At 39.0% G+C, this 72,089-nt stretch overlaps 1 pseudogene; it reads left to right on the top strand.

Annotated features, from left to right (window-relative positions):
• Positions 1-48,031: 48,031 nt before the first annotated feature.
• Positions 48,032-48,795, top strand: LOC118663414 (annotated as a pseudogene).
• The last annotated feature ends 23,294 nt before the right edge of the window (positions 48,796-72,089 follow it).

Below are 72,089 nucleotides of genomic sequence, written 5' to 3'. Positions count from 1 at the left end.
CCTCTGAGCTGCAACTCTAAGCAACTATGTTACAAATATAGAAGCTAAACAAAACCCCAGAAACCTGCTTTAGTCCGCAGGGGCTTCAGCCAGCAGGATCGCAACATTGTTTCAAATACAGAAGGTAAACAAAGGCCAGAAACCTGCTTTCAGCAGCGGAGGCCTAAGAGCTGGAGGCAAGCCTCAAAGCTAAAGCTGGCCCAGAATAAAAAAAAAAAAGAAAAAAAGGAGCAGTTGGGAGCTTCAGTCACCTGCCAGCCTGAAAACAGCCCTCAGCCCCTCACCCAGACTGGCCAGGCACCCCAGTGGGGACCCCCACCCTGAAGGGTGTGTGACCAGCTGCAAACAGCCATCATCCCCTCACCAAGGCTGGCCAGGCACCTCAGTGGGGACGCCCACCCTGATCCAGGACACCCTTCAGGGCAAACCCACCCATGCACCAGGCCTCTATCCTATATAGTAAAAGGGTAATATGCCTCCCAGCACCGGGATCAGCGGAGCCGAGAGGCCTCCCGGCACCGGGATCAGTGTGACAGGGGGCAGCACCCAAACCCCCTGATTGCCCTGTGGCTCTGTGTGTGACAGGGGGCGGGGCCACAACCTCCCTATCAGCCCTGCTCTGTTCGTGACAGGGGAAAGCGCCCCAACCCCCTGATCAGCCCTGCTCTGTGCCTGGTAGGGGGAGCTCCCCAAACCCCTGATCGCCCTGCGGCTCTATGTGTGACAGGGTGCGGCGCCCCAACACCCTGATTGGCCCTGCTCTGTGTGTGACGGGGTAGAGCCATAAACTCCCCATCGGCCCTGCCCTGAGTGTGAGAGTGGCGGCGCCCCAACCCCCTGATCGGCCCTGCTCTGTGGGTGATAGAGGGCGGTGCCCCAACCCCCACCCCACGGGCCCTGCTCTGTGTGTGATGGGGTAGAGCCATAACCTCCCCATTGGTCCTGCCCTGAGTGTGACAGTGGCGGCGCCCCAACCCCCTGATTGGCCCTGCTCTGTGGGTAACAGGGGGTGCTGCCCCAACTCCCCTATGGGCCCTACTCTGTGAGTGACAAGTGGGAGCTCCTCAACCCCCTGATTGGCCCTGCTCTGTGTGTGACAGAGGGCGGTGCCCCAACTCCCCTATCGGCCCTACTCTGTGAGTGACAAAGGGGAGCTTCTCAACCCCCTGATTGGCCCTGCTCTGTGCATGACGGGGGCAGCACCCCAACCCCCTGATTGGCCCTGCTCTGTGTGTGACAGGGGGCAGCGCCCCAACCCCCTGATTGGCCCTGCCCTGTGCATGACAGGGGTTGGCGTCGCAACCTCCCCATCGACTCTGCCTTGAGTGTGACAGGGGGCGGTACCCCAACCCCCCAATCGGCCCTACCTTGAGCGTGCCTGAGGGTGGCATCGCAACCTCCCAATCCACCCTGCTCTGTGCATGACAGGGGGCGGCGCCCCAACTCCCCAATCAGCCCTGCTCTGAGCCCGACCAGGGGCTGCACCTAGGGATTGGGCCTGCCCTCTGCCACCCGGGAGCAGGCCTAAGCCAGCAGGTCGTTATCTCCCGAGGGGTCCCAGACTGCGAGAGGGCACAGGCCAGGCTGAGGGACCCCGCCCCCCCCGTCCCCCCTGAGTGCACAAATTTTTGTGCACCGAGCCTCTAGTGTTCTGTATAAAAGGCATCAACATTAAGGTTTTAGGAAAGTTTTATTCTGTAGATAAACTTGCCTTGTGTTTCAGATGATAAAAATGATTACATTACTCATCTTTGTTTCAACTGAAATGCCTACCATTATTGTTTACACAAATTCAGTTCAATGAAATGATGAGTTGCGTTCACTAATTTTTACCTTACTTGTCAAAAGCATAAGGGAAAGTTTATTCATTTAAATCAGCTTGATTTCTATTAATTCTGTTTTGTCTTGAGATGTTTTGTTTTACATTTTTTTTACTATGTTAAGGCAAAGCAAATATTTTGGAAGCAGACAGAATATATATTATGTGTGTGTGGCCACACTCTTCTAGAATCATAATCTCATTCTATAAGATTGTTACCAGCAAAACACCCATATTATTGAGTTGCATGATAAGTACTTGAATGATGTGAGTTCTTGCCTAAAAGAAAATCATGGCATTAACAACATAAAGCGATAAAAGATGATAATGTAACAATACTTTTAGCAAAGACTTCCAACTTTCCTTCACCTGATTTACAAGCTTGCAATATGCACTCAGCACAAACAAACCTTGTCTGGTTGATACAGTGCCATGACTGCCATGTTTCTAGGCATTGCTTTTCTTTGGACTCTTCTAATAAATTTGAATTTTTGATGAAATAACATTTCAACTATAAAAATAACATTTTTATTATTTTCTCCTTTTCTATTTTTTCCCCAAAATTTTAAATTGATTTTTAGAATGAGATGGAGGGAAAGAGAGAGAGAGAGAAGCATGAATGTGAGAGTGAAACATTGATCTGCTGCCTCCCAGGCACTGGGGCATGTGCCCTGGGGCATGTGCCCTGACTGAGCCAGCAACTCCTTGGTGTACAGGATGATACCCAACCAAAGAGCCACACCAGCCAGGGCCACGTTTCCTAATTTTTAAGCTAGCCTTACTTTACCTACTTTGAAACAACTTTCCCTGGAGATCAAGCTTTTGTATTGGTTTTGAAGACAACTGGAGAGTCAGTATCAATGGAGAAGTTTTCCTCTGCATCACCACCATGTATTCAACTCTGACTGTCAAGAAAATACATTCATAAGAAACTCTCTCTGATTTAAAAAAATAATTTTATGGCACTGAGGTATGAACCTAGAACCAGAAATATATGGAAAATAATATACATAATATACAAGTATGCACACATACACAATGCCAAAAAAAATATTGAGTATGTATAAGTTAAGCAAATCATTTTTATATCAATTTTATTGCTAACCATATCTGGGTGTAAGAATGATAATTGCTTTGGATTAAAAGGAAGGATGAAGAGAAGGGAGGAGAAAAATGAAGCACTATGTCACTTATATAAACCTACTGTGCTTTCTGAGGGGAAAAATATGTCTTAAATTATGTTCCAATCGCTGGCTAATTATACTGTGAAGAAAAGGAAAAAGGAATGTAAAACCACTAAATTTTCCATACAAATGTTAGCCATAATTATTCTTGGCCATACTCCTAACTCATATGTATCTTGCTTCCTTTGTTAGATTTGATTCTTCCTTTGTGATAGCACAGTAATTTCTAATCTTATTGTAAGATATAGTGATGACATCCTAAAGAATGAATGAAAATATAGCACAAGGAAGTTCTAAATGGAATGATTTTTCAGAGTTTCCTGGGTGCCGTCAGAACCAAGTGTTTAAAATTGCATTTTATAATGTCAAAATGAGTTTTTTTCACACTAGGTTTGCCATGTAGTGGCATTAAAAAACAAATTAAAAATGTGCGCCAAGTTAGAAAATATGTTTGCATAGTAACTACTCCACTTAGTCTGTGGAGGTATCAATCTACTTGTCAGAAAAACAAAACAATGTAATATTTTAACTACTTGTCTCTTGATTTCTGCCTCAGGTACTTAGGAAGTAATTGCTAACTTTTGAGGATATGTGCATTAGTTAGAGAAGGAATATTTTAACTAGAAAAATCCTTTCCATTGAATGATTAAGCCATTGAATGATTAATGATAATTTTTTGCCACGTAGATCGTTGCTACTGTGATTTTCTGTAGATTCAATATGGGCCCACTTTCTGTTTAATTGTTTGATTTTACTATATCATTAGACACTGTGCCTATGATCAGAATCATCAGAATAAACAACTAGAAATCTGTGTCACCATCTCCACTCCAAATGACTCCATGGGATGACATGTTACCAGAAATATTTCTTAATATTAGAGGGATAGCAGAGGAGACATCAAATTTGTCGGCAGCACTGCAGCTACGACTCCATCAATAATCCCTGGCACTCGGAATTCCCCATCGGAGGCTATTCCACAGCTCTGGATGACAGCCTGCTTCAACTTCATCATGTGAGCCACTGGGACAGAAACTCATAACTGGTTTCAGCACGGAACTTTGGAGGAAAGGTAATAAGAGCAGCCAGGCAGGATGGGAGGGGGAGTTGGGCACTGGACACAAAAGGTGGGGGAACGCAGTTTGACATAAAGCTGCCAAAAACAAGCCCAGAAGGACAGTTTCTTAAATGTTAAAGGCAAGAAAGAAATGGGCATCTTTGACAAAGAGACATGCTTTAGAGAGCTCGAAATTGTGTTCTTTTAGGAGCTGGGACTGATTGTGTTAAAGGGCCCGGGGAAGTTTCCACACACCTCTCCTCAGACATACACAATCACCAAGGATGAGATAAACACTCTTCTGAACATGCCACCAAATACATCAGGGTGTCTATTTCTTAAAAACCCCCAGTTTTCTAAACTTACCTCTCCTACTTATGCTTTGCTTGTGAGCGGCTCCATGGTGTAGTGGATTAAAATTGCAGGAATTTTGTATGCCAGTTATTAAACACAACTGTTTTTTAAATTAGGCTAATTTACAGCTAAAAACATTATACTAAAACAAAGATACTAGGCCCAAAAATCATTACTTTTTAATATTTTTACCAAATTTTATAATTAACTGTACTCTCAAAGTTATTTGTGTGTGTTACCTATAAGGTGGAAGTACTGTAAATGGTGTGCTACTGTGCATCTTTCACAACTCTCTCTAGTAATGCTCGCTGACATGTTGCTACCTTAAAATAAGCCATAACATCAGTATGTACACCATGGAAATCAGAAAATGCTACAAATCAGGACTCGGTCTCTCCTCCAAGAGCTGGTTGTTCAATATTGACCAGCACATCACAGAGTTAAGCTATTTTATGTTGTCAGTACCAGGCTTCCCATTGGCAAAGAGAAATACTTACTCCTGCCACTATAAACCTTTACTGAACTAGAAACTCATAATTTAACCACCCTTTTTAGATGGTGTTAGAGATAAGAATTAGTTTGTATAGGACACATGAGTTTTTTATTAGCAACCAACTTTATCAGTTCATAGGCTATCCAAAGTCCTTTAACTCCCATGTCATTTCTTTTAAACTTTTAAAACAATTTCAAGGTAAAAATACCTTAAAACTATCCAATATAATAAAGAGCTAATATGCTAATTAGACTGGATGGCAGAATGACCAGTGGGCGGGGCCGTGGGGCCATGAGGCAGCCAGGGCCGCCAGGCAGCTGGGGTGCAAGGGTCAAGCCCCTTGCACGAATTTTGTGCACCAGGCCTCTAGTTTTAAAATATTGTCCTTATAAGTTTAAAATAGTAGGCATATGTCCACTTACATTCCTAATCAGTGATGGGTGTCTTATACGTTGTAGGGTTGACTGAAATAATACCCATGTAAAATGACAACAGATTTAGGAACAACAAAGCAGTGTGAATCATTGATTCCATTCAGTGATGGAGATGTGGGAGAAAATGTGCCTGTGCACTGTGGGCTTGGTGCAGCTCTGTGGCCGGACTCCACTGTGGGACAACCTACCTCACTGTCCTCATGGGGCACTGGGAGGAGCCCCGTAAACCAAGCAGACGAGAGACCTGCACATGGTTATCCTGGGATACATCCACAGTGTTTTCACAGAACAACTCTAGGAATTGTTGACCAAATTGCCTGGATTCCATATGAAACAGAAATGGAGACAGACTTCAGTATCAAGTAGACATTCAAGTTTTAAATGTGCAGAATTTAATAAACTGGTATTAATAAAAGCTAAAGGGCAGTTTTCTCAAGAATTGAAAAATAATTTGAACTAGTTGTAATAGGTTGATCATATTAAAAATGGCCTTAAGACATTTTCTGGTCCAGCCTCTATTTATTAGAAAGATAAATGTGTATACATTCAAGTACCATGGCACCCATTCTACTTTGAAATATCCCACGAGGAAAAAGTCCATTTGGCATTCATTGCTAATCTAGTCCATGATTTAATAATTATTGTAAATTAATTTCTTATTTTTAACAACTTTTCTTTTACTAAAGTTATATCCACATATGTTATGCAAAGATTGTTCTTAAAACATATATTAGCCTTTCACCTTTATGTATAGAATAAATCAAATGATTATTGGCCACCATTAAGAGGAAATGCAAAATAAAGCACAAAACTATTAAACTCAGATTTATAATATTTTTTTCAGAATTAAAGAAATCACAATTATTTACTTGATTAAAGTACAAAAATATCTATGCTAATACTAGGACTAGAAATATATTGTTTTTGTTTATATAATTTTCATACTACTATTTTAAATGTAGATGCTATAGATATATTCTTATGACAGTGAAATAAAGCATCGAATCTATAGTGTTTGCTAAACAGTTATTACATTTAAACTGAAAAATGACAGCAATTTAAAACATGTTTTTTCTTGGCCAAATACTTTGTATAATGATCACTAGGTTAAGAAAGAAAATATTGCTGTAATGTAGATAGTGACAATTATTGCTTGAATGATCATACATTTTTCTTTTGTTTAAATAAGTCATACTCCCCCATTACTTGAAAAACAAACTAGCTACATAATGATATATGTATACATATACTGAATTTTAAAAGCATTTCTGATGCAAATTTCAGTATGTGAGAATCTTTTGTGAACTTCAGACTAAAGTTAAAGAAGCAATTCATTCTTTCTGAGTTCTATGGGGAATGTGTTTGCTTGTTGGTCAGCTTTTTAAAGTATAATGGAATGTTTCTCATTCTCATTTCAAAAGAATACATAAATATTTGGGAACTTGGGCATAATTACTTAGGTAGAACAGCCACTATGAAATTATGTATAAAGTACTTGTTCTTGTTATCTACTCTGATGGAAAAGGAAATTTAATCAGAATAAGCAAATTTACATATATCTGTAAATTTTGAGTTTAGTGGACATTCCTTTTATACATTAAAAAAAATTCTCTTTTCATTGACCCTTGGTGAAAGCTAAACAAAAAGAGATGACTATTCTTTGACTTGCCAATCTTTTCATTGCAAAAATAAAATAACTAGTTTTGCAAATCTGTGTCAATACTGTAGCTGTCAAAAGAAGAGATAACTATTATAAAAATAAAAAATTTAAGTCACATTTAAGTTACCTGGTAAAAATTTATATTGGCCTCCTGTTAAAAATAATGTTTTTCCATAATTAAAACTTAGATGTTTATTCTCATATTTTCTAGAAAAATTGCCTGAAATTAGGGAGACTATTAAAGGCTAAAGGTGCTTCAACGCTAAAATAATAAATAATAAAGATAACAAAATGTGAAAAATGTAAAATTTCTTGATCCTCAGTCCAATCTATTTTCCTAAAAGATCTGTTTCATTACATTATAAAAAATGTAAATTGGTGACTGTTTTATAAATCACAGCTGAGAAAGAGGCTAGATTAAGTAAATAAATAAGTAAAAATAATGATAGCCTCATCAAAATCAGTTTGGATTTGCCCAATTCCATTGGGTCTAGATTTCAGCAGTGGTGAAGAAAGAAACTCAGGTGTATAATAGGCATTCTTTATTCATTATTCATTAAACTCCAAAGTAATGAAGTACAGTTTAGGACTTGAAGAGGGGAAATATAGATGCAGAGTTTTCGTCTTTATTTCTACATTGTTTGGTTTAATATCAAATCACATTAAGAACAAATATAATTATATGTGGGAATAGAATGGTAAATGTTTACATTCTGTGATTAAAAGAAATATGAAAGATTCAATCCATAATCTTCTGGCTTCAAATACCTCTGAAATTCCAAGAGCAGTTTCTTGAGACTGAACATCCCCAGAAACTGAAGACAAAAAGGCAGGGGATCACAGATTAGTGATAGATCAGTGACAATGGAGCACCGGTTACAGGTCTGCCCAGCCAATCAACTTGTTTATGCCCACTGTGATTTATGGCTATAATTAGGTATTTTGTTTTCTATGGTCTTCTAAAGCCTTATATGTATTTTAATGTCCATCATTATGCTTCAGTCAATAATTTGTCTGATTCACCCCAACTTAATATCTTTTGTCTTTAGCTGGAGATGATATGTAAGGTGTGGCTTGGTCATTTCAGGGAATTAGTTTTCCTGGGTCTCTCCCATGTATACATGCTATTAAACTTCTTTTTGCTTTTCTTTTATTAATCTGTCTTTTATTACAGGGAATTTTCAGGCAAGAACCTAGAAGGGTAGAAATGAAATTATTTTTCTTCCCCTGCAGTTCAATGAATACATTAAAAAAATAAAGTTCAAAAACTATATGAGGGAGGGGGGTAAAAGATCAACCGAAGGACTTGTATGCATGCATATAAGCATAACCAATGGACATAAGACACTGGGGGGTAGGGGAGGCCAGGGGATTGTCAAGGGTGGGGGGGGGGGGGAAGGACACATATGTAATACCCTTTGTAATACTTTAAGCAATAAAACAATTAAAAAAAACTATATGATGGAAATATTATTAGACTCAGTTAAGATAATTTTTGCAGGGGAGTACTTGAAGATTCCTTACCACTGCAAGGTTCATATATGCCTTTCCTTGTGACATTTTAATTAATAAAATTTTTAATAATTGAAGAAATATTCTTTAATGTTACATTTCTTTCTGTTAAAACAAGATTACAATAAACACCCCTATGATTTCAAAATTCTAAACCTCAGCTGGTGTAAATAACCTGATTTTAGAGTATTTGATCTGGAGCTAGCTTATATTGGATCACAAGAGCAAAGTGTTAAATTTTCAAGAAGTTTTTGACATCTGGATTTTAGCACATTGCTAGCTTAAAATTGGCTATAAGCCAATGCTATAAAAGAGGGTCCCCCGTACCCCCAAACTGTTCCAGTTGTTAAATATTTACCATAACATCTCTCAGTAAATCCTTATTTAAGAGAAATATGCAACTATAAAGGTAATTAACTTTTGCAAGCTACGTATCCATCATGTGTTCAACAAGACTAGCCCAAGGCAAAATTGTGGAGTAAGGATCTCTGTTTGCATCTCTGCCCTTCTTTGTCAGCCCAGAGTCAAAACAAGTATTTGTAGATTTAACAGATCTCAAATTAAATTTTAAATACCAACAAAACTGTAAATTGCCCTAGATTATTCCATCAAATTTTCTCTTAAGCCTTCTATACAGTCCGGCAGCTAGCTGTGCCAACCTGACTTCACCATTCATTGCCTTTTCCTCCTCTTCAATGTTCTTGGGTTAGTGGATTTTATGGGTTTCCACATTGGGTGTCCATTTTGCAAGCTGCTCTAGAAAGCTAACGTACTCTAATGTGAACTCATGTGCTCATCTTTATTCCCATCCTTCCTTCCTTACAGCAACATTTGCATTTTATTCAGTCATATACTCAAATGCTGAATGACCATAGGATATCCAATTATCTACACAGTGGTTCTCAGAGCATCAGCATCAGTTGAAGAGCAAATTCAGGGCCCAGTTCCAGATTCACTAAGTCAGAAAGGCTGCGAGGCAGACCCAGCTGCCTGTCCTGTAACAAGCTCTACAACAGATACTGATGCCTAGCAAGTTTGAGAGCCGGGGCTTTACACTGAGCATTTTGTAAGGACAAGGATCGCACCCCTGGCCCTGCAGGGTGCCTGAAATACACTAGGTAAGGACTGACAAATATTTTTGGATGAGTGCATTAATTGTTTAAAACAAATACTCAATGCTAAAACATTTTGAACAAAAAAAAAAAAATCAGTAAACTGCTATTGTGTTCCTAAGATCATTCTCCCCAGAAAGGCTTGCACTTAGCATGACATGGACTGATTCCTTTTTGTAGTTCTCATTTTGTAGCCCTGGAGAAGATGTTGGGAAAACCAGTCAGTGCTTAGCAAAATGCTTGGGGATGCTTGTAGGAAAGTGCCCAGAATGGAAGAAAGCACCATGATGTTATCGTCCCATTGATCCTCTTAGGAAGACGGATATTTAAGCTGCTATGGTTGGTCCTCTCTCAGAGCCCTGCAGCAGACTTTTTTTTAAAAGAATGATGGGAAAGCAGTAAAAGGAAAAAAAGATTAGGATCCAGACTATAATGGTGAGGGGGGAAATCAAAAGGCTTATATGAAAGAGAAATATCTAACAGCAGCTTTAATCTTGGATGTCTCCCAAGCAGCCCCCACACGGAGGCCAGTGTGCCACAGGTGCACTCCACATGAGCAGGTGAGCAAAATAAAGAGACTGTCAGGCTGCGATGGATTCTTGTCTGTAATGCATTCATCCCAAGGTGCCCTCTGCATCTGGTGTATATCTTAGTGCAGGTAATTTTTTAGCTGGTACTTTTCAAGAACATAAAAGATTTCTCAGAACCAAAAAGGGCTGTGAGATAGTCAATAAACCTATTGAGGCTGCCTCCGCAATGGTTAGTAAGAATGCGTCCAGGAAGACTTTGTTTTCACCCAAATAAATGGATAGGTTCTGTTTTCATTATTTCTAAATTGATGTTATCGTTAGTTACCAGAATAGTTCAAATTAGCTTTTCTTAAATTGAAAAGCTAATGATACCATATGACAAGCACCATATGATTTCACTTATAAGTGGTATCTAATGAACAAAATAAAATAACAAACTAGAAACAGACTCATAGATAAAGAGAACAGACTGACAGCTATCAGAGGGGAAGGGGGTTTGAGGGGCTGGGTGAAAAGGTGAAGGAAATAAGAAAAAAATAATGCACAGACACAGACAACAATATGGTGATTACCGGAGGGAAAGGGGAATAAGGTGGTGTAGAAGCGGTTAAAGTGGGGGAAATGGGAATGGAAGTGTTATTGGAGGTGCTTTTCATGTCCCCAACTGTTGCTGGTGGAAGTGAGCTTCTTGCGACGAGAAAAGGAATTTTCTGAGACTTGCGCAGGACAATGAGTGATATTTATTTGCATGGAATTAAACCCCTGAGTTTACAAGGTCCCATCTGCCTCCATCCCACCAGGGAAGAATTCTCCTCTTGTCTTCAGCAGAGCTAGGATTAAAGCCAGTGTCCAGGGTCTCTGCGCCAATTTGCATAGTCCAGTACAGCACCTGGCAAGGTTAGTTTGTGTTCCTAGCTGCAGTCCACTGTGTGTGGGGCCTGCATGCACGTGGACCATGCGGCTTCTAGGGCCACATCTATGGAGGAGCCATGGGTGAGTGCAAGAAAGCAGGAATGAAGCAAAAGAAATAAAAGTGAATTCCTTTGTCTGGGGGATTTTAACCTAAGATTTTGCTTGATTGCAGTGGCTCCACCCTCATCTTGTTTCCAGGTTAGACTGACAGACAAATACCTTTCCTATGTCACCCCTACTTTACTACACAGGACCTGGTCCTTTTCTGGCTAGCATTTGGCTCAATAAAACCCTTTCTTCAAAACAGCGTTGGGCCATGAACTTTTTTGTTGTTGTTATTTAACAAATATGACAATTTTTATTGAAAAGATAGTATTAACTTTACCTCTAGTAAAAATGTTGTGTGCCGGGAGCCGGTCCATGCTTGCTGTTTCAAGGGACCTGGCATATATGGCATACTGTTCTTAATATGTTTGCTCACCTTCTTGGCACTATGTGTTTTAACCAAGGTCTCTGAGAAAGGTTATTTCCCCAGGTAGGGATTTTCCCCTGAAGTTAGGGAGGGAATAAAACCTCTTAACTAGTGCCAGGTGGGTAATTAATCACTTTAACTATGAACAATCATGCTTAAGCTACATAATCTTTACCTCCTGGAATGGAGATAAGAAACGCCCTAACCTTTGTAATAGAGATTGGTAGGATTGAATCAAGTGGTATAAATACAGATGTAGTAAGACAGCAAGAGACAGAACTTAGAATACGGAACCAAGAGAGACGGAACCTAGGCACAGAACCTACACAGAACGTTCTCTACAGACAGAAGAACTTCGCTGGAGAGAACATGGCAAAAGATCCTGGACTGAACCTGACTACAGAAATTGGCAAGAGAACCTGACTAGAACCTGGTGACTGAACCTGGCTGGAGAACCTAGCAAGGGAACATGGACACAGAACCTGGCTGGAGATCCTAACCAGAACTTGGCTGGAGATCCTGGCTAGAGATCCTGGCTAGGCTGCTGATCAACTGAACACTGTCTCCTTTTCCTTCCTTCTTCGCCGACTCCGTCCACACCTTTGGGGACCCCTGGACCTGCTGGGGCTGGACCCCGGCATATGGCGCCCGAACAGGGACCCCTAGGTAAGAGCCCCACTCTCAGGATGGATAGGACTCCACCGTAGGAGAGGGTGGATAGTCTTCGCCGACTCCGTCCACACCTTTGGGAAGCCCTGGAACAGGATTCCCCTAGGTAAGCCCCCCCCTCATTGAGAACCCCCACACTCGGGACGGATAGGACTCCACCAGGGTACTGCAGACCCCCCTACAGAGGATAAGTAGGGTAAGAAGGTGGATAGTACAGAACTTAGATTGAGAAGATGTGCCATACTGAGTCCAAAGAAAGAAGACTCTGTATTGATCTTTAGATTAAGAAGATGTGCCATACTGAGTCTAAAGAAATAAGACTCTGTATTGATCTTTTAACACATATGCTTGCTAGCAGAGGAATTAAGGTTACTCCCAGTCAGACAGAACGTTTTATACAAGAAGTATGTCCATGCTTTTCTGAGGAAGGAAAGGTAAATGTAAAGGCATGGGAGGAGGTAGGCCCAAGGAGCCTTATCCTTAACCCCACTGCAGCCTTTCCACCCCGGGAAAGTGCAGGATTGGCAAGCTCTCCCTGGGGTGATAGATCAGGACTCAGGTAATAGCGGAAAGCACCAATCCTACTCTTAAAATGGATACAAGAGAGCACTTGGGGTTTTTTCTTTTTAATGCCTGCTTTTAAAAAATAAAAAAGGGGGAATTTGCCGGGAGCCGGTCCATGCTTGCTGTTTCAAGGGACCTGGCATATATGGCATACTGTTCTTAATATGTTTGCTCACCTTCTTGGCACTATGTGTTTTAACCAAGGTCTCTGAGAAAGGTTATTTCCCCAGGTAGGGATTTTCCCCTGAAGTTAGGGAGGGAATAAAACCTCTTAACTAGTGCCAGGTGGGTAATTAATCACTTTAACTATGAACAATCATGCTTAAGCTACATAATCTTTACCTCCTGGAATGGAGATAAGAAACGCCCTAACCTTTGTAATAGAGATTGGTAGGATTGAATCAAGTGGTATAAATACAGATGTAGTAAGACAGCAAGAGACAGAACTTAGAATACGGAACCAAGAGAGACGGAACCTAGGCACAGAACCTACACAGAACGTTCTCTACAGACAGAAGAACTTCGCTGGAGAGAACATGGCAAAAGATCCTGGACTGAACCTGACTACAGAAATTGGCAAGAGAACCTGACTAGAACCTGGTGACTGAACCTGGCTGGAGAACCTAGCAAGGGAACATGGACACAGAACCTGGCTGGAGATCCTAACCAGAACTTCGCTGGAGATCCAGACCAGAACTTGGCTGGAGATCCTGGCTAGAGATCCTGGCTAGGCTGCTGATCAACTGAACACTGTCTCCGTGTCCTTCCTTCTTCGCCGACTCCGTCTACGCCTTTGGGAACCCCTGGACCTGCTGGGGTTGGACCCCAGCATCTGGCGCCCGAACAGGGACACCAAGAGAGTCAGAACTTAGAACACAGAACTTAGAACACAGAACCTACACAGAACTAGAGACAGAAGAACTTCGCTGGAGAGAACATGGCAAAAGATCCTGGACTGAACCTGACTACAGAAATGGGCAAGAGAACCTGACTAGAACCTGGTGACCGAACCTGGCTGGAGAACCTGGACAGAACCTGGCTGGAGAACCTAGCAAGAGAACATGGACACAGAACCTGGCTGGAGATCTGAAGCAGAACTTCGCTGGAGATCCAGACCAGAACTTGGCTGGAGATCCTGGCTAGAGATCCTGGCTAGGCTGCTGATCAACTGAACGCTGTCTCTGTGTCATTCCTTCTTCGCCGACTCCATCCACACCTTTGGGGACCCCTGGACCTGCTGGGGTTGGACCCCGGCAGTTGTGAAAGATTATATGATACAGGTATATTTCTAAGAGGCAAAGGCAAAACTAAGTTTCTATTTCTTAGTTCTCTGCATCTTTAAGGCCAACTAAGATCTTAACATCACAAAGGCACTTTTGATGTTGTTGTTAATCCTCATCCCAGGATATTTTTCCCATTGATTTTTAGAGATAGTGGAAGGGAGGGACGGGAGAGAGGAAAAAAGAGAAACTTCAATGTGAGAGAGACGCATCAATTGGTTGCCTTCTGACCAGGACAGGAGATTAAACCTACAACTTAGGTGTATGCCCTTGACCAGAAATCAAACCTGAGACCTTCCAGTGCAAAGACTAATGCCCTAACCACTGAACTTGCCAGCAAGGGTCACTTTTGGTTTTTTGACTGGTTTAAATCTTTACATAGATTAAGACAAATGTCTATCTATGGCTGTAACAGTGAATAAAATGGTCATCTGTAAAAGTTGTTTATGTGAAACAGAATTTTGGGACATGAGCAGTAGAAGCCAAGATGACAACCATAAAGGGGGGGTACCTAGACTGTAGCCTGAGGAAAAGACAAGATTGGATAGCAGTAGGACCCAACACAAGCCCACAAAGAGCCAGGAAAGAGATTGGATAGTTTGAAAGCCTGAGGTAATATAATCAAAGCTTAACAAGGCCCCACCCAGAGCACCACTCACCTGTTCATTGGTAGATTCCTACATTCACTCAAGCATTCTCTCTGTAGAAGCTATGCAGGCCCAAGTAAGGAACAGAGACTGAGTTGGATTAAGTTTTGGCATGGACTAAACTAAACTATGGCAACTTTGTATGCCCTGCCAATGCCAGGCCAATGACACAGAATAGCTGGATCCTGACCCTACTGGACTGACTGGTGAAGATAAGGATGAACTTTACCCACAGTGGGAAGGAGCTGAGCCACCTGGGAATGGATGAGACACTGGGCACCTGGGACAGTCCTTTGTGTTTGCCATAGCTTCAATAAATCCTACCACTACACCTCACACTCCCAGGCATGGATTCCCAAAATGCTTTTCTCATGATTCCATGAAAGAACCATATTTCCACCAGCAACACCAACTTACTTGCCCAGTCATATCTCCTTGACCTGAGCCCCACTCAAATCACAGAGATGCTGACTATCCCTATGCACATAGTTCACTTTCCTCCCAGATCAATTCTATCTATCTGGTTCATTCTATTCTCTGCATCAAGACCAACTCACTTAGGAAGAAATGCTAATATTAAATCCCACATTTCCCAAAAGCCACCTCTGTTCAACACAGCTCAGTGTGATAGTTTCAAATCTGTGAAATGATGATACTAAGTACTCATCAATCTTGCAAGATATTTTTAAGCTGGTATGCATTATTGCTTTATATATTTTTGTGTTGCTGTTGATACTGTATTAATTATTATATTTTACATTTCCTGAAGACAGGAGTCATGTATTTTATATTTTTACTATATTTCTCTAGCATACTGGCTTTTCCAGTGAATTTGTTCCTAGTATTTGCTGAGCAGCAGAGGTTCATGGGCAGTACTTCTTATCATTTCCTTCAGAAAGGTTTCAAAAGGTTGCAGCCAAATAAAATAATTGGCATCATAACTGCACTTGAAAATTTAATTTCACAAAATTGGTCGTTTGTTATTGGATTTTTTTCCTTTTTTATTCCTAAAATTTTTATTTTAGTAATGTTCACTCTGGACAGTATAATGATATAAATATTTCCTAAGAAAGTATTATAGATAGAAAAAGACCATTATGATTAATTCCTGAGGATGGCAACACACTTAATGTTATATGTCAATTATCCCTTAATAATAATATTTTAAAAATGGCACCAAGCTAATGAAAGCAAGCACTACCAAACAGAACCATTATTTGAATAATATATTTAATACAGGGTTGGGCAAAAATAGTTTATAGTTGTGAGTATGCAAAACAGAGCTTATTCTTGTATTATTATTATTATTATTATTATTTAAATATATTTTTAATTAATTTCCGAGAGGAAGGGAGAGGGAGAGATAGAAACATCAATGATGAGAGATCAAACATTGGTTGGCTGCCTCCTGCACTCTCCCTACTGGGGATCAAACCTAGGACCCTTCAGTCAGCAGGCCAACACTCTATCCGGTGAGACAAACTGGCTAGGGCTCTTGTAGTATTATTTACTCATTTTTATGTTATTATCCATACAAGCAACTGTAAACCTACTTTTGTTTCACCCATATTTACTTGTGAGATATTCTCAACTTAAACCTTAATTTGCTGTTAAATTTTATAAAAGGTTACATTTCACAAAAGGTATGAAAAGGCTACCTTTAGATTATAGTGGTATGAATTACTTTATACCTAAAAAAGAATTCAGAATCTATCTACTCCAATGCCTGAGGGAAGGTGTGTGTGTGGTGGGGGCGGGAGGGGGGGGGGAGATTATGAATTACTGCAACATAGTGCTTTGGGATGTAATGCAAAGAATTCATCCATAAAATAAAAACGATGGCTAGGGACAGGTGTAAAAACATTTTAAGAGACAATTGCCCAGCCGGTGTTGCTCAGTGGTTGAGCATAGACCCATGAACCAGGAGGTCATGGTTTGATTCCTAGTCAAGGCACATGCCTGGGTTGCAGGCTTGATTCCCTTAAGGGGGGGCGTGCAGGAGGCAGCCAATCAATGATTCTCTCCCATCATTGATGTTTCTATCTCTGTCTCCCTCTCACTTCCTTTCTCTACAATCAACAACAACATCAACAACAACAAAAAAGAGAGAGAGACAATAGACTTTGCAGGGGGATTTCATTCTTAAAATTAAAAAAGGGAAAAATATGTTTATCTTCTTTAACTCAAAGTTATAAAAGCTGTCAGAGGAGAGGAGGGTTGGGGGTATGGGTGAAAAAGCTAAAAGAGGGATTGAGAAGAAAAAAAAAAACACACATAGACACAGAAAACAGTATGGTGATTGCCAGAGGAAAAGAGGGGTGGGAGGAGGTGGAGGAGAGCAAAGGGAGATACATGGTGGCAGAAAGAGACTTGACATTGGGTGGTAAATGCTCCATGTAGTGTGAAGATGATGTTTTATTGAGTTGTACCCTTAAACCAGTATGGTTTTTTAACTGATAACACCCCAATAAATTTAATAAAAAATTGTAAACTGACCAATCCTCTGTTGGCCATTACCATTTAGCATAACAATTTACAACTAGTAAGCAAATAATATAAGGTACAAATTCAAATAGTATGTTTAAACTCACTTTGAGCCAGAGAAATGGAGCTATATAAACAAATATTTATACACAGGGACAAATGAAAGAGCTAAAAATGTAGTGTCATTATGCCAAAAAAACAACCTCTTCCCCCCAAAAAGTGGGTTTATATCTTCCTTACAAGTAGTAAGGACCATGGGACACATCCAAATTCCCTTTTGCCTTCTTGCCAATAAACTCCTAAACCAAATTTAAATCTTTTATTGAACAAAATTCTAAGTGGTTTGGCAAAAGTAGGCTTACAGTTATGAGTCCATGAAACAGTTTATTCTTGTATTATTATTTTTATTATTGTATTATTTGTATTACAACAGTAAACCCACTTTTGCCCACCCATGTATTTTTTTTTTCCTTATTGCTTTTAGAGAGCAAGGCAGGAGGAGAGAAATAGAAACATCAATGATAAGAGAGAATCATTGATTGGCTGCCTCCTGTGGGTCCCCCGTTGGGGATTGAGCCCGCAATCCAGATATGTATCCTGATCGTGAAACAAACTGTGACCTCTTGGTTCATAGATCAATGCTCAAACACTGAGCCATGCCGGCCAGGCCCACCCTGTATTATTTGTCTTAACTCAAAGCTTTATTATAGGAAAGACTGTGAGACAAAGGGAGTTTGTATAAAAGCTGGCAGAGCCCAGCTAGGAATAATTGGCTCTAAAACAAACATTCAAGGTCTGCTATCAGTCAGGGTTAGCTGAAAGGGTTTTATGAGCTTCTGTAGGAGCATAAAATATAACTCTTTAATCATACTTCCCTGCTCTTCAATTTCTCAATGTTATAAACATCCAAAAAAGGGTGCATGCAGCTTTTTGCCCAGAAAAACTTTAACCATGAAACACTAATTTTGAGGACACAATATATGAGTGTTAACCTACCTCCTATCTTAAAGCAGGGCTATGTTCAATGTTAACCAAACCTACAAATCAATATGCACCATGTCCTCATGATCTCAGTCTAGAGATACAATATATAATTAACATGATGCATTTTATATTTTACCAAGTTTTCTTAAATGAAGCTATTTTGTCTTTGCCATGATTAGTGGTGACACCTAAAAAATTATAATGATAATGTCCTACTACTAACAATGTCATCATATACTGTGCCATCCACACAGTATTCCTTAATTACAACAAGAAGTGACCTAGATTCATAGCACCGAAGTTGGACAAAATGTACAGGAGGGCAAAACTTCATCTTCAAATTGGTTAAACTTTCCTTTTTTGGTAAAGATAATAAATTAGTTGTATTCTCCTGTAGTCTATGATACCTATGTACAAATGAACTGGTTAACTTTAAAAGGAAATTTAAAATAAGTAAGAATGAAGTATAAACTAAAGACATATTCCACTTTTACTAAGTTCAGTGGGACCTGTATTCTGATAATTGAAAATAATGTTGTGATCCCCTTACCTCTCTCTCAGTCCCCAAAGAATCAAACTATTCTCTTAGTCCTGGAAGATGTGGTTCAGTTGGTGGAACGTTGTCCTGTGCACCAAAAGGTCACAGGTTCGGTTCCAGTCAGGGTAGTTCTGTCCCTGGTCAGGGCATGTACATGAAGCAACTAATTGATGTTTCGCTCTCACATCAATGTTTCTCTCCTTCTCCCTTCTCTCTCTAAAATCAATGAAAACATATCCTCGGGTGAGAATTAAAAAGAACTATTTGCTTAAATGTGTCTTTCTTAAAGTCTACAGACCTCAGAATAACCCTGGATTATGAACAAAGCTTATAGAAAAGTATTCCATCATTATCTTTGCTATTGGTATTTATTCTTTACTTAAAGTTAAATTGTCAGCAAATGATTGTTCAATAGTGCATAAATACCACCAAGAAAATACTAGATCCCAGGGAAGAAACAATGTCAAGAAACTCATTGCTGCTTCTTACTTGCTGGGAGCCGGTCCATCCTTGCTGTTTCAAAGGACCTGGCATATATGGCATACTATTCTTAAAATGTTTGCTCACCTTCTTGGCACTATGTGTTTTAACCAAGGTCTCCTCTCTGAGAAAGATTGTTTCCCCAGGTAGGGATTTTCCCCTGAAGTTAGGGAGGGAATAAAACCCCTCAACTAAGTGCCAGGTGGGTAATTAATCACTTTAACTATGAACAATCATGCTTAAGCTACATAATCTTTACTCCCTGGAATGGAGATAAGAAACGCCCTAACCTTTGTAATAGAGATTGATAGGATTGAATCAACTGGTATAAATACAGATGTAACAAGACAGCAAGACTCAGAACTTAGAAGACAGAGCTTAGGACACAGAACTAAGAAGACAGAACCTACACAGAACCTACAGACAGAAGAACTTCGCTGGAGAGAACATGGCAAAAGATCCTGGACTGAACCTGACTACAGAAATTGGCAAGAGAACCTGACTAGAACCTGGTGACTGAACCTGGCTGGAGAACCTGGACAGAACCTGGCTGGAGAACCTGGACAGAACCTGGCTGGAGAACCTAGCGAGGGAACATGGCTATAGAACCTGGTTGGAGAACCTGGAGAACCTAGCAAGAGAACATGGACACAGAACCTGGCTGGAGATCCGAACCAGAACTTCGCTGGAGATCCAGACCAGAACTTGGCTGGAGATCCTGGCTAGGCTGCTGATCAACTGAACACTGTCCCCGTGTTATTCCTTCTTCACCGACTCCGTCCACACCTTTGGGGACCCCTGGACCTGCTGGGGTGGGACCCCAGCACTTACTAACATTTACATTTTCTCTACTCACAAACCCATTTAATACTTTATTAATGGTTCAAATTATATTTCTCTGTCTTCTGATGCCTTACACATGCACAGGTCAGAGGATAAAATGATTAAATGTTGATGATGTTACTAAACCCAAGCTTAGCAGCATTTCTTTTATCTGATCTCCCATGGCTAAATCTAACTGGAATATCACTGTGCTAATTTACATTTTATTTTGAGTTTATAGGGGTATTTAACTATTTAATTAATTTTGTATCACATTTCTCAAACAGCCTCAGTGAGCAGACTTTTGAGCACCCTTTATCAGGTAAATTAAGCAACAGCTTGCATATACAACCTAATTATATATGCTCACCCATAAAAATGAAAAATAGCCTGCTTGGAATTAATTCATAACAATTGAACTGCATGACTATAATTCTATATCATTCCTTGAGCAGCAAAATCACAGCAAAATAGAAAACATTGAAAGTTCTTAGATTTAAATGACAGATAATTTCGAGTTACTTTTCCACTATCTTTCATTTTTTAAAATCACTGAACTTAAACATGAGGACCACACAGGTCAGGCCATCTATTCTGAGGTCAGCAATCACACGATTGGATTTATGGTTCTGTGATTTGAAAAAACAAACAACCACTAATGTGATACCTGAATCAATTTGTGGTCAGAGATCTAAGAGCCGCCATAATATATCATGATCATTATTTCTTAGCCTAGCATTTTCCACCACAAATTGCCACTAAGAATGTGTTCTGGATGCAGGTGAATGTTATGAATTCACTCCATGATTTTTGAAATCTGATCAACCAAACTTATGGACAAGTACTGTCAAGCAAGAATAAACTTTTATTTAAATAAAAATAAATATATTTTTATTTGATACAATAAAAATGCATTTGATAGGGAGTGGGGGAAACAAAATATATATATTTAAAATCCTGATCATATTCTGGTTCTCATTCCTTTGACTGAACAACTTTGATGAACATAGTAATCCCAGTATATGGACTACTTGTTATGCACTAGGCCTTGGTATTCTAATATTTTAATTCCATCTTCACCACATCCTTGCCAGAGAGGAAATGTTACTATTTAACAAAACAGGAAGTCAAAGCCTAGAGAGGTAAAATTCCTCAGACTAGTCCTTGGTAGATCTGGGACTGGAATCCAAATGTGTGCAATTACAAATGTGGTTGTATTAGTCTGCTAGGCATCACATACAGTGCCTTACACAACCAAAATTCATTTTCTCACAGTTCTAGAGCTGGAGGCCCAAGACCAAGGTGTCAGCAGGCAGGGTTGGTTGGTTTCCCGCAAGGCTTCTCTCTTTGGCTTGTAGAATGCTGCCTTCTCTCTGTGTCCTTACATCGTCTTCCCTCTGTTTGCACAGATCCTACTATCTCTTCCTTTGATAAGTACACTAATCATATTGGATCAGGGCCTCACTCATATGACTTAATTTAACCTTAGTTACCTCTTTAAAGGCCTTATCTCCCAGTAGCCTCACTTTGGGGGATAGCTTCACTGTCAAGAAATGTGTAGATCAAAATTTCAGTGTAAAGATTTTTTTAAAGTATAGCAATGAGTCCTTCAACTTGTAAGGGCTTAACAAGGTGTTATTGAAAAAACAATGAAGGAATAAAAATCTACAATCTTGATATCCAGATAATCTACTATGGTGCCATCTCTACTCAATGCCAACTAATAGTCTTTATATTCTCCCACTGCCAATGCCTATTAAAATATCTGCCTTAATTTCAATCCACTCTTCCATGTTTATATTCTACTTGGTGTTTAAATGCTCTTTCTTCCATAGTTAGCTAGCTGGGTAAAAGCAGATGCCGCCCTGGAGAGCCATAGACCAACCTGGGTTTCTGAAGAAACTTCACTCTCCTCACCTACTGAGGGTTTCTTAGGATCATATTGGTTCTAAAGGAGATTGTTCTTCAAGGCTTTGTTGACTGAGACTTTCTGTGGACTTGGAATAGAGATGGATCATTGTACACAAACTCAAAGGTTAGAGGGCTATAGGGCATCTCTGGTCTGGAAGATGCTATGGATGCTCTCTCATTGAAATGCTGCTGCACTCAGTAGTCAAATAGAACTCTATCCCCTATGCAGTCAATTTCCATATTTCAATTATGAGGAACTAGAAAAGTTTTCATAAATTTCCAGCTGGAGTTGTGCTTTTGAAATGTAGTTTCCTGGTCCAACAGCGAACCAACCTTGGAGCCTTCAGGGCGCTCTTTTTAATCAGTTTTGCACCTCAGTGCTGAAGGACAAATTGAATAGGATGGTCATTAATTAGGACTGAAGTTACATACAGTCCTTCTGATGTCATCCCCAGGATCTGAGTCTCCATGACAGGACTACAGCCAAAGAAAAGAACTATACTCTGCTTTTTTTTAAAAAAAAAAAAAAAAAAAAAACACTTCATCTACTATATAATTATGATGAAGTATTTCTCTTACAGCTTCCTGTAGGCTGGAGAGGAATGTAATATTTTAGGCTTCCTCACAGCTGCCACTAAGAAAATCCCTCTGGGTACTTACTCTAACCTTCCTCTGTCTCAAAACTCCTGGATATCAATATTCAAAATGGTTTTATATTATTTCTGAAACACTTCTTTAACCCTGTATATGCTACCAGTGAGTGCACTGAATAAGAATGCTTTAGATTCTGGAAGCCAAATGTCCAGTAGACCATGCTCCTGACTTCGTACCTTTCAGAAGTAACCAAGGGGCTGGTCATATCTCACATCTTTTTCAAGGCTCAGTGTTGAAAATCTCTAGCTTTCTAGAGTTGGATTTGACTTTGCACTGGTCCTGGAGCCAAGTCCTCTTCTAGAAAATAGGATTTATTACCTTTGATGTATTTAGGCACACCCTCCAAAAAAGTTTTTTTGAGACTAAAAGAATGTTGTGTACAAATCATGGTCTAGTTATAACCTTTGTGAAACATTCCCTCCAATCAAAATTTTACTGAAAAACATGTCAAATAATGAAAGTTTATTTTTTCCCAATTTTTAAAAATTTATCTTTGTTTTTTAAAGTATTACAGATGCCCCCCCTTTTTCCCACCTTGACCCCCTCTACCCTGTACCTGCTCCACCCCCAGGCCTTCACTGCACTATTATCCGTGCCCATGGGTTATACATATATGCATATAAATTCTTTGGTTAATCTTTTCTAACATCCCTGCTTCCTTCTGAGATTCCCCAATCTGTGGGGAGTAGGTGTGGGGTAGAGGGGGGTCAATAGAGGAAGAAGGGAGACATCTATAATACTTTCAACAGTAAAGTTTTTTAAAAAATATTGGAAAAATAAAATAAAATTTCATTATTTGAAATTTTTAAATCAAATTCTTTTTTCTGGTACTTCATGCTTATTCTGGAAGTCATAACTAAATGCTTAAGGTGTAAAAAAATATATAAAATTAGAATATTGTGAAAATAAGTGCTGACTATGATTTACCAATAGCCATGATAATGAACTATTTTGCAACCAAGTTTAGCAAAATTTGGTGTGAATTTTGGTAACCATCGGTTGAAAAGGGGAGAAAATAAGCAATACTATGAGACAAGGGAGCAACTGTGTGTGTCTGTGTATACCTACACTGTGCTGGATTATAAGGCACAAAATCAAGGCCTGATATTATCTATGCATTGGCATCTGGGAAACACTGGGAGGCCCTCCAATAGCTTGACCACAACTCCCACTTCTACTCTCATGGTTAAGGTCCCCAAGCCAATCGTCATTGGAACCAATCACAGTGCCTACTTATCCCTAAGTAGTGGGTTCAATTCCACGAGAGTCCAGATAATTGTTCATACAAGTCAGTCACACCCTCAGAGGGCATCTTATCCTCTTGATACTACAAGGCTTGACTCCCACGGCCCCCACTTATTCACCCTATTCTTGAATGCTTCCCTCATGTGATATAGTACAACCCTCCATGCCATAGTGTCCTCCTCTCCTGGCTATGAATATATGTGACTAATGAACTGTTGTGAGTCTCATCTATCCAAGGTCACTGTCATGTATTTGGCATCTGATAACCCTAGGACAGGAATCTTTCCTTCACCAACAGGATGAAGAAGAAGCTACTCAAACATATGCATTTCCATATATGCTTGTAAATGTATATTTTACATATTGTTCTTATGTATATATTTTTTATCCTTGAAGTAAAGGTTCAAAATTTAGAAGTTTTAATTAATTTATAATGCTCTCCTATAAGACTTCTTCTCTGGAAAAATATTATTATTAGTATTACTATTAATACTATTTTCCTCTGGAAAATCCTGATGGTTTCTTAATGTGAACTAGTATGGTCATACAAATGTGCTCCAGCCAAATGGACCAAATGATGATCTTAAGGAATTGTTTTATGATGGATTAAATGACAAAAGATTGAAGAGAAATGTTCTGTCCTAAAAATAATTGAGCATACCTATAATGATGGGTGAGTAGATAATTTGCAATGAACACTTTATAGAGCTCTTGTTTAAGCAATTTCCCAGCAATAAAATTGTCTTATCCATTATACTGGTATAATGAAGTGTATGCCCAGTTCTGTGTAATATTAATTGATCTTGGGTTAAAATGCAAGTAGTCAGGCAGACAAGTTTGAGTTGGAGTGTTTTCAAGTGAGCAAGAAAATCCCCTTTGTACAAACATTTCTTCCTCTGTTGATATAATGCCTGAAATCCCCACCATTGTGTCCAATTTTTTTGAGTGAATTACTCAGGAAAACTGTGATAAAAGAAGTTTATTATCTGGTATAATTAGTATTTTTTTTAAATGTAACTTTCAAAGCGAAGTAAAGCATTCCCCAGGCAAGTGATTAAAGACTGAAGCATCTAATGTCAGTCAAAAAAAAAATAGGTAGGAAAGTCACCCAGCATTTCTGGCTAATATGAGGATACTTTCTACTTTCTTGGAGCAGTAAGGTCAAAGTCAAGGATTCATGATGTCACAAGGGGAAGACTGCTAGAAACAAAGGCCACTTCTTTACAGAGGACTCATTCTAAAAAATTGCTCCTGGGAATTTTTAAAAATTATTTTAAATCAATCTTGTTTTACTTCATGATAATGGTTGCCTCACTAAGTTATTGTGGAGTTCAAAGGAAATAATATATACAAGATACCTAATACCAAGCATGCTTCCCAATAAGTTCTCAATCAATGATAGCTATTTTGTAGTTGTTAAAATTTATTAGCACTACTCTAGTTATATAAAAATGATCTTTATTTTTCTTCCTAAAATTTATTTTTTCTTATCTTTTTATTGCCTTACAGTAAAGGGCAAGTCTATGCATTATCTATCTATACCTACCTTTGTCTATTTATAATTAGTCTAACCCAGTAATCTTGTTCCTATGCAATAATTTAAAGTATTGAAAACATATATTTATGTTTAGGTATTTTATTTATTTTACATAAATATGTAAGCCTTGAGCCACCTCTCAGGAACGTGCTCCCTTCTAATATGGTGTTGGGTTCAGAACTTATGTGATCTCATTGAAGGGCTTCTTTGTTGTACGCTTTTTGCTCTTTAGTTCCACGCATTTCAGTATCAGCCTGAACTGTGTGACTTTCCACTTATAATATTTTCCATCCTAAATCTTCAGGAATAATAGAATCTAAACACACACTCTATAATCTAAACCTTTATATCTATCAGTAAAAGGACAGCTTCATTTTTGAGCAATTCCCAAAGAGTCTGACTTGCAAAATTATTTTCTGATCAAAAAAGCTACTGAATACTGGGAATCAGGGTCCATAAGTAGCATCTCCAGTCAGGATAGAATAACTATCTCATTCTCTGTGATCCTAAAGCTCATGGCTTAGTCAGGGTGGAGGGCTGAATGAAAACATGATATGGAAAAGAAAAACTAGAAGACCACACATTAATATTTGCATAATTTGTCCCTTTTGCAAATACAAACCTTATTAAAAATGATGATATTCACATATACTCCCAGAAGAAAAACCAATTGCTGTATATAAAAGTGTGATGACTCAATTTGAAAAGCCTTAATTTACTGTCCTTCAAACAAGCAGCCAAGTGCATTCTCTAACCAAAAACAAATACAACTTTTGAAAGTCTAGTTGTGTAAATGAATCACAAATTTCTCAGCCAGATGGTATTAAGTTAGAGCCTGCCAATACCTACATCATTTACATACTACAGTAAATGAAATTAGCACTCGTTGACACTTTGAATAGTCAAGTGTTAATTTGCTAGACAGTCACAATCTTCCTTATGCTTGCCGTATGATAGTTTCCTTAGGCCCTGTTTTAAGATCATATTAACATGATTTTTCAAGACGGCAGTTATTTTTCGCAGGTATCTCGGTCTCTCTTTGGAAATAGGCACACACAAGAAGAAAGTCACAGAGGGAAGACTTGGGGGCCAGGATTTTCACAACCTGAATTCTGATGATGGCTATGCTCAAAACTAGTTGTCCACTTAGATCAGTCACTGTTCTCCGGACTTCTGTTCACGCTCTGTACATTAAAGACGTTTGCTGCCTCAGTGGTTTCTTTTAACTCTGATGTGTGGTTCTGGAATTTTATTCTAAGTTAATTTTGATTCAACATCAGATTTGGGTCTGAATATTCTCCCACCCCTATTTCTAAGATGTCAGGTCATTCTATTTGCAATATAAAAGGCTCCAGGCCAGTTTTCTTAGCAGTTGGTAAGCATGTCAAAAACATCATTAAGAACATACTAAAAGCTATAGATACTTTCCCAGAAAATTCATATACATACAAAATCTTGCATAACACTTTACTTATTTATTTTCTAATCCTCACTAGAGGTTATTTTTCGATTGATTTTTAGAGAGCGAGGGAAAGACAGAAAGAAATATCAATGTGAGAGAAACACATCAATTGGTGGCCTCCTGCACTTGCCCTGGATCAGGGCCCTGGCTAGGGAGGAGTCTGCAACCAAGGTGCACGCCCTTGACCAGAACAGAACCTGGGGCCGCTTGGTCTTCAGGCCAATGCTCTATCTACTGAGAAAAAATGGGCTAGGGTTTACATAACACTTTAAGGGTTTACTACAGATATAGAGAGTTATGGAAACACAAAAATCAAGACAAGGTACCTCTGACTTCTTGTATATATTGTCCATCATTTCAAAGAATGTTCAAAACCTACCTATTAGAAAATGTATATTCATTAAACTGATAACATATAATATATATATATATATATACACACACATATATATATATATATATATATATATATATATATATATATATATATATATAAGTTAGGCATACAGTCACACACTTAGGCCAGTTATAATTGTTAAAGATTGGCCAGTGAATACCTTCAACTTGAGAATTTCTTTTCTGCTCTTATAGTAGTAAGTAACATGTTTTGTAGGTTTATGGGCATTCTCTGTTATAGGCATTCTCGTGAGGTGAACTCTAAACCTATAATAAATCTGCACCTTGGGTATTGTTTTCTTCTGTAGACATATAAGAAACTTGGGCTCAAAGATTTTGAATCATGACTCCTGTTTAAGGTCACCCTATTATAATGTTACAGTCAGGTTCATGACCCAGACTTATTCTGACACCAATATATTTTTTCTCCATCATGCTATGTATATCTATTTAAAGAAAACAAATTGAGTGATCCTCCCTATTGCTGCAATTCTCATCAGTCGCCTAGAAAGTAGATCTGAGAGAGGGAGCAGGCATCTATATAATTTTACATCTTCCCATTAATTTGAATGCACTAAAGAGCTTACAGATCAGGTTCATGGAATGCCTAAAATGGGAGCGCATGGCAGGATACCCAGTTCCACTATGTGTCTGGCAGGTCATTTTCCCGGAGGAAAGGATGTCTTCCTCATTCAAGTTCTGAGAAGGTGGGGAAGTATATTGTTTCCTCAGGAATTCTGAGTCCTTCACCAGGTGCCTTGGTTTCCTCTTACCATCTTTCATAAATGCGTGTGTGTGTGTGTGTGTGTGTGTGTGTGTGTGTGTGTGTGTGTGTGTGGTTGGGGCCAAATTTGAAAATAACATGGGCCTTCCATATGTATGCCCCCCAAACCAACTCTTCTATGTGAATGGGATGTGTCCTGGGTTCTGAGAAGATGGAGATGTTGCTTGCCTATTATTAGGGAGAGGAAGTGAAATGAGTCATCTCCCAGAGCTGCTTTCTGGGAAGGGCTGTCAGGGGAGGGCTCCTGGTCTCCAGAACAGAAGCCTGGCTTCAGAAGAAAATCTTATTTCTCCCACACATACTGAGTCTTCCTGAAAACTTGTACACCTTCCTAAATTGAAAAACAGTAGTTCCTATTTTCAGGTAGGTACTGCCTTTTTCGTGTCTGATTAAAATTGGGAATTGAGGAGTCATACATAGTGTCACCATTACCTAAATCTTATCTTTATGTATCAGTCTTAGATCAATGCCATCAAATATTCATGTGGTTCATGGAATATTGACATTTCACTTATATCTTATCAATAGAAGAATTTTCTTATTTTTTTAAACTAAGAATTATATTACACTTACTAGGTACCAAGTATTGCTTTAAATGTTTTGCAAATCCTCAATTATTGTAGTCCCCATCAATCTAAGAAAAAGATGCTGTTATTATGGCAATTTTACAGGAGCGGGACTGAGATACAGAGAGGATTATTAATATGTCCAGGGATACACAACTAATAAAAAGGTAGAGCTGCAATTCAACCATAGGCAGTTTGGCCCCATTAATTTGTAAATTAATCATGAAATGAAGCACACCTCAGTGTAACTAGGAAACTGTGCAAAGCACAATAATGCTCCCCATTGAAGATCCCTATGATTTGTAAGAATATTATATTCTATGGCAAAGAGGAATCAAGGTTGCCTATAAAATTATGGTTGTTAATCAGGTGACCTTGAAATGGAAAGATTAACTGGAATTGCTAGGCTGGACACACTGATCACAGAGAATCTTATAAGTGAAAAGGAAGGCAGGAAGATCAGTGTCATAGTGAGATGTGAGGACAGAAGCAGAGGCAGAATGCTGTGGGGCCAGGAGGCAATGAATGTGGACAGCTGATTGGAGCTGGAAAAAGGCAATGACATGGATTCTCCCCTTAGGACTCCAGATGTAATGCAACCCTGCCATCCCAGTAATTAGACTTCTAAACTCCAGAAATTTAAGATAATAAATCTGTCTTGTATTGACCGACTATGTTTGTACTAATTTGTTACAACAGCAAAAGTAAGTTGATAAAAAGCAATTATCTCCAAAGGCACCCAGGTTAAAAATGCAGAGCTCAACATTCATGCTCACCATTTATTAGGTATATGCACCTTAAGTAATTACTTAAGCTATGTGTCTTGGTTGGTCTTGTTTTAAAATAAAGGCATATTTACTACACTATATGATTATTCAGGCTGGGCTGTCACCCCCTAAAACATAGCTTTAATTTTTAGTGAAATTTTCCCCCTGAAATTGTGCAGAAAAGTAAAATAGTTAGCATATGCTCTCCTTCTCCTCTCCTCTCCTCTCTTAAATCAATAATATATATTAATTAATTATATATATTATTTATATATAATTATATATATTTATTATATATATTTATTATATATATTATATATTATAATAAATATATTATATTTATTATAATATAATATTATAATATAATATTTATTATATTATAATATTATATATATTTATTATAATAAATATATATAATAAATATATTATATATATTTATTATATATATTATTTATATATATAATTATATATATTATTTATATATAATTTATATATATAATTAATTATATATATTATTAATTAATAATATATATAATTAATAGTTATATATATATATAACTATTATATATATATAATAGTTAGCATATGTACAGCCTAGTGTGACTGAAAATAAGTAGTATATGCAAAGCTTCATGTGTAGAATGCTAAAATAGAATGTATACTCAAATAGAAACAATGATGATATGATGATGATGATGGTGATGATGATGAATTGATGTTAGTGGGGGTCATAATATTGTATCAGAGGTATGGGGTGTGCAGTAGAGAGTATCTGTGTTAGAGTCAAGTGCTTTGAAAGCAGACTGGAATTCAATTAAATCACCACCACCCACTATCTATGAGTTAAGGCAAATTTCTTTAAATGTTAAACCTTCTGGAACTTCTAATCTCACAGGCTGTTAGGCGGTCTAGTTGAGTTGACATAAGCGGATGCCTGGAATGCAGTAGGCACTTGTGAAATGTGCTCTGCTGGATTATCATTCACTACTCCTTGCTGTAATTAATTGTAGAGATAACACTAAAACCTTCAGCAGCTATCCATCTCCTTTGAATTAATGGAAACATTTTGGAATCTTCCACTTTTGCTCAAATCCAGAATGGCTCTTACAAATGGCTTCTATGTTATATGATATCAATAGCATTGACTATCTAGTAGTACTCAAAATCAAAATAATATATAGTAATTCTGCCAAAAACAGACTTATTAAAGACTAAATCAATAGCTGGGAAATAATAGCACTAATAAAGACCTAGAATTTGAGATTGGAATGAAAAGTGACAGCCATTGTAGGTCCATTGCATATCTATCAATAGCTCACCTCATTAATACTGTCAGCCAATATTGATTTCAAGGAGAGCGATTAGATGCTAAAATGACAAGTGTATAACTGATTCTGCTGGGGCAGGAAAAGAAGACAGAAAACCAACGACCAATCAACTCTGACTGCACTTTACTGACTGCTGTTCTGATGAGCTCTGCATCCTTGGTGTGAAGTTCACCTTGGATCAGTTACTTAGGATGGAAAAGGCAAGAGAACATAACTTCAGGAAAATATCAAAACTCAGCTGTCCTCAAATTATTTATTTTTCTAATAATCTGATGCTGTTTTATATTTTTACACTACAAAGCTAATCTAATGCAAAGAAACCCAATAATTATAATATTTGGGGAAAAGTCTCAAGTTCTTTAGTTTCATTCAGTGCTAACGAATTCACTAAATGACTCATCATCTGGCAACTGCAACTAGAATTCTAACAGATTTTTCTGTTTAGAAATTTCAATTATAAAAGGTTCATGTCTGCAGTAAACATATCATCAGGGACCTGAAAAATATCTTTGAAAGAGGAGAAAGTATGTTTCTGTAATCATTACCATTGGAAGACATGTTTATAGTTTTTAAATCATTGAGTAAATATAAAATTTTTGGTTTACAATTAAAATTCTCAGATATAACTTTTTCTCAGAAATTTCCTCACAATATTATTCCTTCCTCCTGTAGTTATATGTTGTATAAAAAATATTGACCATTCATTCATTCACTCCAGGTTATTGCTCCCCCATCTTCACTAAAAATACCTAGATTAAATCTCCTGTTATCAAAAGGCATCACCCCCATCCGTCCTTTTTTCAAGTGTTTTACTCCTGATTTATTTTCCTTTCCTTCAAACTTAGTTTAATTAATGAATACATATTCATTATATATGAATTATTATATATATAATAACTTCCATAATAGTTATATAAAATTCTAATTTAGTTACAGTTTCTCCCCATACCAGTTTTTCTCCATCATGAGCAGAGGTTTTTTTAAAGGGCTGGTGAAAGATGGGTGGCTTCCTCCCTCCCCCAGAATTACTGAAATAGTTTGATATAAAGTTTTATCATAACCTTAGCATCAGACTACTGAGGGTAACACAGACCTCTTACACATATGACATTTCAGAATATTCCCTGAGAGCTATAACTGACATCTGGCTAGCATCATGGATTGAAAGTAGCAATATCAGCAGCCCATTTACACTGCATGGGGCATCTTTTCCCCACCAGACAAGAACTATGTAAGCCATTGTCATTTCTTAACTGAAAAGGGACACAGTATTGGCAAAGGATGATAGATATCTATTTTTTTTTCTTTTCTTCTTACTAAATGTAAGGTGCTTTTCTAAGATTTGAGAATATCATTTATTTAATCCTCCCAACTTTATACTTAGGTAAGTAACCTGATATCAATTTTAAAGAGGAGTTAATTGAAATACAGATTAATTAAGTAACTAAAGACAAACAGCATATAATGCTAGACTTCAACACAGCAAGCTGGTTGGAGACATCTCTGTTTTAAATACTGTGCTGTCTTGCCTACCAAACATGGTGAGCATGCAAATCTAGATCCAGTTTTAACCAGGAACAAGTCTTCTCTAAGTACCAAAAGCTGTGGAGATCATGAAATTCAGTGATGGGAAAAGGTAGCACTGAGACTCTGGGAATGCTGATTATTTCTTATAAACCACTTGTATTTTATAGGTGAGTTTTTCAGAACTCTGTTCCCACATTTATATCTCTGGGGTCTGCTAGTCAGTGGTGGGTTTACAGAAGTTGGAGACCAAGGCTCTGCATAGATTCGGTGAAGTGCTTTTGGTGGTTTTGAGATGTCATTGTACTTAGAGATTGATGGTGAAGAAGGTCAGAGTGGGCAGACACCCAATTGCCAGCGGTCTCATAGGTGCATAACGGGAAACCCCACTTCTACCTTTCTGCAAACTTCTTAGTTAACACTGCTCCATCGTGAGCAGAATCTAAATATTGTTGGCACCAACATATCATGGGACAAGTTGTTATCTCACAAGTCATGCTCACATACACTTCCTCTTGGCAATATCATAAACGAGGAGTGAGGGATGAGCCCTATACAAAACAAGGGGGCATCTGTGGGGGATTCTTCAGACCAGTCGCTACAGACCGCAAGTGAATGGATAATAGGGCTCATTCGCAGCTGTCAAGACCCATTGTCATTCAGCCATTTCAGTCAGAAGTCTGCACAGTTGGTTCTGTTGGGTTCCCAGCAGGCTTTTGTTTGTTTGTTTTGTTTTGTTGTTATCGCAGGTCTGTCCAGTGACACAGCGTTGGCCAGCAACTACTCAAAGTGAGTCCTGGGTGGAAGGAACTTGACTAGACCATTCCTCCTCACCTCCCCTCTCCCTATGTGAACTGGCCTCCGCACTCGTGCCCTCTTCAAGTTCTAGCTGTGACCTTTCTTTAGGCAAAGAGTCAGTGGCTCTAATTTGAACCTCAGAAGACTTGATAGTTTTTATCCTTTCACTCTGATTTTGAGGAAGGAGAAGTGGAGTCATTTGAAGAGCTGTGTGAGGTGAGCTCACATTTGTAACACAAGTTACTAATATGTTATAATTAGGCCAAATAAAAAACTTTCTTATGCTAACTTCTTGTTGTTGTTTAGACTATGTCTGTTTGTTTGCATGTTTAGTTAAAGAAATCTTTCTTGTCCTTTGACATCCCACAGAGCCCTAACTGGGAGTTAAAACTAACTAAGGGACATCTACATTAGACTGAGAACTCCAGTAGCTTGGCACAATAAGGTATCCCTTAGAGGTTTTTTATATTTGGATTAACTTAATCACATCCTGAGAATGCCTTATAAATTGTCATTTATGATAATCTGATAGCATTAAAAATATGATCATGCAGTCTTAAGTAAGCAAAATTTCTGAGTTGAAAATAAATATCAGCCTGGTATTACAAAATGATTCATAAGACCATAATTATTATTTGTTTAATTTCTTATGATACTTATGATTAAAAGACAAAAACATGAATTAGGATGATTTTCCTTTAGATGGTACACTGGATAAATGCTTTAATAGTAAATAAAAAGGCAATTCATAGTCCTACATTCTGGAAAGATGAATTTTTTAAAGTTGATTAGTAATTTTAATATCGCATGTCTGCAGAAAATGTACAAGTTAAATGTAACATAATGTGCAGGGATTGATTTAAATCTTCCTCAAGTTATGCAAAATTATATCAGTCTTTGGGAGTGATTTCAAGTTTATGCTAATTTATAAGTACTATACTGGAATTTATTAGATTTTACAAATGGCTCTCATATGAGTTAAATATTGTTCATAAAGAACAATACATATTTTGTTTTGTAATAAATACAAAATTGAGTCTAGGCTTAAAAAATAAAAACCTCATAAGAAATTTTAAATTAGGACTGTGAATATGTTTTCCATCCTTCCCTTTCAAGTATGATGATTTTTAACTTAACTCCTAAACATAAAATCATGTGGCTGATTTTTAGAATACTTAATATTACATGGTAGGTGAGTTACTTGGTAATAATGACTGACAGCTTTCCTAGGAGAAAAATCTAATTACATAGGGTTGACTGCCAAACAGATTGCTTGCTCCACAAGTCACTTTATTGGTAATGCTATGAAAATTGCCACAAAGAAGGTATCAATGAAAAGACTCATTTCATTGTCACAACTACACATGTGAACAGATTAAGTGACATGTATACTGTGATTTTGATACTTGACAGAGACCATAAAATATAAAGTCCAGGGTTAAAGCCATCAGTTAAGTCAACTAAGTAAAAAAAAGAAAGAAATTAACAAAGTTAAATTGTTCTTTGAATTTGCCCTTGTTTACTCATAGTTAAATAAAAACAGACAAACCTTTGTATACTCCTTGTTGTCATGTGTTCATACTTCAATACTGTATTTATTGAATGTGATATAAATGAAGTGGTTCAAATACATATTGCAAGAAATATACCCTTGTGTTTTAAAAAGGAATACTTTATATTACTCAATATTTCCTAAAAATGCTTGGGAGCATGGAACTCATATAACTTATGATAACAGCTAAATGTTTAATCATCAAGATATTTATATTTCCTACATTTAAAATGATAAAAAACATTCCTAGACTTCTAATTAAGTTATAGAAATCATTACATAGATCCAAACTTATAAATTAACTTGACTTATTATATGATAAAGCATATTTCTATCATTATGAATTACCATAAAAATGAGCAAAACTCCTTGGCCAATGCTAGTTACTGCTTCTTTGTAATAACCAGTCTAACACTTGGTCTTTCCTGAGTCAAATCAAAGAGTGAGGTAGGGTAGATCTAGGAAAGTCTTGCTTTGGTAGATCTCCAGCATTATCAGTTACCACCAGGACTCCCCTGAGGATAAGGATAAGCCTGTGTGATCAAGAGGAACTAATATGAGCCCTGAGTATTTCAGAGGAGTTTTGCCTCTCTTCTGAATGAAGTGCCCCAAAGGCTTTGCACCAGAAATGACTAGACCAAAGGTTAGGCACTTCAAGGCAATGGAAACCACCAGTAGCCGAGCCCACCTCAGTTGGTAATATGGGCCCGGGGACTAAGCCAGAATAAAATTGAATTTCAGACTGAAAGAGGATAGAAAAATTTAATAGAAACCATGTAATGGGATACTAGAAATACTTTTTTCAACAGCTTATATAATAAATCTACACTTTTTCCCACTCCGCGCCCACAAATATGAATCGTCAGCATTTGTTGAGCTCTTAGAATGAAAAGTCACTGGGTTCAAGAATGACAGAACTGTAACTTATCTGAATTTACACAATCAAGAAAGGCTTTAAACCAGTAATAGCAAGAACAACGATTATGCACTTTAAGACTATGCAAACTATTTAGCCTGAGCCCACCTCAGAAGCAGTGAGAAATTAGGACACTGGGCATTCATGTTCAATTTTATTTAAGAAAAGTTTTAATTATTGTATTTTGGTACATCTGACATTTGCCTGCAGAAAATGAAAATATAATGATGTGCTATTTTTCAAAAATGTCCTTGTGGGTGGCTCTGAGAACACCTGCTGCAAATTTGAGGAAGAGGTTTCTCAGACAAAACAAAAGGAAATAAACAAAAGATAAAAATTGTCCTGCCCAAACAGCTGAGGACTAAAATTAATGATCAGACCACACTATTATTTAGTAAAGCTTCAGAGAGAATTCTTGATTTTGTTTACATCATTCTTGTGTATACTCTCATTTTAAACAAGTGTGTAATATAGAATAGTTTCAATACCTTCAAAATTTTCGGGGTTCCATCCATTCCTTTCTTACCCCCAACCCCAACCCCCTGGTAACCACTGATCTTCTTACTTCCCCTATAATTTTGCCTTTTTGAGGATGTCATTATTTGGAGTCATATAGTATAGAGCCTCTTCAAGATTGACTTCTTTCACATAGCGAGGTGCATGTAAGGTTTCTCTATGTCTTTCCATGGCTTGATGCTTCTTTTCCATTTAGCCCTGAATAATATTTCACTGTGCCAAATGTACTGCAGTTTATTTATCCATTCACAACTAAAGGACCTCTTGGTTGCTTCCAAGTTTGACAATTATGAGTAAAGCTGCTAGAAATATCTGTGTGCAGGTTTTTGCATGAACATAAGTTTTCAACTCCTTTGGTTAAGTACCAAGGAGCAGGAGTGGCAGATTGAATGTAAGCGTGTGTTTAGTTTGACTGTAGCATTCTGCATTTCCAGCAGTGGTGAAGGACAGTCCCTGTTGCTCCACATCCTCTGTGCTATTTGCTGTGGTCAGTGTTCCGGATTTGGGCCATTCTAGCAGGTGTGTGGTAGGATTTCCTTGTTGATTTATTTTTCATTTCCCTGATGGAATATTATGTGGTGTATCCACCTTTTCATATGCTTATTTCCCATCTGTTTTCTTCTTTTAAGAGTATTGAATATTTTGGAATATATTCTTTTTTTAGGATGTGTTTGCAAATATTTTCTCCAAGTCTTTGGCTCATCTTTCATTGGATGGCCAGTGTCTCTTGCAGTGCAGAATTTTATTATTTTAATAACGTACAGCTTCTCAGTTATTTTTTATGGATTATGCCTCTGGCATCCAGAAAGTCATCATCAAGCCCAATGCTACTTTATTTTCAAAGAGCCATCCTTTAGCTTTACTTAATGTATTGATTTTTAGTTGTAATTGTTATCCATTACCTTCTTTATTAGTTTAACAATATTTTTATTTTTCCTATTTATTCAATTAAACTTTTCGTTTATTTTATATATTGCATGCAATAAAATTGTTTTTAATTATAAAATAGTTGAAATCCCATTTTATATGCATTATATAATATGTTCTCGTGTGTCCTCTAGTTTCTAATCTTTTTAGATTTCATCTTAAATTCAAAATGGCTAGGAAAATTTTAGTTGTTGCTATTATTGTTAATTTTTAATTTTATTTCATTGTGGTTACAAAATGTGGCTTTAAAGATCTCAGTTTTTTTGGAAGTTTCATTGTGGTTAAGTACATTTTGAACATAAATTAATGTTATGCCCACATCATTTGACCTGACCATTCAATTTACAGGAATGTGAATTTTTTCTGAGAAATTAAAAGGTTTTTGCACAAGTATGTTTATCACCACATAACTATAAAAGAGGAAAATTGCAACAAATCAACTTGTCATTGTATCTATAAGAGTGGCTTGAAAGTCAGGGATCTAGGGATGTGGGGATCTAGGAATTCCCACAGCTAGGCAAAAACACTGATGGGAAGTACATGACATATTATGTACTAGTAAATATATAGATGGCTTATATATGCCCAGAAGACTGATTTTAATATATCCATAATTGTGCTTGTGTAACGTGTTGGCTTTTGTATCTCTTACCTTAGATTGGCCATGGGAAAACATCTTGTCCCATTGACATTTAGCAAATTATATAGAGCAAGACCCATGCACTGAGCCACAACAATGAAGATACAAAATTTACTCCTGTGGTCAACATTTATTAGCCGTTGTCTCACCCCCAACCTTGCATGTCACATCCAACCTTCAAATGTTAAAGACTTTAAAGGGAAATCCCTGTCCACACTATTAGAAATTAAATCTAATTAGAAGGAGGGAACTCAGAATAACAGTAAATGTTATTCAGCATTGTCATTTTTAAAACTCACTTCAAGATAGGTGCCTTTATGCAAAGGATGCAGTCGGGACCCCTCTCTGAGTGGAAGTTTTAGAGGTGTTTTAGCTTAGAGCTAGAGCTGTGGTTTTTAATGTACCTTTGTTGGGAAATGCTCTGGCACAAAGAGCAAATACCAGAATTTTATTAAAGAATTATTGTGGGTTTTTGAGGCTGGCAAACAGAAGAGGAGTTCATACCTGATCTCCACATTTCCCAGAATCTTATGTCTATGTCCTTCAGGATGAAACCGAGGACATTTCAGGAAGCTTCAATATGAAAAGGAAATGTCTTCAAAGAGATTATGTTAAAGTTAAAATTAATCAAAGGAGAGGGATGTCCAGAAAAACATATTTGAAATATCTCAAGTATACCAAAGACTTTTTTTCCAATCTGAAATAACTGGCTAACTCATTTTTCAAGTATTTTCCTATTACATTATATAACTTTCTTGGTATTTGTCACTACATATATAAATGTGCATATTATCTATATGTATTAGGTTTAACATCATAACATTGAATTTTATATGACAAAGAAAGGGCTAAACATCAGCAATTTCACGTGGTTAACATAGAAAATGTGAGAGAAGCTGTGTTCTCTAGTGGACTGATTATATGTATGCAGGTAGGTGTCTGAGAAAAGGAGCATCCATTTGGAAATGCCCCTAGAAATTGACCAAAACCTAGTGTTTTAGGTAAACAGTCATGATCAAAACTGATGCTACCCCCCAACACACAACCTTGTCTCACTCCATAGATGATTGTGAGCCAACATGAGAGGATTATTATAGCTCCATCTCTGATATTAGCATGCAACAGTCTGGTGCAGCCAAAGGCAAATCCCAGCAAGTGAGGGCTGGAGCAGAAGCTCTGCCACTTTATAGTTCTACTAGAGGCCCAGCGCAGAAAATTGTGCACGTGTAGGGTCCCTAGGCTTAGCCTGCGATCAGAGCCATGTCCACCACTCTGCGACACTGCTTGCCGCCACCCCGCAATGTTCCATGACACTGCCACTGCCCCGCGAGTCCAGTCCCCATTCCCACTCTGCTGCCACCCAGCCTGGTTCCTGTGGTTTCCTGTTGGCCATCCAGGGATAGGAGCTTGCGGCTGGAGGGAGGAACCGAGAGGTGGTCAATGCACCTCATAGCCACTGGTTGATCGGTTATTCTGGTCGTGACACCTGGCCTTTTATTATTATAGATTGCCTCCCAGAGCCTTATCACACTCAGAGAGGTATTCAGGGTTCTCTATTCATAAAGTTTCAGCCCAAGAGAATATAATGTCTTATTTGTTAGGTCTCTGAATAGTCCCAGGATGTATAGATTCAGGGGACAGAGTGTGTCTCTTACTAAGTTTAATTCTATCAGTTTTAGGCCTACCTCAGTAGGTGAGTATGTGCTGTCTGTCCTTGTTATATGTCTACTAGTATGCATGTGCTTTGCATTGACTTCACTTTACTCAATGCCCAACATGTACTATGAACCATGCCAGGAGTGAGGGTGGGATTCGGGAGGTGTTGGTGTTGATAGCAAATCAATACGTTGTGTGCTTTCTGCATACAACATACTTATAGTCTATTTAAAAAAGAAAAAAACATAAAAATTAAAAATAGTAAAACAAAAAGTAATGCCTGAGAGAGGAATAAGATCATAATTAGAAAGCTAGAGAAGAATGTGTGTTTAAAGGAGGATGGAAAGAAATCACTGTGGATAGGAAATGGCAAGATGGTTTAAACAAGAAGAAATTTGGACTCAAAGGGGATTTCCAGATGAAGAAAATACTGTGAAAAGAGGTAAAGGAAAGAGAAAGGTGAGGGCTCTATCCTAACCACAACAATTACAGACTTGTGTCTACTGCGCATGGTTCACAAGGAAGAAGAGTAAAAGCACTCTGAGAAGAAGTCAGGGTGAACCCGCATGAACTACCAACAACATCTGCTCCAACCTATTGCCACCTGCAGGAACCATATCTTGAAAATTACAGAGAAAAAAAGATACTCACGAGGAGATACCTGTAGGACTTTTAGAAATTTGCCTGTTATATGTCTTTTCAGGAAACCCTTTCTCTCCTCCAAATCTGCTGAGTCGTGTAAGTTTATTCATTGTGCAGAAACAAATGCCGAAGGCACCGGGCTCCACTGGAGACTGAGTCAGCCTGATGTGTCAAGGCCAGTGTTATTTCAATTTTTATAGCATTCTTCTTCATGATTAAGAGCAAAGAAACTAGAAAGAATTAGGGAGACAAGTACATAAGGAAGAATTCTTTTATACTGAGAAAGGAACTTGGATTCTGGGGCTCCCCTTATGGCATGTGTTAACAGTAATAACTTAAAGGTAAAATAATCTCCCTCTAGAGAGCTCAACTTGAAAACCCAAAAGTCACACATAATTACAAAAGGGGACATCGAAATTGTCCTAGTCTTTATATATATCACTCCTTCCCCCCAAGTTAACCTACTTTTTACATTCGTCCCATGAATCTAGAAGGAAACAACATTGTGCAGTTTTGTTCTCCTGAACTATAAATCCCCCGCTATTTATTAAACTAAAGGTTTGGCTTTGTATTAGCACATTTTTTTATTGATTTTTAGATGCCTTCTTTGGACTGCTGTTGAAAGTTGATGGCATTTTGGGGTGGCTCCACTTCCAGATTGGCATTGAGCTCTTCTCTAATTACTCTACAGGAGTGATTCTCAGCCTTGGCTTCACTTCCAAATTCACAGAAGTTTTAAACATCCCAAAACTCAGGCCTGGCCCCACATTAGAGCCTTTGGGACAGGGATCCAGGTGGTGGTAGTTTTTAAAGCTCTCCACATCCAGCCAAGACCAAGAACTACTTCTCCAGACCAATTTGTCCAAATCTACATTTGCTAAACTTCTCACACCTGAAATACAATCTGCCTTATCCCTTGGCACCAGAACACAGAACTGACTCTTTAGAAAATATTTATGTCCATCATGAACTAATTGCTATCAATTTGTTGGGAGACAGCATAGAAATAACCCCAAACTTAATCCGACAGACCCCTTGCTTTAAATGATCTATTAAAATGCATTGACATTTAACCCTTGATTTAACAAAAGGTTTATGTACTATTTTATCTACCATAAAGCGGAGGTGATTTCTAAGACACAGTGTGCGAAATAAACATGAACTGTCCCTAAAATTTCTGAACATTCAAATATACACTATGGACTGAGGTGTGGGTCTATAGGCAGAGATTGCACGGTGAGCTTTTGAGAACCAAATGCAGATGCACCAACATCCAGAAGCTGAGAAGTTTTCCTCGCAGAGTCTCCTGCTTAACAGCCTAAAGGCAGTTTGAAGAAGGCTTCATTTCACACTTCCTTGGAGGAACTGGGACCCATCTGTATTTCTAAATTTATCACTGGAAAAGAAAAGGGCCTTAGGATATTTAAATAATACTTTTACAAAAATGCACATTTTACAAACCTGATTATAATGGGACTAAGGTGTCCATTAAAGCTGAAAGTCCATTATATAATAATGTACGTTATCTGAATGTGTATGTTAAAATTTTGCCAAATTAGTTTATCTGTTTTACTTATGTAGACACATTAGTATAACTAAAATTAAGTATGTATCAAAAGTTTAATTTTTTTCACAGAAAAGTTTTCTATATTTATTACAGTAATTTTAAATTTATAATGCATAGGTCTAGTAAATGCGTGCATTCACCAGTCACTGTGAGTAAGCAAATACACATAGCTGGGGTGTGGCTTAGCCTACAGGTGTTCAAATTGCTGCAGAAAGTCACCCCATATCAATTACTGCCAGTGATGTGGTGTGATCACGTGCTAATCATTCCCGAGCATTGTTTACCAGCTGTGACTCTTGGATTTAAATATGTACACTATTGTTTTAGATATGTGATGTTTATTTATGTTGTCAAAGTTACTGCAGTGTTTTTTCCAACATATGATCTATTTGCTAAAATTTGTTTAAAATAACAGTGAACTAATAACAAAAATAACCTATTACTTTAATTATAAGCAAATCTTGGTTAAAAGGATATTAAATTTAACATGATGTTAATTTTCACATATGACATACTGGACAGAAATTTTGTTCATTAAATATGAAGTCTCTTAAATTGAGGTCTGCAAAATTGAGGGTTTATTGTAGTTAAGACTTAAAAGTAAATGAGATAACTTTCTCCATGTTGGTATGGTAGCTGCCAAGCATTATACAATCTTATGGAAGTGTCTTACAGAAATAAACTTCCCAATACATTCACCTTATGTGTTGTATCAGCAAAGCCTTGGAAAGACCCAACTTCTAACTGTCGCATTTCCTCATGAGTGATAAGTACTGACATTCATCTCTCTAGAGAAAAATAGCATGGTCACCAAGTTAAACTTCAACTACAGCTTCAGCCCTAGCTCTATCAATAGAATCAGCAAAACTGCCTCAATTTGCATTTATCAAGAATTTCACATGATTTTTCAACTCTTTAATATAAGAAAATCAACCTCAAAAAGACAAAGATTCTCTTTAAATGTGATTCACAAATAGTGTTCATACATGAATATTTTGCATACATATAGAGATCCTACACACACCAGGAATGAGGCTTGACTCACATAAAGTAATTCTCATAATCTTAAAAAATAACTATTTGTTTTACACTTGTTAACATAATTTGAAGCGCAATACATTTTTTCCTAAAACTTGATAAAATGAGGATCTGAGATTCTTTTAATATAATAGTAAAATCATGGTACAGATGTTTATAAGACATAAAATCTTTCTATAAATGAGTTTTAATTTTGAAATAAACTTTTGAAGTATTTTTCAAATGTGTTTTTGGAATCTACAGAGATATATCAGAAAATCTAGCCAGTTTCCCTGATTTTAATACTTATATAGTGCTAAATAATTATGACGCATTGATCTTTGTACTTTAGATAAACTAACATTTAACCCGATAGTAAACTGATGACATGGGTGTTGTTAATATTCCCATTGATGAAGAGAATGACACAAGGAGAGATTAAATATTCTGCATAAGAAAGTGAGTATGGAAGTGTGGATTTGGCCCCAGATAATGCAGCCCAGAGTGCACGCTTAAGATTGTGCCCAACTGCCCCTTTAACAAGCCAGAATCAGGTGTCCCTGATGACCCTGTTCCAATGACATGCAGCTGTTAATACATATCTTTCTGTTTAGATGCACGATAAAATAAAAAAGAACATGGCATTGAGTTATTATTAAACATTATTGATAGTCTATTTCAAAACGTTGATGAAAAATGTACCAAATCTGTAATTAGTAAGAGAAAAACGATGCTAGAGTGATCTCTGGAATGTGAAGTTAATCATCCATTTGATAGGTAATTAGGATATGTTTAGACCAGGTATAGTATCAATTTTCTTGGTGATGTGTAATTAATATCCTGATGTTTTGTCATTTCTTAAGTCATTTTTTTTCACATTGGACAAGGAAAGTTTTATTTTTGACAAAAGAGTATTCAGGAAGCCAACACATGCATAGAGAAAAAGAAGAGGGTGTAGGTATTAGTTGTGGTTTCCTAGGTCTGGGAAGGAAAACAATTTGCAGGTTAACAAGAACTCGGGTGATGTCCCTATGACTGGTCTGGGGATCAGAATCTGGGAACCACGATATTCTGTACTAACACACACATCACAGGGAAACTGAAAAGCATGCCAATCATGGACCTTTCTCTCATTTATACAACAATAAATTCCAAGAACAGTGAACAGGTGTCAGTATGCTATCCCAAGGATAGTTGAGTCTGTGCCTCCAAGGTTTGTGAATTCCAGCATAAAAGCACTTGACTTGATTTCAAAATCAAAGTCACTCCCTAGTCTGAGAGAGTTGAGCAAATCATTTAGACTCATCTTACACAAATATGGTGATCTTCGTTCTGTCTAAATGATGAGACTACCTAGTGCAAGATGACAGGGTGTGCTTAAACATTCTCTGTCTCACACAGGTGTTCTCCTGGGCAGCTGTTTGCTACGCTTATACCAACACACAATGTTTGGCTCTAAGGTCAAGAAGACTACATAGCACATTACTGGATGATACCAAATGAGACCAGACTCAGCTCATTGTCCCAGTCACCAGGAAAAATGCTGTAAGAAGTGATTAATAGAGGGCTGACTAATCCAACTTGAATAAAAGAGTCATGTGCCTGAGGAAGTCACTGGTTTCTTGAATTAATGGAGGAGACTGTGTAATGACATGTGGAATCAGAGCCATTATTTTTGGCCACAATTTGGTGGGTTTCTGACCATTGCCTTTAGTCTTTTTATTTGAGATTATCATTAAAAACACAGAGGATGCCTTGGAAGGTTAATTTTATTTTTTTGTGAAGGATTAAATAAAAATTGATCAAAGACTTTTTACTGTCTGCTAGAATTACCTGCTTGAATTATAAAAAAATATTATTTATAGTATCTTTGTTACCTAATATAAGATTTTTTATTCACTCTTGAGTTCTGTGTTCTATGTCAATGATATTTTTAAAATTTTATTTTATTGTTTAAAGTATTGCAAATAGTAGTACATATGTCTCCTTTCTTCCCCCATTGACCTTCCCCCAGCCTTCCCTATCCCCCGGCACATTCCCTCACCCCATCCCCACGCCAAGTGTCTTGCATCCATTGATTATGCTTATATGCATGCATACAAGTCTTTCAGTTGATCTCTTACCTCCTCCCTCCACCCCTCTCCAGACTTCACACTGTAATTTGACAGTCTGTTCCATGCTTCTCTGCCTCTACATCTATCTTTTTGTTCATCAGGTTATAATGTTCTCTATTATCCATAAATGATAATAAATGGCATGATTATGAAAGGTCCATGATCATGTGGTGTTTTTCTTTCACTGCCTGGCTTGTTTCACTTAGCATAATGCTTTCCAGTTCCATCTATGCTGCTGCAAATGGTAAGAATTCTTCTTTTTTATAGCAGCATAATATTCCACTGTGTAGCTGTACCATGGTTTTCTAATCCCCTCATCTGCTGATGGGCATTTAGGTTGTTTCCAAATCTTAGCTACTGTAAATTTTGCAGCTATTGAACATAGGGGTGCATATATCCTTTCCGATTGGTATTTCTGTTTTCTTAGGCTATATTCCATAGAAGTGGTATTACTGGGTCAAGTGGCAGTTCCATTTTTAATTTTTTGAGGAAACACCATACTGTTTTTCACAATGGCTGCACCAGTCTGCATTCTCACCAACAGTGAAGGAGGGTTCCTTTTTCTCCACATCCTCTCCAGCACTTGTTGTTTGTTGATTTGTTGATGATAACCATTCTGACAGGTGTGAGGTGGTACCTCATAGTTGTTTTGATTTGCATCTCTCAGATGATTAACGACTTTGAGCATGTTTTCATATGCCTCTTGGCTTTCTGAATGTCCTCTTTCAAAAAGCGTCTATTTAGATCCTTTGCCCATTTTTTGATTGGATCGTTTATCTTCCTTTTGTTAAGTTGTATGAGTTCTCTGTAAATTTTTGAGATTAAACCCTTATCAAAAATATCATTGGCAAATATGTTCGCCCATGCAGTGGGCTTTCTTGTTTTGTTGATAGTTTATTTTGCTATGCAGAAGCTTTTTTTTTTAATGTAGTCCCATTTGTTTCTTTCTCCTTAGTCTCTCTTACCCTAGGATCTGTGTCTGTAAAGATATTGCTACGACATATGTCTGCAATTTTGCTGCCTATGGAGTATTGTAGGATTTTTATGGTTTCCCATCTTACATTCAAGTCCTTTAGCCATTTTAAGTTTGTTTTTGTGTATGGTGTAAGTTGGTGATCTAGTTTCATTTTTTTGCATGTATCTGATGAAATTTCCTAGCACCATTTATTAAAGAGTCTGTTTTGTTTCCATGGTATGATCTTGCCTCCTTTGTCAAAGATTAATTGAGTATAATGGTTTGGGTCAATTTCTGGGTTCTCTATTCTGTTCCATTGGTCTTTATATCTGTTCTTGTGCCAGTACCAGGCAATTTTGAGAACCATGGCTTGGTAATATAGCTTGATATCTGGTATTGTGATCCCTCCAATTTTGTTCTTCTTTCTCAGGATAGCTGTGGCTATTCAGGGTCTTTTTTATTCCAGATGAATTTTTGGAGAGTTTGTTCTAGATCTTTGAAATATGCCATTGGTATTTTAATTGGTATTGCATTGAATCTATAGATTGGTTTATGTAGTATGGACATTTTAATGATGTTGATTCTACCAATCTATGAACATGGTATGTTCTTCCATTTGTTTATGTCTTCCTCTATCTCTTTTTTTAATGTCCTGTAGTTTTCTGAGTACAGGTCTTTTATGTCCTTAGTTAAGTTTATTCCTAGGTTATCTTAATTTTTTGGTGCAATAGTAAATGTAATTGTTTTTGTTTTCATTTCTCTTTCTCTGAGTTCATTATTGGTGTATAAAAAGGCCATAGATTCTGGGTGTTAATTTTTTATCCTGCTACAGTGCCAAATTCATTTATTAGGCCTAGTAGTTTTTTGATGGAGTCTTGGGGTTTTCTATGTATAGTATCATGTCATCTGCAAATAAGGACAGTTTTACTTCTTCTTTTCCAATTTGTATGCCTTTAATTTCTTCTTCTTGTCTGATCGCTATGGCTAGTACTTCTAGTACTATGTCAAACAGAAGTGGTGAAAGTGGGCATCCTTGTCTTGTTCCTGTTCTTAGGGGAAATGGGTTTAGTTTTTGCCCATTGAGTATGATGTTGGCTGTACGTTTGACATATAGGGCTTTTATTATGTTGAGGTATGATCCTTCTATTCCCACTTTGCTGAGAGTTTTTATCAAGAAAGGGTGTTGGATTTTGTCAAATGCTTTTTCTGCATCAATTAATATGATTATGTGATTTTTGTGTCTCAATTTGTTTATGTGCTGTATCACATTTATTGATTTGCGGATATTGTACCATCCTTTCAGCCCCGGAATAAATCCTTCTTTGTCATGGTGTATGATTTTTCTAGTGTATTCCTGAATCTGATTTGCTAGAATTTTGTTGAGGATTTTAGCATCTATGTTCATCAAAGATATTGGCCTGTAGTTCTCTTTTTTTGTGGTTTCTTTACCTAGTTTTGGGATTAGGGTAATGCTGGCTTCATAGAAAGAGGTTGGAAGTGTGCCTTCCTCTTGAATTTTTTGAAATAGTCTGAGGAGGATAGGTTTTAGTTCTTCTTTGATTGCTTGGTAGAACTCCCCTGTAAAGCCATCCAGACCAGGGCTTTTGTTTGCTGGAAGATTTTTGATCACTGTTTCCATTTCTTCAGTAGTTATCGGCCTATTCAGGTTTTTTTTTTCTTCTTGGTTGAGTTTTGGAGGCTTGTATTTTTCTAAAAATATGTCCATTTCATCTAGGTTGTCCATTTTGTTGGAATAGAGTTGTTCATAGTATTTTTTCATAATCGTTTGCATTTCTGTGGGATTGGTTGTTACTTCACCTCTTTCATTTCTGATTTTGTTTATTTGGGTCCTCTTCGCTTCTTGGTGAGCCTGGCTAGAGGTTCATCAATCTTGTTTATCCTTTCAAAGAACCAGCTCTTGGTTTTGTTGATCTTTTGTATTGTTTTTTTTGTGTTTTTTTGTTTGTTTGTTTGTTTTTTTTTTTGTTTTTTTTGGTCTCTATGTCCTTTATCTCCGCTCTGATTTTTATTATTTCCTTCCTTCTGCTTAAGTTGGGCTTTCCTTGTTGCTCTCTTTCTAACTCTTTGAGTTGTAGGGTTAGATAGTTTATTACCATTGTTTCTTGTTTTTTGAGGTATGTCTGTAGATCTATGAACTTCCCTCTCAAGACTGCTTTCACTGTTTCCCATAGATTTTTGGATTGCTGTGTTTCCATTGTCGTTTGTTGCCATGATGCTTTTTATTTCTTCCTTGAAATCTCTAGTAACCCAGTCATTGTTTAATAGCATACTCTTTAGCCTCCAGGTGTTTGATTTTTTTATTGCTTTTATTGTAGTTGATTTCTAGTTTTATGCCATTGTGATCTGAGAAGATGCTTGATATGATTTCTATCTTCTTGAATTTGAAGAGACTTTGCCTGTGTCCCAATATATGGTGTATATTTGAAAATGTTTGAGCACAGTTTAATCGCGGTGCAAGGGAGTAGGCGGTGGAATCTTGCTGGGTGTCTGGCTACTCCTTTCTCTGCCTTGCTCACTTGAGCTTCAGCAGAATTCGAAATGGCTGGCGGTAAGGCTGGGAAACACTCCAGAAAGGCCAAGACAAAGGCGGTTTCCCGCTTGCAAAGAGCCAGCTTGCAGTTTCCGGTGGGCCGTATTCATCAACACCTGGGACGACCAGTCATGGACGTGCAGGTGTGACCGCTGCTGTGTACAGCGTAGCCATTCTGGAGTACCTCACCTCAGAGGTACTTGAATTGGCAGGAAATGCATCAAAAGACTTAAAGGTAAAGCATATTACCACCTCATCATTTGCAACTTGCTATTCGTGGAGATGAAGAATTGGATTCTCTCATCAAGGCTACAATTGCTGGTGGTGGTGTTATTCCACACATCCACAAATCTCTGATTGGGAAGAAAAGACAACAGAAGACTGTCTAAAGGATGCCGGATTTCTTATTATCTCAGGACTCTAAATACTCCAACAGCTGTCCAGTGTTGGTGATTCCAGTGGACTGTATCTCTGTGAAAAATACAATTTTGCCTTTTTGTAATTCTATTTGAGCAAGTTGGAAGTTTAATTAGCTTTCCAACCAACCAAATTTCTGCATTTGAGTCTTAACCATATTTAAGTGTTACTTTGGCTTCAAAGAAGCTATTGATTCTGAAGTAGTGGGTTTTGATTGAGTTGACTGTTTTTAAAAAACTGTTTGGATTTTAATTGTGATTCAGAAGTTATAGTAAGAAACATTTGGTTTTGTACAGACATTTTTTCCACTCTGGTGGATAAGCTCAATAAAGGTCATATCCCAAACTAAAAAGAAGAATAGAGAAGGAGAAGGAGAAGGAGAAGGAGAAGGAGAAGGAGAAGGAGAAGGAGAAGGAGAAGAAGAAGAAGAAGAAGAAGAAGAAGAAGAAGAAGAAGAAGAAGAAGAAGAAGAAGAAGAAGAAGAAGAAGAAGAAGAAGAAGGAGGAGGAGGAGGAGGAGGAGGAGGAGGAGGAGGAGGAGGAGGAGGAGGAGGAGGAGGAAATGATGCACTTGAGGAGAATGTATATTCTGTGGCTTTGGCGTAAAATGTTCTGAAGATGCCAATTAATTCCATCTATCTAGTGCAGCCGTGGGCAAACTACGGCCCACGGGCTGGATCCAGCCCTTTTGAAATGAATAAAACTAAAAAAAAAAAAAAAAAGACCGTACCCTTTTATGTAATGATGTTTACTTTGAATTTATATTAGTTCACACAAACACTCCATCCATTCTTTTGTTCCGGCCCTCCTGTCCAGTTTAAGAACCCATTGTGGCCCTCGAGTCAAAAAGTTTGCCCACCCCTGATCTAGTGTGTCATCTAGGATTGATATTTCTTTGCTGATTTTTTGTTTATAGGATTTGTCCAGTGGTGTTAGTGGGGATTTAAGTCCCCTACTATGACTGTATTGCTGTCAATCTCTCCCTTGATATCCTCCAGAAGTTTTTTTATGTACTTTGGTGCTCCTGTATTGGGTGCATATATGTTTATCAGAGTTATATCGTCTTGTTTGATTGCTCCCTTTAGTATTATGAAGTGGCCTTACTTATCTCTTGTTATGTCCTTCACTTTGAGATCTAATTTGTCAGATATAAGTATGCTACCCCAGCTTTTTTTTTCATTTCCATTCGCCTGAAATACCTTTTTCCATCCTTCAACATCAGTCTGTGTGAGTCCTTTTTTCTGAGGTGCGTTTACTGTAGACAGCAGATATATGGGTCATGTTTTCTTATCCACTCAGCTACCCTATGCCTTTTGATTGGGACATTTAATCCATTTACATTTAAAGTTATTATTGATAGGTACTTGTTTGTTGCCATTTTATTTTTTTTTTATGCCTGTGTTCCTTCTTCGCTTCCTATTTCTTCTTTTTACAGCAGACCCTTTAGCATTTCTTGCATTGCTGGTTTGGTGATGATAAATTCCCTTAGTCCGTTTTTGTCTGTGAAGCTCCTGATTTCACCCTCAATTTTGATTGATATCCTTGCTGGGTACAGTATTCTTGGATTCAGAACCTTCCTTTGCATGACTTTGTATATTTCATTCCATTCCCTTCTGGCCTGATGTGTTTCTGTTGAGAAATCAGTTACTAGTCTGATGGGGGATCCTTTGTAGGTAACTTTCTGTCTCTCTGGCTGCTTTTAAGATTCTTGCCTTGTTGTTGGTGTTTGCCAATTTAATTATAACTAGAGGCCTGGTGCATGAAAATTCATGCACTGGAGAGGGGGTCCCTCAGCCCGACTTGCCCCCTCTCACAGTCCAGGAGCCCTCAGGGGCAGGACGCGACCTGGCAATCAGGGGAAGGCGATGCCCCATCACACCTCTGCTGCTGCCACTGCCAGCAACACAAGCCTTGGCTGGCCCTGGTTACCTGAGCCTCAGGAGGCCCTGGGCGGCTGGGAAGCCACCATTTGAGGCTTGCTTGCACCTCAGGCCAGCCTGGGGAGGCTGGGCAGCCGACATCCAAGGCTTGCCTGTGCCTCGGGCCTGCCCTGGGTGGCTGGGGGACTGAGGGGACTGGGGGACCCCGGAGGCAGGTGTGCAGCAGGGCTGAGGGGATTGGGTGCTGCCATCTTGTGGCTATGGGCACTACCATCTTTGAGGGTGAGGCAGTCAATTAGCATATTCCCTCCTTATTGGCTGTGTGTGTGGGGGGGAACTATTTATATGGGAAGAAAACTCCAATAGAACAACAACTAATCCAAAAAAATGCAAACAACTAACACTCAGATATGAATGCAAACCACAAATAATAACTAATAACAAGCAAGGAGAGGAAAAACAGAAGCAAAAAAAAAGAGATAATCACACAAACAAACAAAAAAACCTATCTAATCAACAATAAAACTAACAATAGGACAGAGAGAAAGAAGGGCAAAACAAAACAAAATAAAACAAAAAACATAAATAAAACACAACAACAACAAAAACCAAAAAAAAAAAGGAAAGATAAAAAAAATTTGGATAGTGAAGAAAGAGAAGAGAGAAGTGTGTATGGACTTGGAGCAGGGGATTGGAAATTAGATATATAAGTAGGATCATTTTTTTTTTAAATATATTTTATTGATTTTTTTTTTTTTTTTTTACGGAGAGGAAGGGAGAGGGATAGAGAGTTAGAAACATCAATGAGAGAAACTTCGATCAGCTGCCTCCTGCACACTCCCTAATGGGTATGTGCCCGCAACCAAGGTACATGCCCTCTACCGGAATCGAACCTGGGACCCTTGAGTCCACAGGCCGACACTCTATCCACTGAGCCAAACCGGTTAGGGCAAGTAGGATAAATTTTTAATGGAGAAAAAGAAGTACTAGGGAAAATCTAAAGCAGGAATAGGGTAAGAGAAACAGAACAACAAAAGGGGAAAAGTGAGGAAGAGAGTGTTGGCATAAAGGTAAAATTGAAATAGAGTAAAATGATGCTAAAGGAAAAATGAAAATAGAATGTAGAACACTAATCCCAAAATAAAATAAAATAAAGAGAAAATTAAATGAAACTTTAAAATAGAGGTAAAATAATAGTAATAATAATACTGAATAAAAATATAATAATTAAAAGGGTAAAATCAAGTGAGAAAAAAATTAGTTTCTTAAGTAAAAGATAAAAAATAAAAATGTGCAGTAGTGAAGGTCATTCACTTCCTCTACTGTTCTGTTTGGCACGCCTGTTTCCTGTCAGGTAGTCAGGACAGTATTGAAGTTCCCTGTGTTCCATAGTTCCTCTGTGTTGTAAGCTACAATCCTGCTTCAAACAGGCAGTATTTCTTTGTTTCTCAGCCTGCCTCTGGTTGTATTTACACAGGAGTCAATTTGTGATTCAACCCCTGGGTGGCAGTGTTTCTGTATTGAAATCCAGGGCTATAAGTCCTCTCTACCCAGTATTTAGAATTTGTTTTCCCTGCTGCACTTTAAACTGGTTTGGGGGTATGGACTGCCTCAGAGCTGGTTTTCTGATAGTTTTGCCCCACTCTGATCCCCAGGTTCCACAAAAACAACTTTCCCCTGCAGTCTCTGAGAGTGTTTTTAATTGGGTGATCCTATGTACAGGGCTTAGTATTCAAAAGCAAGGATTTAAAAAGAAAGAAGAGTCAGAGTAAATGTGTGAACTCGCAACTTTTTCACCCTGGCACTGTGCACAACTTGGCTCAAGTCTCTGTGCATGTCTTTTTCCCCTGGCACAGCACAGCCAGTTTACTGGTAAAGCTTCAGGCTGCCTTTTTGTGCCCATCCCAGCTATGAGTTGATTTCTAGAGTTCCCTTCTGTCAGCAGCCCTGTGGACCCCCTTTCACATTCGCGGACTACCCTGGCCCCAATGGCTGCGGATTTTGTGGGACACAGACTTCCTCTGAAACTCTAGATCAGTGATTCTACACCTGTGGGTCTCAACCCCTTTGGGGGTCGAATGACCCTTTCATAGGGGTTGCCTAAGACCATCGGAAAACACATATATAATTACATATTGTTTACAGTAGCCAAATTACAGTTATGAAGTAGCAACAAAAATAATTTTATGGTTGGGGGTCACCACAACATGAGGAACTGTATTAAAGGGTCGCGGCATTAGGAAGGTTGAGAACCACTGCTCTAGATCCTACTGGGTGCGTGTCTCCCTCCAGTCTGGATCACAGACCTCACCTTTCTCTGTGCTAAATCTGAGCTTTCAGTGAGAAGGTGCAAAGCTTGTCTGCCTCCACCTATTCGCGCTGCTTGAGACCCAGTGTTGGTGGGTACACAGCTGGTCCTTGTATTGTGGTTGTAGGGTTGCAGGAGGTACCGGATTCTTCCCAATTAAAGGTAAGGCTAGGCTTCTGATCACAACCACTCTCCCCTTCAAGATGACGCGGACACTGCAGCATAGCTGGTTGCTCTGGGGGAGATTCAGCAGTGGGGGAGGCTGCCTGGTCAGGGGAGCCTGGTCCGGCAGTCCCCAACAGTCCCTTGGAATATAGCTGTCCCTCACTCACAAATAGACACTCTCCATACGTTCACACACCCCCCTTTCGTTCTCTCACTCACACTATCTTGCAGCCTGCCTTCCTGTCGGCAGCCATCTTCGATCCCCCTCAATGATTATTTATGTCAAGTAAATGATCAATATGAATACACTTGGAAGAAGTGTGTTCCCTATTTTTTAGATATGAGGCAAATGGATTTGACTTGTATTTTTTAATCATAGGTAAATAGTCCTGAGATACTAATTGCACATACCTTCAGTTCCTTCAATGAAATTTAAATATAGAAGAAGCATCCATAAGGTTGTATTTCTTCTAATTACATTTAAACTTAAATGTAAAATGGGAAACCATAAAAATCTTAGAAGACTCGATAGGCAGCAAAATATCAGACATATGTCATAGCAATATCTTTACCGATATAGCTCCTAGGGCAATGGAAACTAAGGAGAAAATAAACAAATGAGACTACATCAAAATAAAAAGCTTCTGCATAGCAAAAGAAACCATCAACAAAACAACACGAAAGCCCACTGCATGGGAGAACATACTTGCCAATGCTATCTCAGATAAGGGTTTAATCTCCAAAATTTACAGAGAACTCATACAACTTAACAAAAGGAAGATAAACAATCCAATCAAAAAGTGGGCAAAGGACCTAAATAAATACTTTTTGAAAGAGGACATACAAAAGCCCACAAGATATATGAAAACATGCTCAAAGTCACTAATCATCTGAGAGATGCAAATCAAAATAACAATGAGATACCATCTCACACCTATCAGCATGGCTATATCAACAAATCAACAAACTACGATGAGTGCTGGAGAGGATGTGGAGAAAAAGGAACCCTCGAGCACTGCTGGTGGGAATGCAGACTGGTGCAGCCACTGTGGAAAACAGTGTGGAGATTCCTCAAAAAAATTAAAAATGGAACTCCCATTTGACCCTGTGATCCCACTCCTATGACTATGTCCCAAGAAACCAGAAACACCAATCAGAAAGAATATATGTACCCTTGTGTTCATAGCTGCACCATTTATAATAGCTAGATTTGGAAACAGCCTAAGTGCCCATCAGCAGATGAGTGGATTAAAAACCTGTGGTACATCTACACAATGGAATACTATGCTGCTATAAAAAAGAAGGAATTCTTACCATTTGCAACAGGATGGATGGAACTGGAGAGTATTATGCTAAGTGAAATAAGCCAGTCAGAGAAAGATAAATATCACATGATCTCACTCATATGTGGGATATAATGATCAACATAAACTGATGAACAAAAATAGATCCAGAGATAAATGGCAGGGGAGGGGAGAAGGTTAGAGAGGGACTTGTAGGCATGTATATTAGCATAACCAATGGACACAGACACTAGGGCAGTGGGGGCTTGCCCTCAGGGGTGAGAGTGGTGGTGGAGGGATCAATCGGGGGAAAAGGAGACATATGTAAAACTTTACACAATAAAAAAAAACAATTTAAAAACTTTGATATTGTTTAGTAATTCACTTTGGTCCTTTTTTCAAAATTTTATAGTAAAAGAAAATGTTACTTTCACAGAAATGACTTGAAAATTCTGCATAAATAGATTTCTTTGGTTCTCTCATGGATTCCCCCCTTCTGAGACATGATTACAATTTACCATGGTCATCACATTTCCGCCCTCAAAAATACAAATATTTATTTTAATGGCCTCAAAATAGATATTACACCTCTCAGCCATAAAAAGAAATGCATTTCTGGGTAGTAATGTCAATAGTTCTGTTGATGAAAAAAATGAAGTATACTTAAAATGTAAATAATGGGCACTGTATAATAATAAGTATGAGGGCAAATAACTTTCTGCCACTTATAATGATATACAGTCCACAAAAAAGGATGTGATAACCACCAATTATTTCCATGTCTCTGTGATTATGCAAAGGATTGTTTTCAAATGCAAAATATTAACAAATTACATATACAGTAAATTTCATCTGTAGGAGTCATTAATATTTTTGTGGCTGACAAAAGGTAAACTGTGGTGCTGGTCCCAATTTATAACTCCATGTCGTTTTCATGCTTCACAACATACAAAAGTCAACGGATAGGAATTCCACACTGTCCTAAACAGTTTGGGAAGATTAATTGTGTGTAAGATTGATTTGAGAAGATCTTGATAAGTAAAATTTTAGTTGAAAATGGTTCTTCTCTTTGCCACTGCCTTCATCTATCACAGTGTTCCCACCTCTAGGGACACAAACACTGGTGTCCTGTGCCAGGAAGACCAGGAGACCCAGGTAAATCCTACAACTGGTCCCCCTGATATTAAGGTACGGAGCTGAGAGTCTGAAGTGTGTATCTGGGACTCTTTAAAACACCCCCACAGAATAGGGAATAAACATTCAGCATTATTCAGATGATAAAAATTCAGAAGTCCTAGAGCAAGCATGTCAAACTCACGGCCCACAACAAATATTTTTGCAGCCCAGCCAATATAACGGTATGTAAGAAATGTTTTAATAAAAATTTCATAACTTAATTTTTACAATATCCTGTTATACATAATTATTAATAATGAATGACACTGTTTGCTAATAACTGATTATTGTAATTGTGTTGCATTCATTTCCTTTATGTGCCCTAGCTCAGGTGCACCATTTCTCTCCACTAATACTAGCAGCGAATATTTTAGCAGCCGATTGCCACATCATTAGTCTTGGACTAACTTGTTTGGTGTGAGCAACAGGAAATATTTTGCTTTTGGAGAACAAGAAAAATAGGTTTATTTGCATTATTCTTATTAATTTGTGCAGTTATTCAGTGTCTGGTAAGTTAATGTTCAAGAAAAAATATTAAGTTGTATTAAAATATTCTATTATTTGATGTTAACAATTACTCATTTATTTCAGCCCTTTGTATTCAGCATGTCTCTATTGAAATAAACTTACGTTTCTCTGAAAATTGAAGCTTTTTTTGTGTGTGTGTGGCCCACATAAACTTAAACCTTGTTTATTTGGCCCATGTTAGCCTTTGAGTTTGACATGCTTGTCCTAGTACATTATCATAGAAACTTTATCAAAGTTATAACCATTCAAATACCCACATTACCTCAAAGAACATATTGGAATCATAAAGAGGAAAGTATTAAAATCAATGAAAGGTTAATTCAGTGTTTTCATTGATATTTTAAAATAATCTTAACTAAGACTTTTATTAGGAATACCAGGCAGTAAACTGTTCATATGGACATCTGCTGAGCATTTAGATGGAAACTAGGCACATAAAATTTCAATCGGCAGTTTCTTCAGGATTTAAGACTAGATTGCTATCAACATATTTTTCATAACGAAAGTCATGCACCACTGTCAGCTATATTTATTAGACAGAGGAACATTTTAATATAAAAATGCAGATGTCTTCATTCTATAAACCCCAGTGGTACTTAAAGCTAGGATTTTATTACTTGTGCCAAGGGCCAAACAAAACTATAAACCTTCTCAATTTTAACTCAGATACTGCTTTTGAGTTGTGCACATCTGAGTTGTAAATTACAATGTAAAGTAATCAAATATGTATAAAAATGGTAGTCATGGAAGCAGTATCCTGGATTCATAGGATTTCATAAGAAATCAAGAAAATAATTTATAAACATCAATGCTCTGCTCTGGGTTTATGAATTTCTTTTCCCAAAATGTAATGCTGCTCTAATCACTTAAGAAATGGTCCATCAATCAGCACTACCTACATTCTCCTGTTATCTCCTTTATTCATAACTTATTTCTGAAACCATGATAGCAGCCAACTTTATGCTAAGGGTGACCCAAAGCCCATGTGGTGTTATTAAGATTCTAAAACCTTTACAAGGCACCTCCCCAATTCATTTTGTAACATGCAGAGCACTTAGACACATCATTTTGCAAAATAACAGATTTAAAGAATGGGAAATTATTCTGCTTCTAGCTAGAACAAAAGACTGAAACAGCCACACAAAAAACCCCCACACTGAAACATGGAATTTTATATATGTGAGTGTATAGAGATGGTGATGAACTTGAAACTAAACAGGCTAAGTTTCTCCTCATGTACTACTAGCCTTTATATAAGCCTACTAGTGGCCCGGTGCATGAAATTCATGCACATTAAAAGGGAATTAATTAGGGGAAATATTTTAATATTGCTATTTGCCCTTTCTCTATAATAGAAGTGTCCGAGATGAAAGAAAATTAGTAAAATGTATATGAAAATCTTCCTCCTGTCAGAGACGGAGGCTTGCCACAGGACCAAGAGTTAAGTCCCTGCCCACCCGTGCGCTCCTCAAAATCTTGTGAGACCCAGACCCAGCCGGCCCCACGCCCATTGGGTGCGATCCAGGCCCTACCCCCGTCAAGCCCCGCTGGGAAGGGGGGAACAGCCTCAGGGCCCTGTCTATCTATGCCAGGCGGGGGGCACAGCCTGAGGTCCCCCGTCAAGCCTTGCCAGGCAGGGGGCATGACCTGAGGTCCCCCATCAAGCCCTGTCAGGCAGGGAGTGCTACCTCAAGTCCCCCATGAAGCCCTGCCATGTCGGGGGCATGGCCTGAGGTCACCCAGCCCAGGCAGGGAGAGCTCCTTGATGTCCCCCATCAAGCCCTGCTGGGTGGGGGGTGCAGCCTGAGGTCCCCCGTCAAGCCCCACCAGGCGGGAAGTGCTGCCTGAGGTCCCCCATCAATCCCCACTGGGCAAAGGGCATAGCCTCAGGTCCTTCCCCACCTGGCCCGGGGCTATGCAGCCTCAGGTCCCTGCTGATCGCTCGTTATGGCTCGTTATAGGAACCCCGCCTCCGCTGTGGGCCCAGCCATCTTGTGACAGCCTTACAGCATGAGGGTCAGTTTGCATTTTACCTCTTTATTATATAGGATTATGAACTCTTCCTTAAGAAAAAAAATAATTTTAAACATTGCATATATTGTAACATTAAAACAATGTTCATTTTTCTCAGTATTCTTGGAAACTGCAGTATAGACTATACTATTTCTGAAGTGGCTTATTAAGAAAAACCATTTTCCTACATTACCAACATGAACAATAATAGAAGAATGTGGCACTTTTCTTAATGTGATAGATTGCCTCTAATAATCTTCCATAAGATTGAGATTTGACATGTTTTATACATTTGGAGGGACTCTATATTACTTCAGCTTTGTAAACCATACTCTTTAGTATACAAAAAGTGTGGGGTCAGACAGTTTGGTCACATGTTGACTGGGAGAGCTTGGTCAAGTTATCTAGGCTTCCTGAGCTTTAAGTTTCCTTATTTATAAAATGCAGAAAGTACTAACTAGCTAATTAGATTGTTGAAGTAAAACATGAGCTGACTATATATAAAAAGAATATCACTATGAGAGAAGTATCTAATAATTAATAATATGGTGTTATTAGTGATTCATTATGATTATTTTATCAGATTATTTTCATTGTTATGGAAAAGTCATTTACTAAAATTTTCACAAAGCTATGTATAGAGATTATTATTAGGTGGCTATATATATTTCTTTTAAGAACCTATATTTATGAATTTTTCTATAAAATGTACAATTTATAATAGGAAAGTAAAATATACTATATAATAAAAGCCTAATATGCAAATTGCTTGACCAGGAGTCTGACCGGGAGTTTGACCACTTGCTATGATGTGTGCTGACCACCAGAGGGTGGCGCAGAACATGGTGGGTGTCAGTGATGCAGTGCTGGCATCAGATGGCAGTGGAGGCTCTGCTGGCCCTGATGAGCCCCAATGGCTGAGGGTCCGTGGCAGGATGGTGGAGCCAGTGAGCGGGTGGCACCAGGCCAAGGCAGGTGCGAGCAGGGGCCTGATTGCCCTGTTGATCGCCCCACCAATCTCCCCACAGAAGGCGACAAGTAGCAGTGGTAGGGGCCAGGGCCAGCGCCCAGCTCCCAGGCACAGAGGGAGCCTGGCGAGGGGGCTTGGCCCCCATTTGATCACCCAGCAGGTGGGATGGTGGAGCAGGTAAAGGGGGCGGTGCCAGGCCACAGTGGGGTACCAGGTGGGGCTGTGGGCTGTGAGCCTGCAAGCATGAGCTGGGGCTCTATCCCTCCAGGCCACCCCAAGGAACCCTACCCATGCACAAATTCATGCACCAGGACTCTAGTTTTAAAATAATTAGGATCCATAGTTTGTAGTTTATATTCTTTCCTCTTTAAAATACACAGTCATAAATTTCACATTATAAATGGCTTCTATAAAATAATTATTTTCCTTCATTTAATCTGAGAATATCACTCTTTAAATATAATTTTTTTCCTAATTAAAGCTGTGGTCTAATAAATGAATGCATGGCATTAATACTTATTTGATGTAATTGTTTAAATAAAATTAGTGTTTTTGGTTTCTTTGGATGAATACCCAGAAGCTCTATTTCTGAGTCATAAGGTAGTTCTGTTGGGGGGAAAAGGGGGCAGGGGCAAGGACTGTACCAGGTGTTAGACCTGTGGGGTCAGACTGACCTGGGCTCAACAACCTCAGTACTTGAGTTCTGGCTAGGAAAGAATTCAGAGCCAAGACTCAAACTATAAGAGCACATGTATTTAGAAGATCACAGAGTAATTTAGAAGTAATTCATAGGAGAAATAGGCTTAGGAAACAAGCTATAGAAGTAAAGAAAGGACCCTTGAGGTTAGAAGTGAGTAAGGCCAAGGTGACCTGCCTGGGGTAAAGGGTGCCGGGAGCCGGTCCATCCTTGCTGTTTCAAAGGACCTGGCATATATGGCATACTGTTCTTAATATGTTTGCTCACCTTCTTGGCACTATGTGTTTTAACCAAGGTCTCTGAGAAAGGTTGTTTCCCCAGGTAGGGATTTTCCTCTGAAGTTAGGGAGGGAATAAAACCTCTTAACTAGTGCCAGGTGGGTAATTAATCACTTTAACTATGAACAATCATGCTTAAGCTACATAATCTTTACTCCCTGGAATGGAGATAAGAAACGCCCTAACCTTTGTAATAGAGATTGATAGGATTGAATCAACTGGTATAAATACAGATGTAATAAGACAGTAAGACACAGAACTTAGAATACGGAACCAAGAGAGACGGAACCTAGGCACAGAACCTACACAGAACGTTCTCTAGAGACAGAAGAACTTCGCTGGAGAGAACATGGCAAAAGATACTGGACAGAAACTGGCCTCAGAACCTAGAGACAGAACCTAGCGAGAGAACATGGCAAAAGATCCTGGACTGAACCTGACTACAGAAATTGGCAAGAGAACCTGACTAGAACCTGGTGACTGAACCTGGCTGGAGAACCTGGAGAACCTGGCTGGAGAACCTAGCAAGACAACATGGACACAGAACTTGGCTGGAGATCCTGGCTGGAGATCCTGGCTAGCCTGCTGATCAACTGAACACTGTCTCCGTGTCATTCCTTCTTCGCCGACTCCGTCCACACCTTTGGGGACCCCTGGACCTGCTGGGGTTGGACCCCAGCAAAAGGGGAAGGCTTGGGTGTGTTTTCAGAAGGGAGAGCAAGCCCTAGCTGGTTTGGTTTAGTGAATAGAGTGTCGGCCTACGGACTGAAGGGTCCCAGGTTCAATTCCAGTCAACAGCACATGCCTGGGTTGCAGGCTCCGTCCCCAGTGCGGGGGGTGGGGTGTAGGAGGCAGCCAATCCATGATTCTCTCTCATCATTGATGTTTGTATCTCTCTCTCCCTCTCCCTTACTCTCTGAAATCAGTAAAAATATATATTTTTTTTTAAAAGAAGAGAGAGCTAGCTAGCTCCTTTTTAAGAGCCTATATTTATAAATTTTTCAGGTGTTTCCTTTCAAGGTCTGAGTCTCCACTGATTGATTGATTGATTGGCATCTCCAGGCCAGAGGACATTATTCAATGCAGTTGGTTCTGAGGTCAGCCCTGGCATGCTGCTGTGTTGCTTGTCTGGTTTTTGCTGCTTTTCTGGGTCTGGAGGTGAAACACAACTGAGTACAGATGTTATCTCAAGGAAGAAATGGTCAAGGGGTCCAAATAACATGACCATCGATATGCTAGGGGAGGAAAGGCCACCCTGGGAGGGAGGTCCCATCCTGCAATTCCTTTCCACCCTGGTGACCCTCTGTATCTAGCTTATAGTCCTTGTCCTGCTCTTGTTGGTCTAACTCCTACCACAGTTGTACTTTTTGTTTTTAATTTTGAGGAACTTCCATACTGTTTTCCACAGAGGCTGCACCAATTAGTGCAGGAGGATTCCCTTTCTCCACATCCTCCCCAGCACTTGTTTGTTGCTGTCTCCACACATCACTGCATCTTATTTAACATGACTTTAGATTCTGCTTGAGAACATGTTTTTCTCCAAAGCAAAGCAGAAAAACTATATGGAAAGCATGAGGAAATGTACATAATGGAAAAAGTGATTAAACACTTTTACATATCACCCATAAATTTGTTAGCCTGAAACTGAAGAGAGGATCAACATTAGTGTTTATTACACACCTTCTTCTTTAAGAGGTTCATCTCAGTTTTCCAGATTTCATGCTAGTGCAGTTCTTTGTTCTCTAAGAAAACAGTGAATGAACAATTTATACTACTAAGTTCCAGAAATGAATTCAAAAGCTCCTTGACAGCATCTTAAATTAGCATTAATGATTATTTTTGTTAGGTTTGGGTGGGGATATTTTGTCAAACATTTTATTAAAGAATATTTTTAGAGTTTTAGTGGTACTTGAAATGTTATCATTTGCTAACAACCAGTACATTTTAAAAAACAACAAGATACTTTTATTGATTTCAGAGAGAAAGGGAGAGGGAGAGAGGGATAGAAACATCAAAGACGAGAGAGAATCATTGATCAGCTGCTTCCTGCACACCCACACTGGGGATCAAGCCCCCAACCAGAGCATGTACCCTGACCCAGAATCAAGCCATGACTTCCTGGTTCATAGGTCAAAGCTCAACCACTAAGCCATGACAGCTGGGCACACCCAGTACATTTTTGTAAATTGGTATGAAAGATGAAACTTAGGGTATGATAATCATGTAATTCCTTGGTTGTCTTTATCAATATCAACCTTGCTCTCTCTCAGCTTTTGAATGAGAACACCACACCTGCAGCATCATGTGGTACAATTTTCTTTAAAAAGGCTTATGTAAGGCTTATTTCTTGTCTGTGGTTATATCATGTACTAAATTAAATTTTATGGAAGTTTTCAAATCTCTTATCATATTAAATGATAACTTTGTTCTAGACTTGTTTATAACTATGGCAATAAGTATTGTTATATAAAGTCATATTGAGTCACTAATCCTATCACTGATGTGCATAGAGACAAAGCAAAAACCATCTTTCAGTAGTGAATTATTATCTTTTAAAAGTTACTGAATAAAATTTCTCAAAATTGCTGAAAATTAAGAACAGAAAAAGAAAAAAAATCCTCTCCAAATTTGAACATAATATATGTCTTGAAATTCAAAGATTTTATTTTTTTCTAATTTTTTTCATAATATTTTCTCATAGTATCACTAATGCCACCTTATCATAACCTACTTTTCACTTCTCTGCTTAGTATATCTATACATATAAAAAGCCAGCAACCAGAAAGCCGTAATGACCAGTCACTATGATGCCCACTGCGGCCTGCAAACCAGCCAATCAAGGGATGGGGCCAGCCAGCCAATCTCCCGTAGCCCCTCCTCCAAGTCCCCCCACCTATGATCGGCCTCTCCTACTCCAATTGAGGGCAGGGAAGCCAGCCAACCACCGCCCCCCCCCCCCCGTGGCCCTTCCCTCCAGGTGGTCCTGCCCCCAATTGGCCACCCCACCCATATCGGCCCGCAGCCCCTTCCCCTAGCCAACCCTGCCCCTGATCGCACCCCCTACCCCAATAGGGGGTGGATCCAGCTGGCCATCCTCCTGCGGCCCCTCCCCCTAGCCGACCCCACCCCAGGTGGGCCCCCACCACCCCTATTGGCCTGCTGCCTCTCCCCCCCAGCCAGCTCTGCCCCCAATCTTCCCCCCCACTCCAATCAGGGGCAAGGCCAGCCAGCCAACCACCCATGGCCCCTCCCTCAGGCCACTGGCCCCCGCCCCACTACCCCATTCTGGGGCAGGGCTTACCGGCCAATCACCTACAGCCCCTCCCTCAAGCTGGCCTGGCTCTGATTGGGCCCAGATTGGGGCAGGCCAGCTGGCCAAACTCCCGCCATCTCCTCCCGACAGGCCCAGCCCCAACCCTCCAATTGGGGCTAGGCTGGCTGGACCCCACCTGTGCACAAATTCGTACACTGGGCCTCTAGTCATTGTAATAAAGATATCAAACAGGATTTTCCCAATTCATTTGAAATTAACCAGTTTATCTCACACCTTCTCATATGGGGCTACATAATTCCTCTTTTCTAAACTTCTGAAATGCTAATTGCATGCTTTCCTTTTAAGAGGTAGCCTGCAAATAGAATTTGAAAACTCTATAGTAATATCCTCAGTTATTCAGCCAAAATACCCATAGGTAATTGCCGACTGTAACAGGCTATATTGTTTTTGACATGAGTACTATTTAAATGATATAAGGTTGTATGTTTGTTTTTTAGTTTTTCTTTAGAGTGCAGAGTTTTATACATATTTTGCTTTCTCCTCAATATTTTAAAAAGCTCATTCTTTAAGTAATTTCCTCACTAATAAATATTAGTGGATTATATAAAGACTAGAGGCCAGCTGCACAAAATTCATGCACTGGAGGGGGGTCCCTCAGCCTGGCCTGCCCCTTCTCACAGTCTGGGAGCCCTCAGGGGATGTCCTACTGACAACTTAGGCCCGCTCCCTGGGGGGCCTAAGCTGCAGTCTGGCCTCCCTCTGCCAGAGGCTACCAGCTGATCAGGGAAAGGCACTACCCCTATCACCCCCTCGCTGCTGCTTCCTCTGCCCTCCCTCTGCAGGAGGTGACCTGGCGATCAGGGGAAGGCGAAGCCCCCATCATGCCTCTGCTGCTGCCACTGCCAGCCATGAGGCTGCCTGAGCCTCAGCCTTCGCAGCCACTGCAGCTTGCCTGAGCCTCGGGCCCTTGCAACGGCAGCAGCCATCAGTGGCTTGCCTGAGTCCTATGCTGGCCCTGGGCAAGCGGCAGCTGCAATTGTGTCCCCACCCCCTTCCCTGATGCTGCAAGTCCCCACACACCTGCGCCTGCTGCGTGCGCAGCCTGCTGATCGGTCATTACTGTGATGGCGTCCTGACCAATTTGTATATTACTCTTAGATAGATAAATGAAAGATGGATTTCTTAGAAAGGACATATTGAGCTCAGCTCTCAGCCTTCCGTGCCCGCCTCCTCCTTACCACCCTATGATCTCTCTCCTAAGAGGTGCTGAGTCAGGAAAACGCTGCAGAGTAGTTAGTTGGGAAGGGTTGATAAGCAGCAAATGAAATGAGATAGTGTTTCATTCACTCCTGCTCATTCATTCTCTGTCTGCTTGGCACTTTGGATTTTTGTTGTTTGCTCTGGTTTGTGCTTTATTGCTATGCCTTCTTTCTTGGAAGGTCTTCTGAGCTCAGACTTGACTGGAAATGCTCACTATCCTTTCTAAGGGAAAGAAATGATACAATATTGTAAGACCAAGACAATTATAATACTGTAATGCTATTTTTCCAAGCTTAGCATTATTTTTCTTTTTTCTTTCCTAAAATAAGAATGTTTTTCCTTGGGGGGGGGGGATGAGGGAAAGGACAGAAGACCCCTGTTTTGATAAACTTTTGATGAATACCTCCATTCATAATAACCTCTATTTATGACCCAGTGACACTTACTAACAATGTTTCTCAGCTCAATCTTGCACTGGCTTGAATTTTACTTAACTTTCTCCTGTGCATCTTAAAAGAGTAAAGATGATACCTTCAGGACCTGTTTTAGTCCTTTCAGCAACCAGCAGAGTGACAGAATTTTTGATTAAGTAAATTTCATTACATATATGCTTCCTTTTTATAGAGTATTGGAATGAGAAACATTCTCCCTGCGTGAGTCCTGCTGATCTCTCTCACCCGTAGGCTGCAGTAAATGCACAGGGGCAGGGAGAACCCAAGCAAAAAGCTCCCTGTCCACTCCTCAGCCCACCAAGTTCTAAACAATGCATTAGCAAAAATGCTGAAATAAATGGGGGAAATTGTAGCCTCATGGGGTATAATCTTCCAAGATTCTGCCTTTTAGGGTAATTTTGTTATCCATTTCTTTCCTAATACTTCCCACTACTTTGGAAAATCCACTAAATAAGCATGCCCATATTTTTCTTATTATAACCTAAGGCCTTAGTAATCATTTACTTCCTTTTTTCTCACTTTCCTCTTGTATTCATTACCTTTCCATGACATAATATATGTAAAATATTATATCTAGTAATTGAATTGGTGGCTAAAATTAAACACATTTTAGTGTCATCTACATTATACCAAGGATAATAGTGTCTTCTCAAAAGCAACCCCACTGAATCTTTTACACATAAAAACAAAATTAAAACTGACTACAATTTAATGCCGTCTCTTCTGACAAATAAGAATTTGTTAAACAAATAACCAAATTATTGGTTTAAAGCAAAAAAAAAACCCAACTCAATAAACTATTAATTTACACTTTAATATTTAAATGCAATAAATGAATAAATACAATAAAACAGCATGGTCACAAGTTTTTTTGGTTATCAAATTATTCTGACTCTACATGTATAAACTATGGGGTAGAAAATTTTAAGTGATGCCTGATTAAAATAGACATATTATGGGAATAACACTGAATTAGATAATCTTTTGGTAAAGGCACTTCACACTTTTTGTGCTGCCTCAGGATAAACATCAGGGCTTGATTTATAATGTATTGTTCTAAGTCAAAATGGATGCCTTGATTTATAATTGAGTGAAATAAGTTGTTAAAAATGGATGTGCATATTCAGATATGATGTAAGAGAATTAAAGAACTGCAAATATTAAATTTGATTTTATTATCAGAATGTACTTCTCAAAGACACGAACGGTATCATTTTCGAGAGAGGTTATTATAAAAAACCTATGTTGTTAGGAAATATTTAACACCTGGGGGAACATAATAAAATACTATCTTGCACATAAAAGTTTTGAAATTCTGACTTTGTTCAATGCTATTCAATAAAGTCATGTATAAATAGACATGTGTTGGGTTTTCAATATTCATCTTAATAATTTTATCTTGAATTTACAGGTGAGGTTTTCTGGATCAGAAGCAGTTTTATTAATAACAGGTGCATCATCCCCTCTACTGCCCCTGGGAATGTGTCCTGAGAGCCAGGTTAGCCATGTAAGCAGTCAGGTACTCCATAGGTGAGGGACAATGAAAGATGTTTCCCTGCTTTTAAAGGATGTGGAGGCAGCTGTCCCTCTGCCCTCCTGAAAGGGTATCCTTGGAAATTTAAGGGATCTGAAATCTAATCCCAGCCCTTTGATATGTACTAGTAAATAAAATCTTCCAGGATCTACTTTTAAGACCAAGAGAAGTCTGTCTTCAAGCACAGGGCTTCATCTTAAATTTTCTTCCTTTCATTCTTTCTTTCTTTCTTTCTTTCTTTCTTTCTTTCTTTCTTTCTTTCTTTCTTTCTTCTTCCTTCCTTCCTTCCTTCCTTCCTTCCTTCCTTCCTTCCTTCCTTCCTTCCTTCCTTCCTTTCTCCCTCCCTCCCTCCCTCCCTCCCTCCCTCTCTCTCTCTCTCTCTCTCTCTCTTTCTTTCTTTCTTTCTTTCTTTCTTTCTTTCTTTCTTTCTTTCTTTCTTTCTTGCCTTCTTTCTTTCTTCTTTCTTTCTTTTTTTCTTTCTTTCTTTCTTTCTCTCTTCCTTTTTTTTTTTTTTTTTTTTTTTTTTTTTTTTTTTTTTTTAAACAGGGACTGGCAACAGAGTCCTGGGATGAGCAACACCTGATTGGCCTGGGTGCTGATCCCAAGATTGCCCTAAGGAGTCTGGTTCAGGCCAATCATCCATGCCTCCCCAGATGCCCTAGTCAGAGTCACTATACAGCCTCACCTTGCCTTCTGCCAGCTTCAAAGGACCAGGCTCTGGCCCAAGTCTGTGTGGGGACAGGGTCATTGGAGGCCAGAACGGGGACTGAACTAACCTACATGGCCACAAATATATAGCTGTCCAGGAGACTGGAGGCAAAACCCTGGGGTCCAATCCCATATCTTTCAAGGTCCAAGGCTGCAGCCACCTGAATGCACTGAGCTATTGCACATCCTCAGGGCCAGGTACTCCTCTGGCAGCTGCCAGGTGTCTGGAATCTTCTCAATAGCCCATTCCTTCCTGTTCCTGCAGCCTTTCCCTAAAGGGAAGTCCCCAGCCACTGCTCTCTCTTCCTGACTCAGCCCAGCTGCCACAGCCTGATCCCTGGACCCAACCCCTCCTTCAGGACTGCTCTCCCCTTTGGAGAACCATGTTGTTCTTGCTGTTCATCTCTGGCAACCAAGATTCTCCAAGTTCTAGGCTTCATCTCTCACCATAAATACTGAGGAAAAATTTGCTCAGGTCTCAGGGCCCCTAGTTCCTCGTCCAGGCTATAACCCTTTAGACTACCCAGGAAAAAATAGAAGTTTTAGTTTCCTTTCTATTTGAGGGTCAAGGACATTGACTATGCAAAGGGCTACAGATGTGATTGTTCTAGTGTCTAGAAGGTTATGTGTTTATAGGGGCAATGAGCAAACCAGAAAGTGTGACTTATCCACAGTGTCCCTCAGTATTAGCTCTCTACATAATGAATTTAATTATATTAGAAGAAATAAAAGAGTGATAACTCTTTATTTAAAGTACTTTATGTATAAACTAGAGGCCCCGTGAATGAAATTCGTGCATAGGGGGGAGGAGGGTCCCTCAGGCCGTCCTGCACCTTCTCTAATCTGGGGCCCCTTGGGGGATGTCTGAATGCCAGTTTAGGCCTGATCCTACAGTCCAGGTCCCTCTCGAAATCCAGTACCACTGGCTCCTAACCACTCACCTGCCTGCCTAATGCCCCTAACTGCTCCCCTGCCTGCCTGGTCACCCCTAACTGCCTCTGGCTGCCTGGTCGCCCCTAACTACTTTCCTTTGCCATCCTGGTTGCCCCCAGTGTGCATATGGCTGGGGTCCCTCAGTCTGGCCTGTGCTCTCTCACAGTCCATGAGCCCTCAGGGGATGTCCTTGGGTCAGCAAGCCTAAGCCAGCAGTCAGACATCCTTAACTCTGCTATGGAGGTGGTAGAGGCTCCCGCTACCACTGCTGCGCTTGCCAGCTGTGAGCCCAGCTCAGGGCTTCTGGCTGAGTGGCACTCCCCCTGTGGGAGTGCACTGACCACCAGGGGGCAGCTCCTGCATTGAACGTCTGCCTCTGGTGATCAGTGTGCATCATAGCGACTGGTTGTTCTATCGTTAGGTCTTTTATTATATTGGATGGGAAGGACTGACAGAGGTCAGAGTGGAGGGGGGTGGACATAGACAAAAGTGTGGTGATGGCCAGAGGTGGGGGGGGGCTGGGGGAGGAGGGTAAAGGGGGAGAAATTGGAGACATCTATAAAAGTGTCAACAATAGAATAAAGACAACAATCATATACCACTACACTACACACCTGTTAGGGAAAAAAAAAAAGATACATTATGAACTATGTATTTACTAATTTGATAAAATTTAAAAAATTAAAAAGAAAGAATTTTGTGCAGAAAGGAGTGTTGTTGAAGTGTTTTTTATTTATTTTTTATTTTTATGGTAAAGTTAAGGAAGCTTCAGAGCCCCTGTGAGGGCTGGATTTGTTCTGGGGGAGAGAGCAAGCAAGTTGCAATCAGCAGCATTTTGGATAACCTGCCTGAAATGACTTAAAAGAGAAAGGGACAGATTCCCCAAGCCCACCGTTATTTGTAATTCATTTTCTTATTCTAAATAAAGTCATTTTTGAACCTTATTAACCTCCCCCCCCTAAAATTAGTCCTTCAGATTCAGTAAACTTTAGGCCTCACAAAACCTGTGTTAGTCCCTGAGGGTTGGGGTCCCCAAAGGAGTTCGGATTCATTCATTATATTTATTTGCTCCTTTTAATTCTTGTTCTAGAGGGAGAGTGGGGACAGTTTTATACTCAGTAATTTTTATTATAATAATTGTAGTGGAACATGCTCCTTCTTTGGCTGTTTATGGGTTTACCTTATACAGGAACTCACAGAGACTTTAAGCCCTTTGACAACAGGGACAGAGCTGTATTGTGTTTCTATAATACAGGCACAAAGTTACTACAACTTTTATAAATATTTGTTGAAAAAACAGATAAATTTCAGTGCCATAAAGCATTACTTTTCTTTCTGCTCCATCTCTTTATTGACACTTTTGTGCAAAGCATAAGGCTGAGGGGATGAGCAGGCAGAGTGGAGTAAAGTTGCTTTTTCCAAGCCCTAGATCCCATACTTTGATTTTACATAATAGATGTATTTCTGAAAGACATTTTGAAATGGGTATATTAGATTTTGCTAATACCAACTTCCTTTACTCATAGAGATTATTTTTAATGATGTTTAAATGTTTTGTACTATAAGATGCAAAATATTTTGCTTATTTCAAGAATCTTTGTGCATTCTTTCAGTAGTAAAGTGAATTATCAACATGGCAAGTCTATTTTGCTTAAAATGGGGCACACCAGTACTAAATTCAGTTCTAACAATGACTAATTTACACACCACGTGTGGAATTAGATGGCTGTTGTACATAACCATTTTTTTTTTGGTCCCTTTGCTCCCACAGCACCTGCTTCAACCAGAGGCAGTGTCTTGACCCTCCATGACCTCTTTGTCATGGCGACCATGGGGCGTCTACTGCCTGAGGCCTTGGCAATCAGCCTGGCGTTGACCCTCCCAAGATGGCAGCAACCCTGATGAAGGTAAGTTAGGAGTGGGGTCCCCTCGGCAGAGGCGGAGCAGGGAGGCACAGGGGGAGAGCTTTCAGGCAGGCTGGCTGAACCCCACAGAGTCTCACCAACAGCTTCCCTTCTTCTCTTCTCTCCTCCCCGTGCCAGCGGGCTGATGGCTGAGGAGAGTGGCAGCCACTGTTGAGGTCAGGTGCAGGATCGCAAGGGTGGGGAGCCTGAGGAGCCAGAACCAGCTGGGCGGGCAGGAACATCTTCCCAGCGTTTTGGAGGATGTTGGGAGTGGAGATGTGTCCCAGACTCTGTGCTGGGACGGAGCTGGAAAGGAGGGTGGCTTCCCCCTCCCCTACTGCTGGGTGGGATGCTGAGGAGGTAGGGCTGTGGATCCCTAGCCTAGACCCACCCTCCCTGGGGCACGTCATGGGCTCAGGTGCCACCGAGGCCACCGGACTTTTGGGGGCGGGAAGGAGCATCTGGGCCCACCCTGCGGCTAGTCCCTGGCTCAGGTGTTTGAGCAGCAGGCAGGCAGCAGGTGGCAAGAGTAGATGGAGAAACTGGCCCCGGGGCCAGATAGGTGAGGCACACAAAACTTCTGCCCAGGCAGCACCGGGGCCGTGGAGTTGTGGTGGATTACAGAGCGCTGGCATCCGAGGCCTTGATGATGATGTGGGGGTCTGAGAACCTGGCTGGGTGCGGGATGAGCCTCTCCTGCCTCCATCTGGCATGGGCTCCACTGCGCCACTTTCAGGGAGAGGGTAGGAGCTGGCCCAGGCGTGCTGTTTGCTGTTTGCCACCCACACAGCTCGCCAGTCCCCTATGGGCTTGGGGGAGGTGACCGGTCGGTCCTTTGGCCATCCTGGTCATGACAGACACTACCTTTATATAGATAGATAGATAGATAGATAGATAGATAGATAGATAGATAGATAGATAGATGATAGATAGATAGATAGATAGATAGATAGATAGATGATAGATAGATAGATGATAGATAGATAGATAGATAGATAGATGATAGCAAGATTAAACAGTGAAACACAGAGGCATTCAACTTTTACACAAAGTGGTCAGTTCACAGATTTTTTTGTTTAATGTTAGAAAACATTTTAAAATCATACAATTGTCAAATCACAAACTAAATAAATGACTATTAAGTGAAAAACTACTCCTTTTGTCTTTATTTGTTTATTCATGTAAAATCTATAATTTTTTAAAGAAAGAAAAAAATAGCAATGCATGGTATACAGATTAGATATAATATGTTCCCTTGTGCTTTCTGTATTAATGAGAACATGTTATGATAATCTAAATATACACTCTCATTTTAAAATCTTTATTGTTGAAAGTATATATATCCCCTTTCCCTCCATTAACCTCTTCTATTAATACACATTCTTACATATAGGGAGAGCCTCAGTTCTCAAACTTAATTCTGGAAGGCTGTTTGAAAACAGAATCAATTTTTCTCATTAGAAATAAGGTAAATTGGATTAATCCAATCTAGACCCCCAAATGATTCACTGTTTTAACCTTTCCTATATACAGTGCATACCTAATGTACTGGTTAATCTTTAAATAAACACTTAAAAACAAAAAGGACATGAAATGCAAATTTAACAAAAAGGAAATGAAATGTATAGTAAAAATAAAAATTTAATAATAACAAGTAGCAACAAAAGCAAAAAACACAAAATTATCCACAGCACAATTTCCTGAGATTAACAATGTGAGGTTTAATGGTAAACTGACTCATACTCACACATTCTCTCCTTTGTTTATCCCCTGCGAGATGTGTGACTGATCATATAGGTATCAACATAAAAGGGTTGTCAGATTGAGAATTGTTAGAAATAGGAAATATTCGAGAACCAAGGTTTGACTGTATAACAGAAGGTGTTTATATTTTCAGAATTCTCACATTTCTCTTTATTTACTCCATAATAATACAAATTGCCAATGGCAGGTCATTGAGATCAATGATGTGTACTTTGATGTCATACGTTTCATCCATAAGTCTTTTATTAATTTCAGACTCCTAATACATGAAAGCATACTTTAGTCCATCCAACGCTATTCCATCCTTAGAGATATATATGGAGCAATGGGCATAGCATCCCGCATACCATTAACACATATGACTAGCAACTTTTGCTGTTAGAGCATGGTTTGCTCATGCATCTTGCAAATCTGGAGGGGAAAAAAAAAAAGAAACCATCTGCAGAAAAAGAAAAATTTCTTTCTGGAAAAGCACAGCCCGGGGCCCTGGTGATATGTCATCTAATTAGCTGAG

This window comes from Myotis myotis, unplaced genomic scaffold (genome assembly GCF_014108235.1).
Source record: "Myotis myotis isolate mMyoMyo1 unplaced genomic scaffold, mMyoMyo1.p scaffold_m19_p_9, whole genome shotgun sequence".
In the NCBI taxonomy this organism is placed as follows: Eukaryota; Metazoa; Chordata; class Mammalia; order Chiroptera; family Vespertilionidae; genus Myotis; species Myotis myotis.
The sequence above is the reverse complement of the archived record's forward strand: the minus strand, read 5'-3'. Positions and strand labels throughout refer to the sequence as shown.